General features: G+C 36.1%; 3 protein-coding genes and 1 pseudogene across 3 annotated transcripts; 2 read left to right on the top strand and 2 right to left on the bottom strand.

The window, feature by feature from the left end:
• Positions 1–19,168: 19,168 nt before the first annotated feature.
• Positions 19,169–20,134, top strand: LOC124234713 (olfactory receptor 9K2-like). Its single transcript, XM_046652095.1, has one exon. It carries the CDS (start codon positions 19,193–19,195, stop codon positions 20,132–20,134), a length of 942 nt encoding a protein of 313 aa, XP_046508051.1. The 5' UTR covers positions 19,169–19,192.
• A 10,053-nt stretch (positions 20,135–30,187) lies between these two features.
• On the top strand, positions 30,188–31,196 carry LOC124252436 (olfactory receptor 9K2-like). Its single transcript, XM_046685942.1, has one exon. It carries the CDS (start codon positions 30,234–30,236, stop codon positions 31,194–31,196), a length of 963 nt encoding a protein of 320 aa, XP_046541898.1. The 5' UTR covers positions 30,188–30,233.
• Positions 31,197–47,565: 16,369 nt separating this feature from the next.
• Positions 47,566–48,527, bottom strand: LOC124236401 (olfactory receptor 9K2-like; annotated as a pseudogene).
• A 22,589-nt stretch (positions 48,528–71,116) lies between these two features.
• On the bottom strand, positions 71,117–72,058 carry LOC124231681 (olfactory receptor 9K2-like). Its single transcript, XM_046648546.1, has one exon. It carries the CDS (start codon positions 72,056–72,058, stop codon positions 71,117–71,119), a length of 942 nt encoding a protein of 313 aa, XP_046504502.1.
• Between the last annotated feature and the right edge of the window lie 31 nt (positions 72,059–72,089).

A 72,089-nucleotide genomic window follows, 5' to 3' on the forward strand; every position in this document is an offset into this window, starting at 1 on the left:
ATAACTTGAGGCCCTCAGACATCTGGAATCCCCAGTAATCTACCAAAATAGCAGCAGCAGTTATTCACAGTGGCTTTGGTTTGGGCATAACAGTGTAGCTTTTTCAAATAACTGTAGCACTGAGGTCTCCCCCACCTTCTGGGAGATAGTCCTCCTGGGAAAGAAGGAAGCATGTCACTTATCAAGGTATCTAGGCTCCAAGGCCAAAGTCCTTGAAGGCCACAGAGACTCTAGATTAAAAAAGAAGAAAATAAATGAAAAAAGAGCCTAATAGGAGTCAAAATCCATATGAGAGTTTTTCTGTCCTTGCTCTGTGAATCCTTTGGGATGGACCAAAAGAATCTTTCAGTCTTGATTTCCTCACTGAAAAAGAAGCATTTCAATCTATCATGACAACAAAGTTTTTAGTAGGCAAATAGAAATAGTTATGAAAGGAAATATTATCCTTCAGAATACAAGTTACAAGGAAATTTTTGATCCTGGTCACAAAGGTCATTTCATTTTCACCCAATACTTTCCTTATTTATTCTTTAGCTATATTTTGTCAATAACAATGGATAAGAAGAGGTAGAATAGCACGACCATGATATTGGGCAAAACCCAACAAATGCCCTCTTATTCATTAAGTAAAGGTTAAATGATGACTGACTGAATCTGAAGTTAGGTTCACTTTGTAACTTTAATTGCTTTAAGGTTGTTTATCCAGGTGTCATGTATCAAGTTAGCAATTTTCAGCAGTTGCTGTATACTCTTCAAAAATGTTTTTAAAATGTTCTATATCAATCAAAAACTCCCAATTTGTATTTGATAAAAATTAAATCATTAAGCTGTCATAAATACATTTTATGCAACATAGTAAGGGAAGGAGAATGAGGAAAATGAAGAAAATAATGGTGTCTCATAACGTCCTCATGTATGCAACTGGTAAAAGGCAATAGTTGATGTTTTTCTTTCCATAATCCCCCTGTTCTCAACAATATCTCAAGTGTGCGGAAGTTGTTTACCTGATAGGTGATGCGAATCTTTCTTGATGAAGGATCTGAACCTTTGTGGACTGGCCCTGTTGACTTGCTGTAGTTATTGATTAATATTTACCATCAGACGTGGCAGTCTTAGGAGGGATGATGTAAAATTCCCTGGGTTACCACTATACTCCTCCTTGTCTCCTTTTATTAATATCTTTTGCTAATTAGTATCTGTTACTCAAAAGAATACAAAGCATTTTTTATCTGTTGGTTCAGCAAAATGCATGCCCAGGAGGCAGGAGCAATTGCTGTGTCTCCTAGTAAAATTATCCCTCTGTTGGGAAGTAACTACGCTAATTCAGCAAAGTCCACTGTCATAGAGGCAGCAAGGAAAAAATGTTGAGAGTGGGTTAGTAGGTTTTATAGTGGTTGCTCCCACTTTTATCCATTGTACTTGGGCCAATAGTCTGATTAGGAAAGAAATAGCTTCATGTTGGTTGCTAATGCAGAGCACAGACCATATCCTGGTGACAGTTACTCAACTTTGTAAAGTGCTGACAGCCAGTTGATCCAACAAGTGGGTCTTCAATAAGCGATCCCACCATTCCATAAGTTCATCTGATTCTGTTCCACTAGGTGCATGATAATTCTGTTGACTCCCATGGGTACAAGTGCATTGCCTCACTTCTCTTCCTGTAAAATGAGTGCCTTGCACCAAAACATTAGTGCAATATAGTATAATCATAAATAAGGCATTTGTTGAGTCCTGATAGGGTGGTATTAACGGAAGCAGTTTGAACATGAACGGCAAAATGATATCTAGAGCAGAGCCTGGACGCATAGCTAATTCTCCTTGATGGAAAAACTAATGAGTATGAAACATGATGACTGACTAGTAGACTCAGATTTTTATTCTTGATATACTTGCCAGAAACATGTATTTTTTTTTTTTGTAGTAACATTTAACTTGAGATCTACACTTTCAACAAATTTTTAGCTGTGCAATACAGTACTGTTAACTATAGGCACAATGTTGTGTGGTAGATCTCTAGAATTTGTCCATCTTGCATAACTTAAATAAGTTAAAACCCATTGAATAACAACTCCCCATTTTTCTCTCCCCATCAGCCAGTGGAAACCAACATTCTACTCTCTGCTTCTACGAGTTTGACAGTTTTACATACCGTATGTAACTGGAATCATGCAGTATTTGTCCTTCTGTGACGGGCTTTTTCAGTCAGCGTAATTTCTTCCAGTTTAGTGCATTTTGCCATATATGACAGAATTTCCTCCCTTTTTGAGGCTGAATAATATCATATGTATATACCACATTTTCTTTATCCATTTATCTGTCAATGGACCTTTAGGTTGTCTCTACATCTTTTTGATGACTGGCATTAGAAAATTGGGCACACGGCATTGGCAGTTTCTAGGTCAGCCTATCGTGAGCAGTCCATGTTGTTGAGTTCTCTCTCTTCTCCCACGGCTATATTATTGATAGAACCCACTGAGAGAGCAGTGAAGTAGACGGAAAAGAGCCTGGAAGATAGTGGGTCATTGCCTTCACCAGACTACTGAGAACATCCTCCACACCTGATGCAATGTACCGAGCACTTCTCTGGGAAATTAATATTCCCAACTCGCTTTATCATTCAGGGAGGTCCATCTGCAAACAGACCAGCTTGTCAATAATCCTTCAATCTTGTTACTTCCAAGTTCCTGGTTATCTAGCTAAACAACTAGCCCACCACACCTAATCAGTGTAAGTAAGTACCCCAGATCATATTCCACACAATAAAACAACAAGGTATGCCACTTGAAATTATATCCATTAAGAATATTTTCCTTACCAGTGCCCTTTGGGGAACAACCTTGACTTGGACGAGTATGCTTCAGTAGTCCATTTCCAACTGGTGCTCATATTAGATGCAGTACCATCTATAAACCTGTCTCAATTTATGTTTTCCTCACAAACTGAATAAAAATTGTCCCACATCATCATAAATGTAGGCTGAAATACAGGTGGTAATGCAGCATGAGCCACCTGTCCACTGGAAATATGAGCCACTTATCCATAAAATAACTTCTGACCTTAAGATACATTCAAGCCAGACATCATATATACAACTTTCACTTCATGACACAATACTTCACTGTAAACCCAACTGCATGGTTGATGGATTAGATACCACTATTCATGATATTAGTCATTTGATCTCCGTAATTAAGAGTAGAGTCTTTTTCAGGGCCCAGGATAAAAGCTGCTTCTCAAAAGGAGAACTTGCATAAAACTTGCTTTCCTTTAAATCCTCAGCAGCCAGCACTGTGATTTGTCAATCAGAATTGGCCAGTTTCCACAGAATATCTGATATTCCACAGGGACGCAGAGCATCACTGGGTATTGTTCATCAATTCGAAGTGACAATGCTCTTTATTCTGCATCCTGAACCAGCTGAAAACACTGATATTTTATAGACCCAGGCAAACCTGGGTGCGTCGTGGCTGCACACACACTAAACATTATATATTACCTCCGAAATTTGAAAAAATATTTAACTCTCCATAGTAAGGATATGAATGGTACAGCAAACTTTCTTTCACTTGGAAGATAATAAATAAACATGTCCCAGCTCACTGGATTCCAGAGTTGAACATTCTTAAATTTTCATATTGTAAATCTCCCATCCTCTATCACTTAAGTGACTTACAAAGGAATATGGAGTATCAACTATGGTACAACAAAGAAAAATTATAGCCAACATCAGTCATTAATATAGATACACGAAACCTAACAAAATATTAGCAAAAACATGAACCGTAATGTATAAAAGATTCAGGTCAAAGAGTACATTTCAGTCAGAAGATGAATAAATCTGGGAATATAATGAGGAGCATTGTGATTATAGTTGGTAATTCTGTGTAAATACTTGAAAATTGCTAAGACAGTATATCTTAAATGTTCTCACCACAAAAAAGAATTGAATATTATGTGATGTGATGGAGATGTTACCTAAATCTGTAGAGGTAATCATATTGTTACATATGTGTATCAAATCAACATGTACACCTTAAACTTGCACAAAGTTGTATGTCAATTATATCTCAATAAAAGTGGAAAAAAATAACATCTCTTCACCAAACTGCACTTCTCACAGAAATGTAGAAAATGTTCTAATAGAAGAATATTAGTAAATATCATGACTACATTAATGGATTAAAGAAGAAAAAAAATTCTCAATAGGCAAAGAAAGGTATTTGATTAAATTCAACACACATTACGTTATTTAAAAATCTTAAAGTAGACAAAAGAAAATTAAAGAAAGACTTCTATCAATATAGTTTTTAATGAGAAGCAATTGGAAACCTTCTATTTAAAACAAGGAATAAGACAAGGAAATCACTACCAATGCTTCTAGTCTTCATTTTACCCAAAGACTGTAGCCAATGAAATTTTTTTTTTTTTTGAGGAAGATTAGCCCTGAGCTAACATCTGCTGCCAAGCCTCCTCTTTTTGCTGAGGAAGACTGGCCCTGAGCTAACGTCCGTGCCCATCTTCCTCTACTTTATATGTGGGATACCCACCACAGCATGGCCTGACAAGTGGTGCCATGGCCACACCCAGGATCCGAACCCACGAACCCAGGGCCACTGAAGCAGAACGTGCGAACCCAACCACTGTGCCACCAGGCCGGCGCTGCCAATGAAATATTTTTAAAAATTAAAATTTAAAGGCAGAAAATGTATATTGTAAATTTAAAATCAAAATAAAAATGTAAAGGGAAAAAATGCTCATTATTTTAAAATATAACTATTTTCTCCATGGTAAATCTATAAACAAATTATCATGGTAAAATCTTCTTAAATTTGGTACCAATATGTGTAATACATGCTAAATTTTGGTTTAGATCTTCTGGTTTTCATGTGGTGAGTATTATCACCATGAGTTATCCCCTCCAACATGAAAGAATGTTACTGTCCTTTATACTTATGATTTCTGTACTTTTTATGTGTTATACTTTTATAAACATTAATAAAAATAAACATGGGATCAATCTTTGCATATGACCATATGTCTACTGATCATGAATAGTATACAACCAATGAAATATATTCATATTAATAACATTTTACCTGTATATAATTATTCTAGGAAGATTGTTCTTTTCTTTTGGATTTGACAATTAACCATAGTGTGGACTCGCAAAACAGGGCCACTTGTACAACTGTGTTAAGCTAACTAAACACAGGGAACACAACAATTATAACTCTTTAGATCATCATTTCTCACTCATTACTGCCACATCATCATGGATTACAAGACAAGGGAGCAGCCATATTAAAAACTCAAGAAATATTTGCAACAGAAAACATCCTTTTAAAGTTTGTTTTTCTTCTGAATTTGGGATCTTAACTGGGGTAAGCAATACCAAAACTATTATCAAAAGTGGCTGGTCATACATGAACATTTAGGTATAGGTCATTGATGTTTTGAGATAAGATTGCATTCAGCACTATTAATCATTAATCAGAGTGGTAACATTCAGAATAAGCATAGCTGTAAATAGTTATTAAATTTTAGCTTTATTAAAAGTAAGAACTTCTATTAAAAATCATTGGGGCATATGACAGAAATCACAAAGAAAGTAACAGGCTCTCAAGAAGCCATCTCTTGGTGAGAAAATAAGTTAAACTTATCAAGTCCAGGAAACAGAATTACTGTTTTGTTAAGAGAAAACTCTATTCAAAGAGTTTTTTGGGAAGTATTGTTTTATCCTTTTAAAAAAATGTATAAGTTTTCTTAAAACTGAATTTATACTTTCTTTTCTAATTTTTAAACTTATACAAATATAGATAAAAATCTTAAAGCCATTAACTATAGCTTTAACAAGTATAAACCATATTGTAAATAATGCAGTGTACATGCTACCAAGAATTTGCTATCTTTATTGAAGCTTTACAAAGAGCCAACATGTTCTGTATATTTAAGTGTGTAGAAGAGTGAAATTACGCTTAGTTCTGCTCTCTGTATTATTTGTCTTTATCAAATTAAATTTCTTCATAAGCTTCTCATGTGGCAATGGATTTCATATGACCAAAGATTATTCTTTTATTAATTTAATATTAGTCCTAGGTTTTGAAGTCAATAAGAGATCATGGAAATTATATCTAATTTGACAAACTTCAGAAGAACACAATCACTGTTGGTATTAAAAGTTTACAGAGAGATTTGTTATCCAGGGATTAGACATTGAACAATTAGATGATTTGTACAATTTCTTGGGGTTTACAAAGACCAACTCTAAAAACATGTATTATTATTATTCAATAAACTAAACATGTATATTAACAATTTGATAATCTTGGATTTTTGTAGAGAGAATGATAATTTATATGACTTATAAAACTAGCATAAGATATCCTGGAGCTTAAATTAATTAGATTTTTAATGAGACATTATCCCAAGGCTTACAATAAATCAAGTGTTTTGATTGTATTTTATTTTTCATTGTGTTAAGATCTAAGAGAAGATATATAACTTAATTATCAAACCATTTGTCCTTGGATTTCCCTCTGGCAATATAGGTTTTCCTTATTGATTTAAGAAGTAATAAAAATGTTTCAATATTTCTATTAGTACATGCTTGTGTCTATTTGTTTTTAATGGTTTTTAATTTGTTTTAATGGTTTGTTTTTAGTGGTACATATGGATGCGTCCATATGTACCACTCATCAAGCCATGCTGTGGCAGGCATCCCACATATAAAGTAGAGGAAGATGGGCATGGATGTTAGCTCAGGACCAGTCTTCCTCAGTAAAAAGAGGAAGATTGGCCAGACAAACAAAAGCTCTAGGAGCTCATCACCACTAAACCAGCCCCGCAAGAAATGTTAAAGAAATTTCTTTAAGGTGAAAAGAAAGGGCACTAATTAGAAACAAGAAACATATGAAAGTAAAAATCTACTAGTAAAGGTAAATATATAGTAAAGGTAGTGGATTATAAAGGTAGTATGAAGATAAAAAGACAAGTAGTAAAAAGATAACTATAACTATAATAATTAGTTAAAGGATACATAAAATACAAATATGTAAATGTGACTTCAAAAACATAAAACGTCAGGGGGAAGTAAAAATGTAGAGTTTTAGAATGTGTTCAAACTAAGTATCAACTTAAAATAGAGTGTTATATATATGTAGATTGTTATATGTGAGCCAGATGACAACTACAAAGCAAAAACCTACAGTAGATACACAAAAGATAATGAAAAATGAATCTAAGCATAACATTAAAGAAAATCATAAGGGAAGAGAGCAAGAGAAGAAGAAACAGAGAAGAACTATAAGACAGCCAGGAAACAAGTAACAAAAAGGCAATAAGTACATACCTATAATAACCACCTTAAACGTAAACAGACTAAATTCCCCAATCAAAAAAGGGTGGCTGGATGGATTACAAAAAAAAAACAATTACATCAATGGATAGACCATGAAGACAGAAAGTCAGCAAGTAAACATCAGCCTTAGAAGACATATTAGCCCATATAGACTTGATAGATATATACAGAACACTCCATCCAAAAGTGGCAGAATGCACACTCTTGTCAAGTGCACATAGAACATTCTCCAGGATAGATCATATACTTAGGGGATAAAATAAGTCTCAATAAATTTAAGAAGACTAAAATCATATCAAGCATCTTTTTTGACCACAGTGGTATAAAACTAGAAATGAATTACAAGAAGACGACTGGCATTCACAAATACATAGAAATTAAACAACATGCTCCTGAACAACCAATGGGTCTATGAAGAAATCAAAAGATATTTTGAGACAAAATAAAATGGAAACACACCATACCAAAATCTAAGGGATGAATCAAAAACAATTCTATGAGGGAAGTTCATAATGATAAATGCCTACCTCAAGAAACAAGAAAAGTCTCAAATAAACAAGCACCCCCATGTTGTTTGCAGCATTATTTACAATAGCCAACATATGGAAACAACCTAATTGGCCATCAATGGATGAATAGATAAAGAAAATGTGGTACTTATACACAATGTGTTGTATACAACAGAATACTACTCAGCCATAAAAATATGAAATCTTGCTATTAGCAACAAATCAATGGATCATGAAGGTATTATGCTAAGAGATATCAGACAGAGAAAGACAAATACCATATGATTTTACTTATATGTAGAATCTAAAAAACAAACAAAACAAAACTAATAGATCCAGAGAACTGATTGGTTGCCAGAAAGAAGAGGGTTAGGGGGTAGGCAAAATGTGTGAAATGGGTCAAGAGGTACAAACTTCCAGTTGTAAAATAAACAAGTCATGGAAACGTAATGAACAACATGGCAACTATAGTCAATAGTATTGTATTTCATATTTGAAAGTTGCTAAGAGAACAAATCTTAAAAATTCTCATAACAAGAAAAAAACATTTTGTAACTTTGTATGGTGACAGATGGCAACTAGACATTGTTCTGATCATTTCACAGTATGTACAAATATTGAATCACTATGTTGTACACCTGAAACTAATATAATGTTATATGTCAATTATACCTCAAGGGTAAAAAAAAAAGAAATATAAAGGTATATGAAGTCTGGAGTCTATTTTAATGGCAACTGACATAGTGATATTTCCCACCACCATGATCACATACATAAGCAAGAAGAGGAAGAATAAAAGAATTTGTGCTTCTGGAGACATCCTAAAGCCCAGCAGAATAAACTCAGTCATCTCTGAGTAATTCTTATGAGCTCACTCTTCCTAGCTGAGACCTGTATGAATAAATGAGTGGGTGATCATGAAGCCTGTGGAAAGCCTTGTCAACTTTTGGTTCCTGAAGTTCCCAGTGAAAGCAAAACTGCTAACAGAAAATGAGCTTTCCTTGGCAACACATCTGGCAGAACAGCTTTACATTTGTAAGTACCAGTACCAAATATATTATGTATATATTTTTTATAATATATTTAGTGTCACTATGATACAAGAAATGTGGATGGGCAAAGGATGCTTGGGATGATGATGTTATCAGTCATTTTATATTATTTGTTTAGGGCTTTGGAATCAGATATACTAAGTCTAAATTTTACCTCTTCCAATCTAAAAGAATCTAAGATAACTACCTACACTTTCAATGTCTTGAAGTCCTCTTCTGTCAAATGGAAGATACTAATACCTACTTTATACAATTTTAACGATAACATGAACTGAGTATGAAAAGCAATATTTACAGTTAATAGAACATCTTAAAAGCACAATAATATTTAGCCAAATTAAATAAGCAAGTAAGCATCTAAAAAATTATTTTTGCTTTAGGAACGGAAAATTGGGTGAAAATATACAATTCCTTTTCCTACCACAAGATGTAATTAATTTGGCTGTCTTAAAACATTCTGCTCTTTAAAAGACATTAGGAAGCAGGATTACTGTTTCATGAGGTAGAATGAAGCCTCGGTCTTAAAGTCTGAAATGATAAATCAAACTCTGAAATGATAAATCAAACTCTTACCTCTTACACTAACCATAACTGTTCAAACTCCGCCTCCTACTTCAAGATGGCAAATCTTGACTGCTAGTAGCTCTGCTCCCTTTTTGGCAGTCAAACTCCAGCAAGTCTTTTTCCTTTTACTATAAAGCATTAACGTTTTAGATACATGAATTATTCTGTTTATATAGAAGCATTGTGGTTGAAGTACAAGATTAACTTCCCCAATAAGAAGTGTTTTTTTCTTTGTATACATAAAATAACTGAAGACATTAATGCAAATAGAGTAAAAAGACTCTGTATCACATGTTTTGCTCTTAGCTATTTTTTAATAACTATCAAACTTAATATCAAACACTAAAGAGGCACATGGATAAAATATTAATAATTTTTAAGATATGTGAAAAACTACATCCAAGTGGAAAAAAAGAAATATTATAATTCTGTGGTTCCATTAGTATAATAAATTTATGGGCAAAAAGAATCCTCTTCAAGGAACTTATCATATTTGAAGTCACAATTTTGTTTAGAAGTTTTCATAAAATTAAAAGCACAATAAAGTCACAAGAGGTAAAACTGATTTAGCTTCTGTTACTCTTTTTTTGTGAAGTCAAATGACTTATTAGTTAAAAGAGTGGATTTTTAAAACACATAAATCAGAGTTTTAATCCACGTCTTGCCACTCACCGGCTAGGTAATCTTGGGCAAATTGTTCAAGTTCTATGAGTCTGAGTTTTCTCATTATCAAAATATGTCTTAAAACATCTACCAAACAGAATTGCTGTTGTAAGGATTAAATTAAGTGATGTGTTAAATTAAATGAAATATGTAGCACCTGGAAAATAGAAAGTACTCGATAAATAATGGATATATGAGAGATTGAACAGAAAAGAAAGAAAGTTTTTCGGTAAATTTAGAAAACTATCTTCAGGAAAAGGCATGATTTTTAAAAACCAGGTGCAGTAGTCCTCCTACGGGGGATATGTTACAAGACCCCCAGTGGATGCCTGAAACTGTGGAGAGTACCGAACCCTATATATACTAAGCCTTTTCCTATATGTACATATTTGAGGTGTGACATCAAATCTAGCACAAGTTTCTTTTTCCTTCTTCACAATTTCATGGATAGAAGATTCGTTCTTACCGTAGATCTTAGCAATCTCAACATATAATTTTTTATTTATTAAGTCAAGAGCGTTCACCTTTTCCGTTAAAGGAAGCAGTTTACGGCTTTTTTTTTTTTTTGGCATATATTTGGTATATATTTGATAGGCAATCAAAGATAGTGCTTTCTAAAAGATAGAAAAGAAACGTAGTAAGCCTAGTGATTGCCCCAGTTTGTTTCACCGAGAGCAATTCAAACGTTTGAAATTGTCGTTAAAAATTATCCCAGAAAAAGAAACTCTAGTTTGGTTCACTGGTGCGTTATACCAAACACTTAAGTAAAAACAATAACAATTCTACATAAACTTTTCCAAGGAATTTAAAACAAGAGAATACTTCCTAATTCATTTTAAGTAGCCAGTGTACAGTTGGTATTAAATCAGACAGAAGAAAACTACAGGCCAATATCTGTCATGAGCGTGGATACGGCATTTCTAAACAAAACTTTAGTAAATTCAATCCAACAAAGAATCAAAAGGATAATACACTATGACCAAGTAGAGGCTATCCCAGGAATGTGAGGTTGGTTTCCCACTCAAAAATAAATCAATGTCGGGGCTGCCCTGGGACGCAGTGGTTAAAGTTCCCTGCACTCCGCTTTGGCAGCCCGGGGTTCTCAGGTTCTGATCCCAGGTGCAGACCTACTCCACTCATCAACCATGCTGTGGAGGCATCCCACATACAAAATAGAGGAAGACTGGCACAGATTTTAGCTCAGGGCAAATCTTCCACACAAAATAAAATAAAATAAAATAAAATAAAGTCTAAAAAATCAGCATGATTTACTATTTTAACAAACTAAAGAGTATTTATATATATAATCTCAGTAGATGCAGAAAAAGCATTTGAGAATACCAATCATTTATTCCTGATGATACCTCTCAGTAATTTTCCTCAGCGTGATAAAAAAGCATCTAGGAAAAAGCTACAGGTGACATCATCCTTAATGATGAAAGACTGAAGATCAAGAACCAGACAAGAAGTTAAAAAATTTTAAATGGAATTGACATTAGTTTAGCAGAAGCTCAGAGAGAATTCAGCATTTGAACAACTTTGTTGAAGGGAAATGTACTTTTTCAAACACCACCTTATCTAATGACTTTCAATTTCACGGGACACTGCTTGGTCTAGTCTAATCCCCTGACGTCAAACTGTGGCTCAGACAGCATTTGGTGATAGCATGACAAACCAAAGATTTCCCCCAATAATTTGTAAAAAGCAAAAAATGATTTGGAAACCTTTAGAATGATTTCTGTTAATAACTTCGTCGCTAGGTAAGCAGTTTAGGAAGAAATAAAAGGGGCTGTTTTGTATTATCTGATTTGTTTATTAAAAATCAAACATTTGTATATAATGATCACCGAACAAGCTGTTAAATATTTTGATTATGACTCTTTTTGGTAACCACTAAAGCAATTGAATCAAAATTCAAAACTCTTCCCATAATAAAAATTCCTCATCCAGATGGCGTCTTCTGTCAGTTCTTGTAAACCTTCAAGCAGGGAATAATTTCAATGTTACACAATCTCCTCTTCAGAATAAAAACAAGGAGGAAAATTCTCTGTCTTTTAATGATAATAAAAGCTGGGGTCTAGGGGCTGGCCCCGTGGCCGAGTGGTTAAGTTCGCGCGCTCCGCTGCAGGCAGCCCAGTGTTTCGTTGGTTCGAATCCTGGGCGCGGACATGGCACTGCTCATCAGACCACGCTGAGGAAGCGTCCCACATGCCACAACTAGAAGAACCCACAACGAAGAATATACAACTATGTACCGGGGGGCTTTGGGGAGAAAAAGGAAATAATAAAATCTTTAAAAAAAAAAAAAAAAAGCTGAGGTCTAAAATGTGCCATGATTAGTATGAGGAAACCAAATAATGCTCCACCTCGATGATGAACATACACACAATTCTAAATAAAATTAAGTAAAAATCCGTGAAAATCTATCTCAAGATAAGACAAATTCAGATATGAAATAATGGGCAAATGTTTTCCATTTTTTGTTCATCCTTTTTCTGAAACAGGGGATGAGATCTTACAGGACTTGTTTTTGGTGAGGGGAGAGAACAAAAATGCCAGACACCTTCATCTCGGGAGACAGGCAGATGCAAGGTGGATTTGCACGTTTCTAGTGATTTCCAACCCATCTTCCCTGTTCAGGACAATATGATGCAGAAGGAAACCACGTAACTAGGAAATACTTTGAACTCTTAGCCAATGTTCTGGAAATTCCATTCTATCACAGTACCCAGAATCTTTACCCTCCATGTAACTAGAGTGAACTACAGCCACCAGATGACAGCAAACCAGCTGTGTCCAGTGTTTGCTTCTGGAACCAGAACTTTCCAGGAATCCTGAGCAGCTGTGTACATCTTTGCCTGGATCATACTATCCTATTTACTTTTGAAATCTATTTGCTCATACTTTATAAATTTCTTTTCTTACTAACTTCAGTGTGTTTAAAGGAAAGGAAATTTTTGAAATGAGCCAAAAAGAGACTCTAAGGCCTTGGAAAGATGCAGTGAAGAATAAGGTATAGTGTCTGCTAAGGAGACATTCACTTGCTATTTCAGTAAGCAAAAAATAAATAAACATGACACATTTAAAATGCAATATAAAAGATGAGAGAGCACAGAGAAATATATGATCCTCGTAATGCGGCTTGACTTTTAATAATTAAACTTTTCCTACATATGGGTATATAGGGTAACACTTAAATATCTATGAATTTATAGTGACCTTGTATTTCTCATCTGTTACATAATACAATAACATTTTATGGAAAAATTCTATTGCATTCCAGATCATTTGTTTATAGTATAAGACTAACTGAAAGATATATATAATTTTACAAGGCTCAAAAAACAATACTATTTATAAAAGATGAGTTATAATAATCTATTGAATCTTAAAGTTAAAAGGTAAAAATGTGACACATTTGCTAAACATAGAAACAAGTGATGTAATGTAGGCTTATACTTCTCAAAGATAAAATTAGCAGAAATGTTACTTTCCAAAAAAACATACAAAAGAGAAACAAACATCGAACAACAAAATATTACAAAAGACAAAAGTACAGAAAAATAGATTATAACAATGAGTGTGAATGACATATACTACCCTCATATGAAGAGAATTACATTTCTGTTGGAACAAGGGAATCTTGATTTATAAAAAGTCACAGCTACAAGAGATTACGTAGAAAAATTAAAAATCAAAGTATAATATATATTACGGATGATATACTACATTATGGGTAACTACAATAAACTTTCCTTCCCCCGAGTTTTCTAAATTATGGTTGATAGTTGAGCAAAGATTATAATACTGTCTTCTGTGGTTCTGCATATATGTTCATGAAATATTTAAGAAAATTATATTATAAATGGGAATGGTAAACAGACATAATAAGAGAGTAAATTCGTACACTTAAACACAAGTGATGGAATGTAATTTAGGCTTATATTTCTTAAAGTTGAAAGCAGCAGGATAATTATTTACTTAACAGTAAAATACCCAAAATATGGAAGATAGAAAAAATAAAGATATTAAAAATGGAAAAAGTGAAAAATAACAGATTGTTACAATTAACGTAAATGAGATAGATCTCTTCCATTTAAAAATAAGGTGTCTGTTGTGTGTATGTGGGAGTGGAGGGAGGAATTTGTTTTAGAGAGTCACAGCTACAAAATGCTATATAAAAAAGTTAAAAATCAAAGTTTTAATAAGATATGCCAAATAAAACTTTTAAAATAAGCCAAGTGCAATACTGATATTAAAGTAGAAGTCAGAAAAACACACAATATTTGTACATACTGTGAAATGATCAGAACAATAAGTCTAGTTGCCATCTGTCGCCACACAAAGTTACAAATTTTTTTTCTTGTTATGAGAATTTTTAAGATTTATTCTCTTAGCAGCTTTCAAATACGAAATACAATACTTTTGACTACAGTTGCCATGTTGTTCATTACATTTCCATGTCTTATTTCTTTTATAACTAGAAGTTTGTACCTCTTGACCCATTTCACACATTTTGCCCACCCCCTAACCCTCTTCTTTCTGGCAACCAATCAGTTCTCTGTATCTATTAGTTTTGTTTTGTTTGTTTTTTAGATTCTACATATAAGTAAAATCATATGGTATTTGTCTTTCTCTGTCTGATTTATATCTCTTAGCATAATACCTTCATGACCCATTGATTTGTTGCTAATAGCAAGATTTCATATTTTTATGGCTGAGTAGTATTCTGTTGTATACACCACATTGTGTATAAGTACCACATTTTCTTTATCTATTCATCCACTGATGGCCAATTAGGTTGTTTCCATATCGTGGCTATTGTTATAGAAGGCAAATCTTGTAGTAGCTATTCTTTCATGAGAAGATGTGAAAACATCTTAAATTCATTAATTTTTAAATATGAAATGACATTTATATTTGTAGTAAAACACACATTTCAGTGAGATTTTATTATTCTTTATATATTGAAGTATTTTATTTGTTAATATTCTGCTTAGATCTTTTGAAGTTAAATTTATGAAATTTGTCTATAATTTTTTAATTTAATGTCTATTTGAGACTTATGATAGACTCATAAATATAGTCAGAAAGTATTTCCTTTATGACTATTCCTGAAAGAGTTTATGCAGGAACAGTCTTATTTCTTTCTCAAACATTTGTAAGTAAACACTGGTGAAGACATTTAGGCAATGACCATTCTTCATGGGAAGATTACTCATAAAAATGAAATGTCTTTAATAGATACTTTAAAATTTATGTTTCTATTTATACTTCATTTTGTTCTACTTTAAATAATTTTATTTTTAAAATCATTGATAATTTGTAAAAATATTGTTTACTAGATTCTTTTATTAGTATCAGGAGGATCGATAGTGATGTACCATTTTTCATAACTGTTGCTTTTGATTTAATGTTCCTGGTTACCTTTGTTAAGTTGCTAGGGTTTTACTAATCTTTCTTACTAGAGTCTTGCTAATCTTTCAAAGAATCAGTGTTAAGCCATGTAAATATTCTATATTATTCACTTTTTCTATTTAACCAATTTTTATTTACAGTTTACATTCTTTCATTTTTTGTTTTACTTGCTGTTTTCTATTTCACATTATTAAGATACATTAAGCTACTCATGTTCCTGCTTTTCTCCTTTATAATATTTCCTATATGGCTTTGCATATCTGTCTAAATACTTCTTTTTCCGTATCCCAGAAGTTTAGATATATCATAATTTATTATAATTTAGTTTGATTTCTCTTTTAACCATGGATTTTTAGGAAGTGTTTCTTTTTAATGTCCATACCCATAGAGTTTTCTAGTTGTCTAATTGTTATTGATTTCCATATTAAGTTGAGTGATCAAAGAACATTCCCTGAATGATTTCAGTCTTTGAATTTGTGGAGAGTTTCTTTATGCCCCGTATATTGGAAATGTCAGTAAGCATTTCTTATGTATTTATAAGCAGTAACATGTTATTGCTAATACTTTTATGGGAAGTTTAAAGATGAGAAGAAAAGATACTGGATTCTGGTACATTTTATAGATGAGACGTTGAAGCCCCACTCTATGTGCATTTTAGTTGGAGATGTTGGAAAGTTAAAATGTCTCCTCCTACTAGAGTTCTTGACACTAGTTTTGTTCTACCAATTAAATCCATACAAACACAGAATTTGGAAGGGGAGCAACTTTATGTCCCTTTTGACTTTTCTCCCACTTAGGAAGGCTGTGGAAACAGGTGGGCTTTCTTCTGCAGCAGCACTGAGCCTCCAAATTCCTAGAGAAGCTATTTTGATGGATGAGGAAGTAGTGACATCTTTTTGCGTCTATATATCTGATCGCTGGATGAGATTAGGGTGCTGTGTTTTAAAATCATACCTCCGGTGGTAGCTCTCTTTAGGAGTTAATCCTATATTGCTCTAAGGTTCGTTACAAGAATGTCACCCAGAACTTCTTCAGCCTTTACAAATTTGATAGATCTCAGTTCACATTAATGAATCATTTCCTGTTTTAAATACCTATACTGCTTTCTCTTCCTACACTGACCAAACTTTTACTGATACTGTACTATAATAAGGAGAAGCTCTGGCCCCATATCATTTTGCTATCTATACAGCAAAAAAAATCCAGAGAAATTCTAGAAATAATTTTGAATTGAAAGAGGAATTTTCTAAAAATAGGATTATAATTCACTTATGAAAATATTGAGGAAGAATGACATCCTTATAATATTAGGCTCACTAAATAGAGTATTATATCTCTGGTTTAAATATAGTCATTCACACAGTGGGAGTTTTTTTGTTGTTGTCATTGTCGTTGGTTTTTTGTGAGGAAGACTGGACCTGAGCTAACATCTTGCCAATCCTCCTCTTTTTGCTTAAGGAAGATGGTCCCTGAGCTAACATCCATGCCAATATTCCTCTACTTTGTAGATAGGATGCCGCCAGAACTTGGGTTGATGATCAGTGTGTAGGTCCGCGCCTGGGATCTGAACCTGCAAACCCCAGGCCACCGAAGTAGAGTGCACGACTTAACCACTACACCAGCGGGCCAGCCCCCACACAGTGGTTTTTAAGGAATTTTTAAATATAGGTCTTGATCTCTTAGAAATATGTTTACTAAGGGGGCGTGTCTGTGTGTGTGTGTGTGAGGAAGACTGGCCTGGAGCTAATATCTGTTGCAAATCTTCCTCTTTTTGCTTGAGAAAGATTATCGCCAAGCTAACATCCATGCCAGTCTTCCTCTGTTTTGCATGGGATGCCGCCACAGCCTGGCTTGAGGAGCAGTGTGTAGGTCTGCCCAGGATCCAAACTCACGAACCCGGGACCACCAAGGCGGAGCACACAACCCAAACACTACACCACCAGGCCACCCCACTAAGGATTTTTTTTTTAATTTTACTGAATGTATTGAATTTTATCATTTCTTCCATTATATTTTCTAACTGTTTAGTATGTAAATATAGGAAAGCGTAGAATTACAAAAACATTATCTGACTTGGTGATTTAGAGGGCATCGGTCATATCATGAAATATGTCTGCATCAAGAAATACAGATAAATCATAATTTGGAGAGACTTTTTGTCTTTTTTTAAAATCATAGCAAATGCAATTTACTACATAACTTAAAATATTCATTTATCTAAAAATTCTTTCATAGTATGCAAACCTTTTAATCTGTTTCTCTATGCTGATCAATATGTATGCTATGATAATTATCAGAAAGTTTTTCTTTGTCAGTGTAGAAAATAAAGTCCAGAGAAACTTCCCCAAGGATACACACAAACAGAAAACAGTTTCCTTGTATTTGGACGACTATTTGACTATTTGTCTGTATCTGAAGTTGCTACAGTCCTCACAGACGACCAGCCCTGGAGCATGCACTTATGTCTCCATAATTGAATTTTGATTATTCCTCTCCCAGTGGAATCCATCACAGAGGATCAGCAAAACCTCAATGCTGAAATATGCTGAAAAAAGATTTCATGGGAATAAAAATAAATAAGGCCATCACAACCACCGTTGATACTGTCCCAGATGACCATGGACTCTGGATGACGCAAGGTTACTATGCTCCTTAAACATCCATGGTTATCCCATTATCCTTATCTTAAGATGTGTAAAGTATACAAGAATTCAGGAAAAGAACTTACGAGAATTCAGGAAAGGAACTTTCCTTCATATGTTGACCTTGCCCTGACTGAAGAGTGAGATCCCTTGAATTGATGCGCTCTGGTAAAAAGTTGTTTATTACAACGTAGGCATTGGAACGTTCACCAACTTCTCTCTCTGCTTCAAAAATAATGGTTAAGGGTTATGGCATTTTTTAATTAAGCAACAAATGATAGATGTGAAATATTTGTAATGAGGCAATAAAGATGCATTTATTTGGGAGAATGGTCTTGATCTAACAATTTGAACACGTACGTGGAAACAGCTTTAGAGATTTCTATTTTATCTAGCCTTAGCGATTTTTGATATTATTAATTTTGACAAACCAATAACTTATCTATTTTTATTCTATTTTTAAAGATGGCTGCAGTAATAATGGAAACTAAATAGACTCAGGTAAAGTAAGGTAAAAATGTTTCCAAACACAGTCATCATTGTCATGTAATGATTCAAATACTGATTAGGCTATCATAATGATTACAAATAGTATCACAGAGATTATATGTAATACTTCTATTTTAAATCATATATAATACTTATTTTGGATGAAGATAATTCTTTAACTATAAATATATTGAGAATACAAATTCATAACATGGGTAAAATTAGACAATAAAATGTGTTACATTCTAGCTGAACTCCCTGCAAAAGTACAATTTAAAAAACTAAATAACTTCTTTTACTACTTAATAAAATAAGTCTCAGAAGCCTAGTGTTATCTAATCAAATTTCTGATTCTTCATTACCTTAAAATTCTTTTATATGCAATATTTAATTTAAACAGCAAATAATTTATTTCTACATGTAAAAGAGTATTTATGTCACTAGAACCAAAGGCAAGACTTTATTTATTTGCCATGTGCCTCTCAGCAGGTTTCTGCCATGGGTGACAGGAGAACAAGCAATCACTCAGAACTGACTGACTTCATTCTCGTAGGCTTCAGGGTCCACCCAGAGCTCTACATTCTCCTCTTCCTGCTATTTCTGCTTGTATATGCCATGGTCCTTCTAGGAAATGTTGGGATGATGGCCATTATCATGACTGATCCCCGCCTGAACACACCAATGTATTTCTTCCTAGGCAACCTCTCCTTCGTTGATCTCTTCTATTCCTCTGTTATTGCACCCAAGGCTATGATCAACTTCTGGTCTGAGAGCAAGTCCATCTCCTTTGCAGGCTGTGTGACCCAGCTCTTCCTCTTTGCTCTCTTCATTGTAACTGAGGGATTTCTCCTGGCAGCCATGGCTTATGACCGCTTCATTGCCATCTGCAACCCTCTCCTCTACTCTGTTCAGATGTCAACACATCTCTGTATGCAATTGGTGGCTGGTTCCTATTTCTGTGGCTGCATCAGCTCAGTTCTTCTTACCAGCGTGACATTTACTTTATCTTTTTGTGCTTCTCGGGCCATTGATCACTTTTACTGTGATTACCGTCCACTTCAGAGGATTTCTTGTTCTGATCTCTACATTCATAAGACAGTTTCTTTTTTCCTATGCAGCATTATCATTTTGCCTACCATAATTGTCATTATTGTGTCTTATATGTATATTGTGTCCACAGTGCTAAAGATACGCTCCACTGAGGGACGTAAGAAAGCCTTCTCCACTTGCAGTTCTCACCTAGGAGTCGTGAGTGTACTGTATGGTGCCGTCATTTTTATGTATTTCATCCCTGACAGATTTCCTGAGCTCAGTAAGGTGGCCTCCTTATGTTACACCTTAGTCACTCCCATGTTGAATCCTTTGATTTACTCTCTGAGAAACAAAGATGTCAAAGAAGCTCTGAGAAAGATCTTAGGGAAAAGAAATATTTTTATTTAATTCTATTTTAACATTGATGTAACTGAAAGATCTGGACATTAAGACAATTTGGGGAAGCATTGACAAAAGAATCCACCATTGATCTTAGAAATATTTCATCTTAGCGAGTTTATCTATTTAAATTCCACGCACTTAACAGCTGAAGAGTATATTTGGATTATATTTTGCCTGGCTGTTGATTTTGAAGTAGAGTTGACTTTCTCCATATCATCTTCATTTCAGGTAAAGGTGATGATTGCCACGTCATTTGTTTTTAAAGAAAATGTATTCTATATTTGCTGCTGGTTCTCTTACAATGTCGTTTGGGATGTATTTTTTACCTTGAATCAATAACATGTGTTGAATCAATACATATATAATTGGTAGAGGTAACAAAATCTGATATAATAAGCAGAGATAACAAAATATCAGATTTACTGAAGAAATTTTTTTGCGTGCTTAGTGAGAGAATCAGATACTCTGAAGTGCACAGAGTCCTCAGGATGACATGTGAGTCACTCTTAATTGTCCAGAGGCTGAATGAGTGACACACTTTTTTCATGGTTTCTTTAGATTGGATAAATTATTCCTGACAATTATCCTTTTTCACAAGGAAACTGTAACAAAAATAAACCAAATGCAAAGATAGTTAATTTTTTCTTACATATTCCTTTGTGAGAATTAGTTCATCAAATTGATATTTATTGAATTTTTGTATACTCTCTGCCCTATGAAAATCCCTAGGAATCAATAAGTTCTCTACTTAACCTCACAATCATATGAGGGCAAAATTGTTGAAGAGAGAAATACACTGCCCCACGGTAAACCCAGTGAAGAGACATTGATAGAAAATACAAAGGGAGTGGAGCCTCTAGAGGCGAGTGGTCTTAATGGTCAGGGAAAACTTCCTAAGCACATTTTTAAAAATAAATAAAATTGAGCAAGATGAAATAAGTTTCTGTGCAAAAGGAAATAAATAACTATATAGTGAACTGCGTGAGGGTTAATAAGTGATTTTTAATGCACAAGACAGGGATTGAGAGGTGAGACTTCAAAGGAAATTCAGGGAAATCATGCAGATCCATATGACAAGTCAAAATAGATGACATTTATTCTGAAGATGGGGTAAGCATTGGGGATTTTTAAGAAAGAAACTATTGTATTCAAATTGGCATTTTACAAAAATCACACGGGTAGCTTTTTGTAAGATAAATATTCATAGGAAGAAGATGGGAGTCACACAAAGTGTGTGGTCGTCCAAGTAAGAGCTTATGGTGCCTTTAACAAGAGCAATCTTATTAGAGATAGTGAGGACAGGGGCTATCTTTAAAATGGCGGGTAAACTAAGCTGAATATTGATTGATGGTTGATAAAATGAGAATGAGGTAGAAGTGGATCATGACTTCTAACATTTGAGCATCAATAACTGGGGAAATGCTACCTCATAAAATGAGGAAGAAAACATAAGTAATAAAGCTATGATTAATTGGAGTTAAGAAAATAGGTTCAAGGGTCAGACTGAGCTTTAAAATTCTGTTTTTGCCTCTATAGTTTTAGGCAAGTTACATAATATCTTTGCACTTTCATTTCCTCATGTAAAATTGGGTGCATAATAATATCTACATCTTAGAGTTAGTTGGATTAAATCATATAAATTTCATATAAATTGGTTAAATCTGTATATTTAATGGCTGCCAGATTTGTTCTTTCCTCATGCCCTCAATATTATGTCCTGTTAAGTCCAAGAGAGAAAGACAATAATTTTCTCTGCCCTTTTCCCTGACTCTGTACCACAGAGCATCCCCAATTCTCCACGCTGACCTATATTTTAATTTCCATAGACAGATCTTGTGAGACTACTTAGTTATCTCAGTCTTTACCTTTCTTTCTGCTGAAAATAGAAAAGATTGAAAAAATGACCAAAAAGAAACAGAGCACCAAATTAGACACAAAATTGTATTTTATCATCAAATACCATATTTATCTCTCCAGCCACGCCTTTCTTTAGTAATTCTCTCTTATACTTTAACAAATGTCTACTCTTTAACCTGGATTTTTTTTAAATCAGATTACTGGGAAAAATAGGGGACTCGCTAGGTAGAAAAACTTTATGAAGACTTTCAGGTAAGCAGTCACCGTGCTAAGGTGGAGTCTTGCCTCTCTCATGACATGAAGCAGAAAGATGTTTAGGTTGAAAGAGGCACATTTTGCTAACCCTCCTCTGGGAGTACAATGCAGAATCCTTCAGGCCGCACTCTGAGTCCTATAATGGAACAAGCCTGCAATGAAAGAGGCTCCTGATTCTTTATAATTCCAGCCCACATAAGTCCCAGGCACAGGATCTTTGTCCATTGGTATTAGCAATCTTATATTAAACTGAGAAAGAAATCCTAATAGAGTTGACTGTCAAGGAAGATGAATGTTCCTCAATATTTTTTGCTCCTGTGTTGGGCGCATATATATTAATAAATATTATGTCTTCTTAAAGGATTGTACACTTTGTCATTATATAATCTCTATGTTTGTCTCTTGTTACCTTTTTTGCCTTGAAGTTTATTTTTTCTGCTGTAAGTACAGCTGCACCTGCTTTCTTTTTGGCTGTTGTTTGTTTGGAGTATCACCTTCCACACCTTCACTTTGAGCCTATGTTTGCCTTTAGAGCTGAGATGAGTCTCCCGATGCCAGTATGCAGTTGGGTCTCGTTTTTTAACCCATCCAGTCACTCTGTGCCTTTTGATTTGTGAATTCAATCCATTTACATTTAGGGTGATTATTGATATCTATATGAGGACTTACTACTGCCACTTTATCATTTCTTTTCTGGTTGCTCTATATTTCCATTGCTTCTTTTCCCTGGTGTTTCTGTTTACCATTTTAGTTTGATGCTTTTCTGTGATGTTTTTCTCAGTTTCCTCTTTTTTATGTTTCATATCTCTGCTCTAGATTTTTGTTTTGTGGTTACCATGAAGTTTGTATACAATGTCTCCTAGATAAAATAGTCTTTTTTCTGCTGATAGTGTCTTATCTTCATTTGCCCACACAGGTTCCATCCTTTTCCTTCTCCCTTTTTATGTGTTTCTTGACATAAATTACCCCTTTTTATGTTGTGGCTTCATTATCACATTGAAGTAGCTTTAGTTATTTTTTCTGCTTTTTTTTCCCCTTTGACTTTAATGCTGTAATTAAGTATTTAACATCCTATTCGGTAACAGCTTTGCAATTTCCTGGTTCTGTCTATTTATCACCTCACTAAAGGTTTTGCATACTTTTGCATTTTTGTTTTTGGTAAAAGAGGTCCTTTCGACATTTCTTGTAAGGTAGGTCTGGTGATGGTGAACTCCCTCAGCTTATGTTTGTCTGGGAAAGCCTTTATTTCTCCTTCATTTCTGAATGATAGATTTTCTCAGAAGAGTATTCTTGGCCGGCAGTTTTTAATCTTTCAATGTTCTGTACATCCAGTTCCTTCTCTATATTTGAGAAATTCTCCACTATTATTCCTTTAAATAAGCCCTCTGCTCCCTTCTCCCACTCTTTTCCTTCTGGGATACCCGTTATGCTTATGTTGTTTTTTCTAATGTAGTCAGATATTTCTCATAGAATTTCTTCTTTTTTTAATCTTAGTTCTCTCTCCTCTTCCACCTGAATCATTTCTAGATTTCTATCTTCAAGCTTGCTAATTCTCTCTTCCGTATAGTCAGCTCTATTTCCAATGCTTTCTATTTCTCATTTATTGAGTTCTTCAGCTCCAGGATATCCGTTTTGTTCTTTTTAGAGTTTCAATCTCTTTGGTAAGTTACTCCTTCTGTTAATTAATTTTATTCCTGAGCTCATTGAGCTTCTTGCAGCTCACTGAGTTTCTTAATGACAACTATTGTGAATTCTCTGTGAGTTAGATTGCAACCTTCATGACTTCAAGTTTGGTTTCTGGAGAATCGTCATTTACTTTTTGTTAGATCATGTTAACTGTAATTTTTCATGGTGTTTGATGAGCTATTCCTCTGCCAGCATTTACTGGAGTGAACATCTTTCTTATTTAGGTAAGGCTTTGTTTACTTTGATTCTGCGCTGCTTCTGGTTATTTGAGAGCCAGCACTTTCCACCCTCTACTGCCTCTGCAAGAGTTGTTATCAGTGCTCTTATTGTGCTGCTTGTGACTTCAAAGTTGCTGGTACCTTGTTGCTGTGGGTATACCTGCAGTTGTGCCTGTTGCCACCAGGGCAACCAGGCTGGTCAGTGCCCCTGCTGCTTCTGGGGTCAACTTAGTCACAAGAACTGCCACCATGGTGGAATAAGAAAGAGGGTGAGGCATGAGCCACAGTCACGGGCACATTTGCTATATCTGGGGTTATCAGGCTCACAGAAGGTACCACCCCAGGTGGTGGGGGACCAGGGTTGTGGGCACGCCACTGTGGCTGAAGGGAGTTAGGGTTGCAGGCTCTGCCACCACTGCTGTCTGACTCCTCAGGTGCTGCAGTGACCAGGGGGCTGAAGTCACATGCACTTCCTCTGCTGCTGCTCCTGGGTTTTCTAGGGGTGCTGGCACTGCCACTGTAGGGATCATCAGGTTCATGAGTATTTTCACCACAGTCGGTGAGGCCAAGGTCACAGACACTGCTGCCACTGCCACAGGGGGTACCTCAGTAATGGACACTGCCTCGGTTTCTGGAGACTCCAGTCACAGACACCACCATGGTTCCTGGAGCCTCAGGTCATGGGCAGTGCTGCTGCAGCTGAAGAAGGGAAAGGGGTTAAGTCAGGAGTACCACTGCATGACTGGAACCTCAGGTCATGGGCACTGCCACCACTGCCAAAGGCACCGGGATCTTGGATGCAGCCCCCACTGCCAAGATGGCTGGGGTTGCAAGTGCCACCAGTGCTACCAGTGGAGGGGAGGACTGGATCATGGGTGTCATTGTGATTCTTGGAGCCTCTGGTGTCTAGAACCACTGCCACAGCTTCCCTGGTTCAGCCACCTCAACAAAGTCCTCCTCCTACCTTCAGATGTACAGATGTATGGATCTCTCAAGCATTCCAGTGCGCTGTGCAGAGGATCCTTTGTTGGTCTATGGATGTCCTACTGATTATAACTTAGAGGGGAGAGACAAAGGAAATAACTCACACCCCCATGATACTGACTACCATCTGTATATCATCTTTGATAAGGTGTCTGTAGATATTTTTGGTCCATTTTTGCATCAGGTTTTTTGCTTCTTATAATAAAATATTCAGACTTCCTCACATGTTTGGGTACATTTTATCAGATACATCTTTCGCAAATATTTTCCGCCAGCCTGTGTCTTTTTCAGAACTAACCTTAGACAAAATAATAAAAAGGCATATTAGGATGAGAAGAACTTGAGTCTTCTTTATTTTCATGATTTATACAAAGAGACACTCACAATTTTTCCTTTGAATGGATTACGACTTTTATTTTAGAAATTTATATATTATGTCTACTATAAATACATCAAGCTTGTATTAGAAGAAAATTAATACAGGGAATAATCTAAATAGTCAATGGAAGAGTTGGGAAAGGGGGGATTTTGAAGTAACATAGAGATTAGCAAGACCAGGCAGTCTCCACATATAATTTCAAGACACAAGAAGAGCTAGTGTTAAAAGATCCCAGATGCCTGGGAATTTCTTCAAGAGAGAGAACCACAATGGGGTTTGCCCACTAGGTGCTAGAAACAAATAGAGAAACACCACAGGAAGCATATTGAAAGACAAGGAAATTCCATCTCTTCATACATCCTCAGTTCTGCCATTGTCATGTGAAAGCACCATATATAATAGGTCAGTGAGTGAGGGCAACTGGATTTGGCCCACAGGCTATTTAGTTGGATGACCACTACTCTAGAATGGACAAAGATTCCTCAACTAACATTTTGAGAAAGAAAGAATCTTACATGAAATTTTTCAAGACTTTCCACAATCATATTCCATGCATTTCAAAATGTTCCTGGAGATCCTAGTTTATTCTAACAATATTTCTCTTTAGCTAGAAAAGTGTCTGCGGCATTTCCAAGTGCAAATTTGGCGTAGTGCATTATTTTAGCTCTCCTTTATCTGAAAAGTTCCTTATTTTGCCTTCAGTTCTGAAGTATATTTTCCTGGATATGACATTTTGGTTTGTTCTCCCCTCTTACCTTTAAGTACTTTAAAGATGTTGTGCCATTGTTTTCTAATTTAAATTGTGTCTGACAATAAGTCTATGTTCTAACTTATATTTGCTTACATGTAATGTCTCTTTTTCCCTTTTGCTAAGTCACCAACATTCTCTTTTTCACTCATTTTGAGAAATTTTATTCTGCTGTGCCTTCATTTGGTTTTCTTTGTGTTTACCCTGCTTGGGTTTTGTGAATTTTCTTGCATCTCTGTGTTTATACTTGTCATCAACTTTGAAAAATTTTTGCCTATTATCGTTTCTAATGTTTTTCTGGCCCCTCTTCTTCCAATTACATTTGTAATATTTTCTCAGTTCTCTCTGAATGCACATTTTTTTCCTTTTTAACTCTATGCTTACGTTTGATATGTTTCCTTTTTCTCACGAATTACAACCATTCACTGCTTATTGTACAATATCTGAAAATAGTTGGTTCATATATTTTGTCCATAGTTTAGTTTTTTGTTATGGAAAGCAAATCCTGTAGTAGTTATTCTTTCATGAGGAGATGTGGAAACACCTTAAATTCATTATTTTTGAAATATTAAATGACCATTACATTTCTAGTATAAACATACACTTCAGTGAGATTTTATTATTCTTTGTATATTGAAGTATTTTATTTGTTAATATTCTGCTTAGAACTTTTGAAGTTAAATTTATGAGGTTTATATATAATTTTTCATTTTATAATCTATATGAGATGTACAAGAGTCTCATAAATACAGTCAGAAAGTATTTCCTTTATGACTATTCCTGAAAGAGTTTATGTAAGAATGGTCTTATTCCTTTCTTAAACATTTGGAAGTAAACTTGGTGTAGCTACTTTTTTTAATATCAGGAGGCTGTATAGTGATATTCCAATTTTCATTCCTGTTGCTTTTGATTTATTCTTTCTGGTTTACATTTGTTAAGTAGCCTAGGGTTTTATTAATCTTTCTTACTACAATCTTAGTAATCTTTCAAACAATCAATGTTAAGCCATGTGAATAGTCTATATTACTCACATTTTTTCTATTTAACTGATTTTATTATATTATTTATCTTCTATTTTTTGTTTTACTTGCTGTTTTCTATTTCACATTACTAAGATACATTAATCTATGTATGTTCCTGCTTTCCTCCTTTATACTATTTGCCTATAAGGCTTTGTAAATCCCTCTAAGCACTTCTTTTTCTCCATCCCAGAAGTTTAGATATATCAGAATTTAGTTTGATTTTCCTTTTTACCCATTGATTTTTAGGAGGTGTTTATTTTTAATGTCCATGTCCATAGAGTTTTTTAGTTGTCTAATTGTTATTGATTTCCATATTAAGTTGGCATGATCAAAGAACACACACTGAATGATTTTGATCTTTGAATTTGTTGGGGGTTTCTTTGTGTCTCATCTAACACGAGTATCAGTAAGTGTTTCTTACGTATTTATAAGCAGTAGCATGCTGTTAGTGCTAACGCTATTGTGGGAAGTTGAGAAAAAATATATTGGATTCTGGTATATTTTATAGATATCAAAGCTCCACCTCATGTGCTTTCCAGTTGGAAACGTTGGAAAGATAAAATATCTCCTGCTACTAGAGTTCTTGACACAGATTTTGTTGAATTAGATGCATACAAATTCAGAATTTGGAGGAGGATCAACTTTTTGTTCCTTTTGAGTTTTTCTACCAGTCAGGAAGGCTGTGGAAACCAGTGGGCTTTCTCTGCAGCAGCACTGAGTCCCCACTTCCTAGAGAAGCTATTTTGATGGATGAGGAAGTAGTGACATCTTTTTCCATCTACGTATCTGATTCTTGGATCAGATTGTGGTGCCATGTTTTTAAAATATACCTCTGATGGTAGCCCTCTTTAGGAATTAATCCTATATTGCTCTAAGGGTCATTACAAGAGTGTCATCCAGAAGTTCCTCAGGCCTTTCCAAATTTGATAGTCCTCAATTCACATTAATGAACAATTTCCAGTTTAAAATATCTAGACTGTTTTCTCTTCCTACACTAACCAAACTTTTACTAATACTGTATTTTAATAAGGAGAAGCTCTGCCTCCATATCATCTTGCTATCTTTACATCAAAGAAAATCCAGAGAAATTCTAGAAATAATGTTTAATTAAAAGAGGAATTTTATGAAAATATAATTACAATTAGTTTATGGAAATATTAAGGAAAAATGACATCAGTGTAACATTAGGCTCATTAAATACAGCATTATGTCTCTGGTTTAAATATGATATTTTATTCACATAGTAGTTTTTAAGGAATATTTAAATATAGGTCTTGATCTCTTATAAATATTTTTACTAAAGATTTTTTTTTTAATTTTATTGACTGTTATTAGTTCTTCCATCACATTTTCTTAGTTAGTACTTAAATATACGAAAGCGTGCAATTAGCAAAACATAATCTGACCTTGAGGTTGCCATTTAGAGGGCATTTGTCACATCATAAAATATGCCCACATCAAGAAATACAGGTAAATCATAATTTGCAGTGAAATTTTGTCTTTTTTTTAAATCATCACAAAGGTAATTTGTTACAGAATTTAAAATATTTGTTTATCTGAAATGTCTCTCATAGTGTACAAACTTTTCAAACTGTTTCTCTATGCCTATCAATGTGTACGCTATGATAATTATCAGAAAGTTTCTCTTTGTGAATAAAGAAAACGAAGTTCAGAGAAGCTCCCCAAAAGATACACATAAGCAGAGAAGAAAAAGATCCTTCTATTTGGACTATTATCAGACTATTTGTTTTTATCTGAGGTTTCTGCAGTCCTCGTGGACAACAGCCCTGGAGCCTGCACTTAGGTGTCCATAATTGACTTTTGTTTACCCTCTCCCAGTGGACTTCATCACAGAGGATGAGCAAAACCTCAATGCTGAAATATCATGAAAAAGATTTCACAGGAATAAAAATAAATAAGGCCATCACAAACAAGCACTGTTGATGCTGTCCCAGATGATCACGGACTCTGGTTGACACAAGGTCACTATGCTGCTTAAATATCCATGGTTATCCCACTATCCCTATTTTAAGAAATATAAAGTATACGAGAATTCAGGAGAGGAACTTTCCTTTACATACTGTCCTTGCCCTGACTGAAGAGTGAGGTCCCTTGAATTGATGCACTTTGGTAGAGTCGTTTATTGCAGTGTAAGGATAGGAATGTTCACCAGCCTCTCTCTCTGATTCAAAAAATAATGGCTAAATGCTTATGACATTTTTTAATTAAGTAACAACTGACGGAAATGAAATATTTTTAATGGGACAATAAAAATGCATCTACTTGGGAGAATGGTCTTGATCTGAGAAAATGAACATATATTTGGAAACAACTTTAAAGATTTCTATTTTATTTGGCTTTAGTGATTTCTGATGTTATTAGCTTTAACAAACCAATGATTTATCTATTTTTATTTTATTTTTAAAGATGGCTACAGTAATAAGGGAAACAAAATAATAGATTGAGGTAAAAGAAGATAAAAGTATTTTCAAATACGTTCATTATTGTCATGTAATGATTCAAACACTGACTTGGCTAACATAATTGCTACAAACACTATCACAGAGATTATGTGTAATCCTTTATCTTAGATTATATGTAATACTTCTTTTAGATGGGGATAATTCTTTAACTATAAATATATTGAGAATACAAATTCATAATATGAGTAAATTGAGACATCAAAATATGATGCATTCTTGCTGAACTCCCTGCAAATGTATGATTTAAATAACCAAATAATTTCTGTTTCTACTACTTAACAGAATAATAGTCTCAGTAGTCTAGTGTTATCTAATCCAAATACTTGATTCTTCATGACACTAAAATTTTTTTATGTGGAGTAGTTAATTAAACTTTAAATAATTTATTTCTACATGTAAGACAGTATTCATGTCACTAGAATCAAAGGCAAGACTTCATTTATTTGCTTTGTGCCTCCCAGCAGGTTTCTAACATGGGTGACAGAGAAACAAGCAATCACTCAGAAGTGACTGACTTCATTCTCGTGGGCTTCAGGGTCCGCCTAGAGCTCCACATCCTCCTCTTCCTGCTATTTCTGCTCGTCTATGCCATGATCCTTCTAGGGAATGTTGGGATGATGGCCATTATCATGACTGATCCCCACCTGAACACACCAATGTATTTCTTCCTAGGCAACCTCTCCTTCATTGATCTCTTCTACTCATCTGTTATTGCACCCAAGGCTATGATCAACTTCTGGTCTAAGAGCAAGTCCATCTCCTTTGCAGGCTGTGTGACCCAGCTCTTCCTCTTTGCTCTCTTCATTGTAACTGAAGCATTTCTTCTGGCAGCCATGGCTTATGACCGCTTCATCGCCATCTGCAACCCACTCCTTTACTCTGTTCAGATGTCAACACGTCTCTGCTCTCAGTTGGTGGCTGGTTCCTATTTCTGTGGCTGCATCAGCTCAGTTCTTCTTACCAGCGTGACATTTACTTTATCTTTTTGTGCTTCTCGGGCCATTGATCACTTTTACTGTGATTACCGTCCACTTCAGAGGATTTCTTGTTCTGATCTCTACATTCTTAAGATAGTTTCTTTTTTCTTATGCAGTATTATTATTTTGCCTACCATAATTGTCATTATTGTGTCTTATATGTATATTGTGTCCACAGTGCTAAAGATACGCTCCACTGAGGGACGTAAGAAAGCCTTCTCCACTTGCAGCTCTCACCTAGGAGTTGTGAGTGTGCTGTATGGAGCCGTCATTTTTATGTATGTCATCCCTGACAGATTTCCTGAGCTCAGTAAGGTGGCCTCCTTATGTTACACCTTAGTCACTCCCATGTTGAATCCTTTGATTTACTCTCTGAGAAACAAAGATGTCAAAGAAGCTCTGAGAAAGATCCTAGAGAAAAAAATATTTTTATTCAATTCTATTTTAACATTGATATAACTGAAAGAGCTGGACGTTATGACAATTTGGGAAAGCATTGAGGTGAAGAATGTACCCACTGATCTTAGAAATATTTAATCTTAGCGAGTTTATCTATTTGAATTCCATGTATTTAACTGCTGAAGAATACGTTTGGATTATTTTTTGCCTGGCTGTTGATTTTGGTGTGGAATGACTTTCTCCATACTTCATCTTCATTTTGGGTAAAGATAATGATTGCCAGGTCATTTGTTTTTAAAGAAAAATGTATACCACATTTGCTGCTGGCTTTCATGATGTTGTTCAGAAGGTATTGTTTATCTTGAGTCAGTAACATATGTTATGTGGATATGTATGTAATTGGTGGAGGTAACAAAACCTAGTTGATGTAATAAGCAGATAGAACAAAATATCAGATTTACTGAAGAAACCTTTTTGAGCGCTCAGTGAGAGAATCAGATGCTCTACAGTGCACAGAGTGCTGAGGATGACATGTGAATCACTCTTTGTTGTCCAGAGGCTGAATGAGTGAAACACTTATTTCATGGTTTCTCTGGATTGGAGAAATTATTCTTGAAAATTCTACCTTTTCCCAAGGAAACTGTAATGAAAATAAACCAAAAGTAAAGATAATTCCTTTTTTTCAATATGCCTTTGTGGGAATTAATTCATCAAATGATATTTATTGAATTTTGATGTACTCTTTGCCCTATGAAAACCTCTAGGAATGAATAATTTCTGTACTTACCTCATAATCAAATGAGGAGCAAAGAACTGAATACGGAACTAAACTGCCAGTTGGTAAACCCAGTGAAAAGACATTGATAGAAAATACAAAGAGAGTGGAGCCTCTAGAGGTGAGTAGTCTTAATGGTCAGGGAAAACTTCCTAAGCACATTTTTAAAAATAAATAGAATTGAGCAAGATGAAGTAGGTTTCTGTGCAAAGGGAAAAAAATAACTATATAGTGAACTGCATGAAGGTTAATGAGTGATTTTTAATGCACAAGGCAAGGAGTCAGAGATGAGACTTCAAAGAAAATTAATGGAAATCATGCAGATTTAAATGACAAGTCAAGGAAGATGACCTTTATTCTGTAGACAAGGGTAAGCATTGAGGATTGTCAAGAAAGGTGGCACTGTGTTCAAGTTGGCATTTTACAAAAATCACACTGGTAACTTTGTGGAAAATACATACTCAATGAGAGGATGGTAGTCACAGAAAGTGTGTGGTCAACCAAGTAAGAGTGTATGGTGAATTTAAGCAAGTCAGTCTTATTAGAGATAGTGAAGAGAGGGACTCTTTAAAATGGCAGGGAAAGTAAGCTGAAATTGATTGATGGTTGATAAAATGAGAAGGAGGCAGAAGTGAATAATAACTTCTGATGTTTGAGCATCTGTGACTTGGGAAATGCTACCTCATAAAATGAGGAGGAAAATATGAGTATTAAGAGTTAATCGTTAACTTAGGAGTTAAGAAAACAAGCTCAGGAGTAAGACTGAGCTTTAAAATTCTGTTTTTGCCTCTGTAGCTTTGGGCAAGTTCATAATATCTCTGTATTTTAATTTCCTCATGTAAAATGGGATACATAATAGTATCTACATCTTAGAGTTATTTCAAGTATTAAACCATATAAATTTCATATAAATTGATTAAGCCCATATATTTAACACCTGCCAGATTTGTTCTTTCTTCATGCCCTCAATAGCATGTCACGTTAAGTCTGAGAGAGGAAAACAACAATTTTCTCTTTCCCTCTCATTCTCTATCATGGAGCATCCTCAATTCTCAAATCTGACCTGTTTGACTTTCCATAGACAGATCTTGAGAAACTGCTAACTTTCTTATTTCAGTCTTTATCTTTCTTTCTGCTGAGAATAGAGAAGATGGAAAAATGACAAAAAAAAAAATGAACAGAGCCCTAATTAGATGCAAAATTAGATTCTTTAGAATTAGATTCTTTAAGAATCTTCTCTTGTACTTTAACAAATGTCTCCCCTTTCACCCACATTTTTTAAAATACAGATTACTGGGGAAAACAGGAGTCTCACTGGGTAGAAAACCTTCATGAAGATTTTCAGGCAAGTGGTCACTGTGCTAAGATATAGTCTTGTCTCTCTCCTTAGATGAAGCAGAAAGATGTTTAGGTTGAAAGGGGCACATTTCACTAACCCTTCTCTGAGAGTACATTGCAGAATCCTTCGGGCAGCACTCTGAGTCCTATAATAGAACAAGCCTGAAATGAAAGAGGCCACTGATTCTCCATTATTCCAGCCAGAAACAGAGTCTTTGTTCATTGGCTATTAGTAATCTTATATTACTGAGAAAGAAATCCTAACAACCACCATCAGACTCCACATATAGACATAAATATAAACATAATCATAGTCTCTCTCTCTTGCTATCACACTATCACAAACACACACACCAGGATATCTTTGAGAAGAATACCAAGAATGGTGACTGACTAAATCACCTCCTAGAGCAATATATCTCCAATGTCATCCAGCTGACTCTGAAAAGAATCTTCTGGCTGAGGTAGAAGCTAACAGACTCAAGAAAGATGGATGTGCTGTACAAAGTTAAGTTCTAAAAGCAGGAATGAGATTGAAAAATAATAATAAACACAACCATGTTAATATAAGTTTATCAAAATATAGACATAAATGTATGCATTCATACATATGTATATATGGTTCTCTAAATATGATATATGCATTATAAGACTGCTTATGAAATAATCAAAATTGTAGTACAAGTCAAGTACAAAAACATTTTAATAATATCTAGCTAACTTTTTGACTTGGGAATTACTGGGGGGTTTTTTAAAAAACACCCCTATCTAAAATGTTATACACATACGGAACTTCTTCAAACTCATCTAGTGATTACCCATTAAATTTACAATTATAGCTGATGGTGGTGTCAAAGTCTTATAAACTTTTCTTAATATGAATGATAGTGTTTAGCTCCAGTTCCAGAAAAGTTGAAGTGGGTTTTACCTAGCCTGAAGCCAGGCCATAATAACAGAAGGCTCCCAAGTCAGCTGACTTTATTTGGAACAAGTGTAGGAAAGTTCAAGCATAGGTGAACTCTTAAACATAACAAATATTTGGTGATAAGCAATTAAGAGGAGGTTGGTAACTCCATGACAGCAAAAAGCTAACTGTCAATCAACTGAAAAATTACCAACAGGAACTAAGGAAGGAGACAGCTAACAAGGGCCCTCCTGGAGCTGGAACAAACCTCAAAGCCCGGCCTTAAAGACTATCCTTACAAAGGAGACCGAATTTAATTGGATCAGGCTATAGAGAAACAGATGTCCCAGATGTTTTCAAAACCACAGAACAAGAACTAATGGAGGCTATCTGCTGGGTGGGAAACATACAGAGGCACAACACTCCACAAAATGATCAGAGAAGACACAGCCAAAGGCAGCCCTGATTAAACCCCTGCCATCCAAGAGTAACTGGGCACAAGCCTAAGGCTGTGCCTCTGAGAAGTGACACCAGAGGCTGCTCAGAGCAAGCAGAATGCAATAAAATAGTCCAGGAAAGTCACTAAAAAATGAACAAGCAAACAACTAAAATACAGAAATTTTATTTTAGATTATTCTATTGTTTAAAGGTACAGGGGCTGGCCCTGTTGTCTAGTCGTTAAGTTCACGTGCTCTGCTGCGGTGGCCCAGGGTTTCACAGATTCGGATCCTGGGCAAGGACATGGCACCACTCGTCAGGCCACACTGAGGCGGCGTCCCATGTGCCACAACTAGAAGAACCCACAACTAAAATATGCAACCATGTACTGGGGGGATTTGGGGAGAAAAAGCAGAAAAAAACAAAGATTGGGAACAGTTGTTAGCTCAGGTGCCAATCTTTAAAAAAGAAGGTACATTAACTGAAAGAATGTCATATAATTGGAATCAAACTATGTTTGATTGCATACAGTCCTTTAGATTGGATTCTTTCACTTAATAATATGCTTTTACAGCTTCTCCATGCCCTTTCACAGCTGGATAGCTCATTTATTTTAGTCCTGAATAATATTCCATCGTCTGGATGTAGCATGGTTGACTTATCCATTCACCTAATAAAGGACATCTGGGTTACTTCTAAGTTTTCGCAGTTATGAACAAAGCTGCTATAAATATCCATGTGCAGGTTTTTGTGTGGACATAAGTTTTCATCTTCTTTGGATAAATACCAAGGAGCACAATTGCTGGATCCTATAGTAAGAGTATCTTTAATTTTGTTGGAAACCAGCAAACTATCTTTCAAAGTGGCTGTACCATTTTGCATTCACACTAGTAATGAATGAGGACTCTCGTTGCTCCACATTCTTGCCAGCATTTGCTGTGGTCAGTGTTTTAGATTTTGGTCATTCTAACAGGTGTGTAGTAGTATCTCATTTATTCTTTTTGGTTTTTTAATTAAGAATTTAATTTTTTAGGAAAATTTAAGGTTCACAGCAAAATTGAGAGGAAGGTACAAAGATTTCCCGAATATCTTCTGCCCCACACATGCATAGCTTCCCCCATGATCAACATCTCCTACAAGATTGGTATACTTGTTACAGTTGATGAGCCTACATTGACATATCATTATCATCTAAAATCCATAGTTTACATTAAGATTCACTCTTGGTATTACATATTCTGTGAGTTTGGACAAATATATAATGACATTTATCCACAATTACAGTATCAGATAGATACAGATAGACACTGTCCTAAAAATCTGTGCTCTGCCTCTTCATCCCTTCTTCCACCCTATGGCCCCTGGCAACCACTGATCTTTTTCCTGTCTCTATAGTTTTACCTTTTCCAGAATGTCATAAAGTTGGAATCATACAATAGGTAGGCTTTTCAGATTGGCTTCTTTCACTCAGTAACATGCATTTACGGTTCCTTCATGTCTTGTCACAGGTTGATAGCTAATTTCTTTTTAGTGTTGAAAATATTCCATTGTCTGGATGTACCATGGTTTATTTATCCAGTCACTCATTGAAGGAAATCTTAGTTGCTTCCAAATTTTAGCAATTATGATTAAAGATGCTATAAACATCTGTGTGCTGGTTTTTGTGTGGACATAAGTTTTCAGTTCCTTTGAGTAAATACCAAGCAGCATAATTGCTAGATCGTATAGTAAGAATGTTTAGTTTTGTAAGAAACTGCCAATTGTCTTCCAAAGTGACTATTTTGCAATTCCCGCCCACAATGTGTAAGAGTTCCTGTTTCTCCACATGCTCACCAATATTTGATGTTGTCAGTGTTCTGGATTTTGGCCATTCTGCTAGGTCTGTAGTGGTAGCTCGTTGTTTTAATTTGCATTTACTGATGGCAGATGATGTGGAACATCTTTGAATTTGTTTATGTGTCACATGTATAATCTCTTTGGTAAGGTGTCTGTTAAGGTCTTTGGTCCATTTTTCAATCAGCTTGTTTTTTTTCTTGTAGTTGAGTATTCAGAGTTCTTTGCATATTTTGGATAGTTTATCAGATCTGATATCAGATATCAGATATTGTTTATCAGAGGTTTGCAAATGTCAAACATTTTTCCCCAGCTTGTGTCTTTTCTTATTCTTTGACAATGTCTTTCACAGAGCAGAAGTTTTTAATTTTAGTGAAGTCCAACTTATCAATTATGTCTTTTATGGATCGTGCCTTTGGTGTTTTACCTAAAAAGGCATTGCCATATGCATGGTCATCTTGATTTCTTCTATGATATCTTCTAGGAGTTTCAAACTCTTGTGTTTTACACTCAAGGCTATGATCCATTTGAATTAATTTTTGTGAATAGTGTACAGTTTATCTCTAGGTTCACATTTTTGCATGTGGATGTCCAGTTGTTCCAATGCCATTTGTTGAAAAGGTTGTCTTTTCTCCATTGTATTACCTTTACTCTTTGTCAAACATAAGTTGACTAAATTTATGTGGCTCTATTTCTAGTCTCTCCATTCTATTCCATTAATCTGTTGAATTCCTTCACCAATATCACACATCTTGAAGACTGTAGCTATAGTCAGTCTTGAATTTGTGTAGTGTCAGTGCTCTGATTCTGTTCTTCTCCTTAAATAACATGTTGGCTATTCTGGGTCTCTTGTCTCTATCAATAAAGTTTAGATTCAATATCCAAAGTTTGGCGATATCTACCTAATAACTTACATGGGGGATTTTGTCTAGGATTGCATTGGATGTATAGATCAAGTTGGGAAGAACTGACATCTTGATAATATTGAGTCTTCCTCTCGATGAATATGGAATATCTCTCCATTTATTTAGGTTCTTTGACTTCTTCCACTAGAGTTTTATAGTTCTCCTCCCATAGATCTTGTACGTATTTTGAAAGATTTATTCATAAGCATTTCATTTGGGGGAGATGCTAATATAAATGGCATTTTGTTTTTAACCTTAAAGTCCACTTGTTCATTGCTAGTATGGGAAACAGTTGACTCTTGTATATTAACCTGGTGTGGAAAATAATTGACTCTGGTCAAGGTTGCACAAGTGTGATGTCTGCCCCACGGCAGACTGGAGAAAAAATTCATATTGAAACTTTTACCACAAACTTGGAAATGCCAGAAAACCAAAGGAAAGGCCACTATATCTTATATATTAACCAAGTGTCCTGCAATCTTCCTATAATCTCTTATTAGTTTCAGGAGATTTTTTGTAAATTCTTGCTGACTTTCTACATAGGCAATCATGTCATCTGTGACCAAAGAGAGTTTTTTCTTCCTTCCCTTTCTTGTTACCTTTTTGCATTAGTTTTCTAGAGCCACCATAACAAAATATCACAGACTGGGTGGCTTTAACAACAAATCTAGAACAACACAGTTCTAGAGTCTAGAAGTCTAACAATCAAGGTGTCAGCAACTTGGTTTCCCCTGAGGCCTCTTTCCTTGTCTTACAGATGGCCACCCTCTTGCTCCTTCTTCACATGGTCGTCTTTCAGTGTACATGCACCCCTGGTGTCTCTCTGTGTGTCATAATCTCCTCTCCTCATAAACACACCAGTCAGATTGTATTAGAGCCCACCCTAACAGCCTTATTTAATTACTTCTTTGAAGGTTCTCTCTCCAAATATAGCCACAAACTGAAATACTATGACTTCAACATATGAGTTTTGGAAGAAATAACTCCAAAAAGCCCATAACACTTTTATTTCCTTGTCTTGTCTATTGCATTAGATAAGACTTGAAATAGGATGTTGAAAAGGTGTAGTGAGGGGGAGACACACTTGTCTTGCTCCTGATCTTAGTAAGAAAGCTTCTAGTTTCTCAGAACTAAATATGATCTTAGCTGTAAGTTTTTGGGTTTTTTCTTTCCTGTAAAGAAAAAGAAAGTCTTTATTGATAAATAGGTTACAATGAAATAAACAGAGTGACAGCTTTTTAGGGAATAAAAACTCAAGCAGAATCTCAGTCTCTTTCCACCCAGCCTCTAGCTCCCAGCTTCTGTCCTCTTACTGGCCACTTTGGAAGATGAGGCCTTGGTGGGCATGCAAGGCATTCTCAGGTCCTTGGGGGCCTCTCCCTTTTTGGCCAGTGTGCAGGCATATCTTGACCCCACTGCCCATAGGAGGAGCAGTAGCCCTAGCTTTTGGCCCATCCGTGCCCCCCTGGGAAGTTCTCCTTAGGGGCCTTGTTCTCTACCTTCTTTTTGGCTAGGGGAACAGCATCATTCTCGCCCTTGGTGGCGCTGAGAAATGAACTCTGACTCTCAGCTTTTGTTTTCCTGTGGGCCTCGGCATCTGCTTGGGTGCTCTTTCTGCTTTTGACCTTTGACCTCCTGCCTAGCCGCTGGCATTGAGAGGGGCTGTGTCTGGCTGTCTGAGGCCCTTCCTGGCCTTGCACAGTCTTGCGTCTTGGTCCTTGGTCTGGCAGCCATTGTTAGAGGCCTTCTCTTCAGCTGCACTTGGTTTAGAGGGAGTTGTCCTCACCTCTCTTAGCCTCCTGGGTCCCTTTTACACCTTGCTTGCATTGGGAGTGTCCTTCTTTGCCTTGCTTGGTTTCTTGGGGCTCTCCTCATTGGCCTCACTGGATCTCCTGGGGCCGTCATAGTGGATGTCTTCCTGGGTTGGATTTTCCTTTTGTTTTCCTTTTGCTTTGGAACTAATTTGAAGCTTCTGGTGGCCCCCTTGGCCTTGGAGTTAATGTACCTGAAAAGGAGGCTGCGATGCATGTCTGTGGCCAGAGCCTGCTTCAGCAAGTACTTGAGCTGGAGGCCGCCCACCGTCGGGTAGTTCTACAGGATGTAAATATTGATGGCCACCACCAAGGTGCCCTAGAGCTGCTCTCCAGCCTCCAGCACCTCCAGAACCATGCTCAGCAAGGAAGGGTGGCGGCGCAGCACTGGGATGCCGCTACAGCTTGTACCTGGCTTTTCAGACCCAGACGACCTGGACAATGCACTGTAGAGGTTGTGGAGGTTGAGGAGGTCAAAGTGTAGCTGGAGATAACACTCCCAGGAGCTATCCCATAGGCAGATGCGGCCACAGATGCAAGTGGGGTGCCCCCTCCTCCAGGCATCAGCTGTAAGATTTTTGTAGATGTTCTTTTTAAAGTTGAGGAAATTCCTTTCTATTCCTAGTTTGTTGGGAGCTCCTTTACTGTTAATCTCTGTGTACCATCACCGTGCACATCATTCAATTCCAAAAATGGTGAGACACACCTCCTTTGGTATATTCTCCTCATACTAATCAGTTAATATGGTTTGTGTATTTTCCCTGTAATTTTTGAAATCAGCATTTTTTCATTTACATTGGCATACTTCAAGCCCATATTAGTAAGATGAAGTGATACAGCAGTTTTTCTGACTCCAGTCTTATCCCCTTTAAATATATATTTCACATAGCCCTGAAGATTTCCCCTGATTACTAGCCACCTGCTCTCGGGCACCCACCTTGCCATCTCTGTGTTTGTCTTTGGCAGATGCATCTTTAGATTTAATTATCTGTCCAAAAAGGTGACTCTCTCACCAAATTGTAAGCTCCATAAAGAATGAGGTCATTTATACATGAGCCTACATGAGCCTACACTTATACATGATCACAACATATTGCACCAGCAGTCAATAAACTTAAATAAATAAACATTCAGAGGAATAGCTGAATAAATTTGGGATCACACTCTATTTTGATGACTGCCTTGCTTCTATACCTTTATTAAATATTCCTCAGAATAATTAACACAGGAAAAATACATGAAGATACAAATTGAGGGAATTTCTCAAAAATGTTTGCAATGGTTCTTTTAGTGCCTCTGATTTTTCCACAATGCCTGACACACCCAATATACAATTTTCCAAGCAAATATATATAATGAAGACTTCTTGTTTGTTTCTTCTCACTATTTCTTCTTCTCCATATAATATGTATAAAATACTTGATTCAAAGTGAAAATTCAGTAACCTTTTAACATGCTACAGAAACTGTAAAATTGGGAAATATTTTATTTAAAAAAATAAGCTGGGAGAGCTGTGTCAAGATGGTGGCCTAGGCAGACTCTGAACTCACCTCTTACCATGGAAACAACCAATTTACAACTATTCTTGGAGCAATTACCCCCTGAGAGACAACTGAAAACTGGATAAAAAGAAACCCCACAACAAGGGACAGTCCTGACTGAGGTAGAAGAGACAGAAATTCCTTACTGCAGAGGGAAAAAAGCCACCTTGGTGAGCTGCAGACCTTCACAGCCAGCCAGGAGTAATCCTAAAGTGCATGCAGCCCTCCCTGGAAGAGCGAGGGATCTGATGGGGGTGCATTACCACCGTAAGCATCCTTCGAACTCAGCACCGGTGAGGGAGGTGTCATAATATCTGTCATAATATCTGGAATACCCCTAGAAAAGCTATCAGACATAAGTGGGGAAAGGCCAGCTCTTAAAGGACCCATGTGCAAATTCACCCGTTTTGGAAAACAACCTGAAATCACCATAAAGAAAGATGCACGGTCCTTTCTAGAAAAGAGACTCACCTGATAGGCTCTGGGCACATCTCAGTGAGAGGGGAGACCTCTCCATGGACTGAGACATTGACAACAACCATTATTGTGACCTCATACAGGTGTGCTGACACAGACGCTGGTAGATGCCATTGGAGTCCTTCCCCTGGCATGTTAGCCCAGGATCTGCCCCGCCCACGACAGTGCTGATTAAAACCAGCTCAGCCAGGGTGGGCAGCCCACCCTAGGGACTGGCTCCACCAACTGAAGGCCTCAGTCAACTTGTGTGCCTGCATGGACAGAATGCCAGGATCCTCTGCAGGCAGGCAAGTGGGTCTGCTTCTGTGGGGTAGGGCATTCATGAGGAGCAGGTGGAGTGTGTGAGGTGTTGGTGGAGTTGGGGAGACCTCTGGATGGGGCAAAGGAATGTGTTCCAAGCAACAGAATAGGAAAAAAATTTCAGAAAACAACCTAAGTTAAACAGAAATAAACAATCTACCTGACAAAGAGTTCAAACAAAAAGTTATAAGGATGCTCACTGATCTTGGGAGAAGAATGGATGAATTCAGTGAGAACATCAACAAAGAATTGGAAAATGTAAAATAGAACCAATCAGAAATGAAGAATGCAACATTGGAAATGAAAAATTCACTAGAGGCACTCAATAGCAAAGTAGATGATACAAAACAACAGATCAGAGAGCTGGACGAAAGACTAGAGGAAATTACCCAACTTAACAGATAAAAGAAATAAGAATTTAGAAGAAAGAGAAAAATGTAAGGGAACTCTGGGACAACATCCACTGCACTGGCATTCATATGACAGGTGTCCCAGAGGGAGAAGAGAGATACAAAGGGGCAGAGAACCTATTTGAAGAAATAATAGATGAAAACCTTCCTAACCTAAGGAAGGAAACAGACATCCAAGTACAGGAAGCACAGAGAGCACCAAACAAGATAAACCCAAAGAGGCCCACACCAAGACACATTATAATTAAAATGTCCAAAATTAAGGATAAAGAGAGAATGACATACAAAGGAAACCCCATAAGGCTATCAGCTGACTTCTCAGCAGAAACCTTACAGGCAAGAAGTGAGTGGCATGATATTTCAAAGTGCTTAACGGAAAAAGTCTACAACAAAGAATACTCTACATGGCAAGGTTATCATTCAGAACGGAAGGAGAGAGAAAGCGTTTCCCAGACAAGCAAAAATTAAAGAAGTGTATCACCAAGAAGCCAATTTCACAAGAAATGCTAAGGGAATTTATTTAAATAAGAAAGAAAAGACCACAAATAAGAATACAAAAATTATCCAAAGGAAAGGCAATGAAATCATTGGTAAAGGCAAAAATAAAGTAAAGGTAGCAAATCAACCACTTATGAAGATAATATGAAGGTCAAAAGACAAAAGCACCAAAATTATTTATTTCAATGATAACAGGGCAATGTATACACACACACATAAAAAGAATTAGATATGATATAAAAACATAAAATGTGGGAAGAGGGAAGTAAAAGAGTAGAGCTTTTGGAAAGAGGTCAAACTATAGAGACTTCAACTTAACATAGATTGCTATATATGTAGGTTATTATAAAAAACCTCATAGTAGTCACAAACCAGAAACCTACAATAAATACACAAATAATTAAGAGAAAGGAATCCAAACATAAAACAAAAGAAAGCCATTAAACCACAAGGGAAGAGAGCAAGAGAAGAAGAAAGGAACAGAGAAGAACTACTAAAACACACAGAAAGAAGCAACATAATGGCAATAAGTATATATTTACCAACAGCTAATTTAAATGTTAAGGGATTAAATAGTTCAGTCAAAAGGCATAGAGTGGCTGATTGGATCAAAAAACAAGACCCATATATATACTGCATGTAAGAGACACACTTCAGACCTAAAGACACTCACAAACGGAAAGTGAAGGGATGGAAAAAGATATTGCATGTAATTGGCAAAGAAAAGAAAGCTGAGGTAGCAATATTTATATCAGACAAGATAGACTTTAAAACAAAACTGTAACAAGAGACAAAGAAGGGCACTACATAATGATGAAGGAAACAATCCAATAAGAGGACATAACACTTATAAATGTACCCAACATGGAAGCACCTAAATATATAAAGCAATTATTAACAGACATAAAAAGAGAAATAGACTGTAACACAACAATAGTAGGGGACTTCAACACTCCACTTCCACCAATGAATAGGTCATCTAAACAGAAGATCAATAAAGAAACATTGGCCTTGGAAGACACATTAGACCAGATGGACTTAGTAGATATACACAGAACATTCCATCAAAACCACAGAGTACACGTTATTTTCAAATGCACATGAAACATTGTGCAGCATTGATCACATATTAGGCCTCAAAACAAACCTCAATAAATTTAAGAAGATTGAAATAATGTTAACCAACTTTTCTGACCACAAAGGTATGAAACTAGAAATCAACTACAGGAAGAAAATCAGAAAAGACACAAATATGTGGAGATTAAACAAAATGCTACTGAAAAATGATTGGGTCAATGAAGAAATCAAAGAGGACATCAAAAAATATGTGGAGACAAATGAAAATGAAAATACAACATTCCAAAATCTATGGGATACAGCAAAAGTGGTTCTAAGAGGGAAGTTTGTAGCAATACAGGTCTACCTCAACAAACAAGAAAAGTCTCACAAAGACAGCCTGACACTGCACCCTAAAGGAACTGAAAAAAGAACAAACAAAGCCCAAAATCAGTAGAAGAAAGGAAATAATAAAAATCAGAGCAGAAATAAGTGAAACAGAGGCTTAAGAAAAATATGAAAAATCAATGAAACCAAGAGCTAGTTCTTTGAAAAGATAAACAAATTTCGCAAACGTTTAGCTAGACTCACCAAGAAAAAAAGAGAGATGACTCAGATAAATAAAATCAGAAATGAAAGAGGAGAAATTACAACAGACACCTCAGAAATGCAAACGATAATAAGAGAATACTACAAAAAGCTATACGCCAACAAATTGGATAATCCAGAGGAAATGGATAAATTCTTAGAATCATTCAACCTTCTAAAACTGAATCTAGAAGAAATAGACAATTTGAGTAGATCAAACACCAGTAAGGAGATTGAAAAAGTAATCAAAAACCTCTCGAAAAAATTAAAGTTCAGGATCAGACAGCTTCCCTGGTGAACTCTACCAAACATTCAAACACTTAATACCTATCCTTCTCAAACTCTTCCAAAAAATTGAAGGGGCTGGCCCTGTGGCCGAGTGGTTAAGTTCGAGTGCTCTGCTGCAGGCAGCCCAGTGTTTCATTGGTTCAAATCGTGGGCGCGGATATGGCACTGTTCATCAAACCACGCTGAGGCAGCGTACCACATGCCACAACTGGAAGGACACACAATGAAGAATACACAACTATATACCTTGTAACTGGGGGGCTTTGGGGAGAAAAAGGGAAAAAGTAAAATCTTTAAAAAAAAATTGAAGAGGAGGGGAAACTTCCTAACTCCTTCTATGAAGCCAACATTACCCTGATGCCAAAACCAGACAAGAACAATACAAAAAAAGAAAATTGCAGGCCAATATCACTGATGAACATCAATTCAAAAATCATCAACAAGATACTGGCAAATCAAATACAACAATACCTTAAAAAGATCATACACTATGATCAAGTAGGATTTATTCCAGGGATGCAGAGATGGTTCAACATCTGCAAATCAATCCATATGATACATCACATTAAAATGAAGAATAAAAATCACATGATCATCTCAATAGATGCAGAGTGAGCATGTGACAAGATACAGCATCCATTTAAGATAAATACTCTGAATAAAATGAGTATAGAAGGAAAGTACCTCAATATAAGAAAGACCATATGTGACAAACCCACAGCTGATATCACTCTCAATGGAGAAAAATTGAAAGCTATCCCTCTAAGAACAGGAATCAGACAAGGATGCCCACTTTCACCTCTCTTATTTAACATAGTATAGAAAGTCTTAGTAAGAGCAATCAGGCAAGAAAATGAAATAAAATGGATTGAAATAAGAAGGGAAGAAGTGAAATTCTCACAATTTGCAGATGACATAGTTTTATACATAGAAAAGCCTAAAGAATCCACTAAAAAACTTTCAGAAATAATAAATAAATATAGTCAAGTTGCAGGATACAAAATCAATACACAAAAATCTGTTGCATTTTTATACACTAACAACAAAGTAGTAGAAAGAGAAATTAAGAATACAATCCCATTTACAATTGGACGAAAAAGAACAAAATATCTAGGAAAAACTTAACCAAAGGGGTGAAACATCTGTACGTGGAAAACTATAAAACATTATTGAAAGAAATTGAAGAACACAGAAAGAAATGGAAAAATACTCTACGCTTTTCGGATTGGAAGGATTAACATAGTTAAAATGTCCATGCTTCCTAAAGCAATCTACAGGTACAATGCAATCCCTGTCAAAGTTCCACCAACATTTTTCACAGAAATAGAGCAAAGAATCCCAAAATTTATATGGAACAACAAAGGATTCTGAATAGCCAAAGGAATCCTGAGAAAAAAGAACAAAGCTGGAGGTATCACACTCCCTGATTTCAAAATAGACTACAAAGGCATAGTAATCAAAATAACATGGTACTGGCACAACAACAGACACACAGATCAATGGAAAAGAATTGAGAGCCCAGGTATAAACCCACATATCTACGGACAGTTGTTTAGGACAAAGGAACCAAGAACATATAATGGAGAAAGGAAAGTCTCTTCAATAAGTGGTGTTGGGAAAACTGGACACCCACATCCAAAAGAATGAAAGTAGACTGTTGTCTGACACCAGACACAAAAATTAACTCAAAATGTATTAAAGACTTGAAGGTAAGACCTGAAACCATGAAACTTCCAGATAAAAACATAGGAATTATGCTCTTCAACATCAGTCTTAGCAGTATATTTTCAAGTACCATGTCTGACCCAGCAAGGGAAACAATAGAAAAAAATGAACAAATGGGACTACAACAAACTAAAAAGCTCCTACACTGCACAGGAAACCACCAACAAAATGAAAAGACAACCCAACAAGTGGAAGAATATATTTGCAAACCTTACATCTGATAAGGAGTTAATATCCAAAATATACAAAGAATTCACACATCTCAACAAAAAAAAAGCTAACAACCCAATTAAAAAGTGGGCCAAAGATCTGAACAGACATTTCTCCAAAGAAGTTATACAGATGGCTAACAGACACATGGAAAGACACAACTATCAGGGAAATGCAAATCAAAACTACAATGAGATATCACCTCACTCCGGTCAGAATGGCTATAATTAACAAGAAAGGAAACAACAAGTGTTGGAGAGGATGTGGAGAGAAGGGAACCCTCGTACACTGCTGGTGCAGCCACTATAGAAGACAGTATGGAGATTCCTCAAAAATTTAAGAACAGAACTACCATAAAATCCAGCTATTCCACTGCTGGATATTTATCCAAAGAACATGAAAACACAAGTGCATAAAGATACACACACCCCTATGTTCACCGCAGCATTAATCACAATAGGCGAGACTTGGAAGCAACCTGTGTGTCCATCAAGGGATGAATGGATAAAGAAGATGTGGTCTATATACATGATGGAATACTACTCAGCCATAAGAAATGATGAAATCTGTCCATTTGAGACAACATGGATGGAACTTGAGAGTATTACGCTAAGTGAAATCAGTCAGAGGGAGAAAGTCAAATACTGCATGATCTCACTCATAAGCAGAAGATAAAAACAATGACAAACAAACACATAGAAACAGATATTGGATTGGTGGTTACCAGAGGACGGGGGGAGGAAAGAGGGCGAAAGGGATGACTAGGCACATGTGTGTGGGGACGGATTGTAATTAGTCTCTGGGTGGTGAGCATGTTGTAATCTACATAGAAATTGAAATATAATGATGTACACCTGAAATTTATATAATGTTATACACCAATGTTACTGCAATAAAAAATATGAAAATAAATAAATAAGTTGGGCATTATTGTAATTTATCAGTGATTACACATAAGGGGAAGAGCAATTCAAAAGACAAAAACCAGACAAAGCATTGTTTGGAAACAATAATAAAATACAAAAATAATGTTCAGCAGTATACTTTGAGAATAAATAGAAATAAATTCTGAGAAACAAAATGTTATTTGAGATCAAAGGGAGAGTTCATCTTGAAAAATATGTCTCTAATGTCCAGGATGTATGCAATATCCAGGATGTTCAGGATTAACAATGTGTCAGAAGGAAAAAAAGTAATGTATGGGAAGAATACATCACCTTGAAAAAGCTTCTGATAATGTTTTTATGAGGCCCAGGAGAATAATTTTCATTAATGGCCTCAAGGAGTATGAAATAAACAGCCAGAACTCCTTAGCTGGAAGAGAAATAATAATCAAAGAATACTATTTTTCTTATCCAGAAGGGTTTTTTAGAGCTTCTTTGACATCTTTGTTTCTCAGAGAGTAAATCAAAGGATTCAACATGGGAGTGACTAAGGTGTAACATAAGGAGGCCACCTTACTGAGCTCAGGAAATCTGTCAGGAGTGAGATACGTAAAAAAGACAGCTCCATACAGCACACGCAGACTCCGCGGTGAGAGCTGCAAGTGGAGAATGCCTTCTTACATCCCTCAGTGAAGCACATCTTTGGAACTGTGAACACAATACACGAGTAAGAAACAATAATAACTATGATGGTAGGCAAGATAATGGTGCTGGATAAGGAAAAAAATGCCCATTTTATAGATAAAGAGGTCAGAGAAAGATAGTCTCTAAAGTGGGTGAGTATCACAGTGAAAGGGGTCTACAGCCCGAGAAGCACAAAAACGTAAAGTAAATGTCATGCTGGTCTGAAGAACTGAGCTGATGCAGCCACAGAAATAAGAAACAGCCCCCAACTGAGTGCAGAGATGTGTTGACATCTGTACAGAGTAGAGGAGTGGGTTGCAGAAGGCAATGAAGCGGTCAGAAGCCATGGCTGCCAGGAAAATGCCTCAGTCACAATGAAGAGGACAAAGAGGAAGAGCTGGGTTGCACAGCCTGTGAAGGAGATGGACTTGCTCTCAGACCAGAGGTTGACCACAACCTTGGGTGCAACAACAGACGAGTAGAAGAGATCAATAAAGGGGAGTTTGCCTAGGAAGAAATACACTGGTGTGTTCAGCCAGGGATCAGTCATTGTAAGGGCCATTATCCCAACATTCCCTAGAAGGATCATGGCATATATAAGCAGAAAGAGGAGAATGTAAAGCTTGGAGTGGACCCCAAAGCCAGAAGAATGAAGTCAGTCACTTCTGAGTGATTGCTTGTTCCCCTGTCACCCATGGCAGAAACCTGCTGAGAGGCACAAGGCAAATAAATGAACTCTTAGCTTCGATCCTACCTACAAATAATCTCTTAGAATATTAGGATTTAGAAAGCTATTCTGTAATCATTATTTACTTTAAACTCATAAATTATTGTGACTTATTAAGCCAACTCCAACTGATGGTGAATCAACAGGTCGTTTTATGCCCTAATTCATACAAGCGTTGGAATTAGATCTTTTTCCTCTGAGTATAATGCAATGCCTTTCCACCCAAATGCCTGTCACATTTGCAAGTATCGCTTCTGTACACATTTCCAACTGATGATTTGTGCACTAAATTCAATGTCATGAAGCAGTGATTGGAAGAAAGCACAAATAACTTAAACAATATTTGGGGAGCAATTTTGATGTTGGGGTTTGGACATAAGGGAGGCTTTCGTAGTCTAATTTGGGAAAACTTTGAGCACTTAATTTAGCATTCTAGCAGATATAAAGAAAATGACTAAATTTAAAAACTACTTAAGAAGTGAAATTACTTTTTGTGGGTGATGGAAACTTCAGATTCTGATACAAGTTATGCACTCACGAAGAGAAAAGTTTTGCACTACCAAACATAAAAGTCATTAGCACTCACATGCTAGGATTTCTGTCCCAGATGGGCCTCCAAAGTCCTTTCATAAAGATAATTTCCCTCATTTTCTCAGCCCACACAGCTCAGAGTTTTTTAAGAAGAGGCCTACAGGTAGTCTAGACAAAATGACTTTAGAAATGGATGCTGAACACAAGATAAATATGGAGGAATTGTTGATTGCATTCTTATTTACCATGGAGATAACCTTCAGAGTCATCATTAATTCATTTACTAGACAGCTCAGCTAGGGTATTGAACTCCTTGTATTAACAATATGGTCACTCTTTCTCTCCCCTCAGGGCTTTACATGCACTATTTGGCCTGGAAAATAATTAATAATAATAGCAAACATTTATGTGGCACTTTTTATATGCGAGACACTTTTCTCAGTGCTTTCACAGTAGCTCATTTAATCCATATAACAATAATATGAGGGAAGTTTTATAATATTCCCCAGTTTACAGATAAGGAAACAGGTACAGACAAATGAAGTTTGTTGAAAGCCACCTATGAGGGTCAGAATCAGAATTTGAAGCCAGGAAATGTGGCTCCAGAATCCATGCACCTGATCACTGCCTGATACCACCTTGGATAAGGAGCCCTTCCTGTTACTTTACCTGACTTACTTCTACTCACACTTCAGAGTTCAGTTGTGTCTTATCTTCAATAACTGAAGCTAAGGTAAGTATCTTATCTTCAACATAAATTCCCCAGTTCTTCAACCTGGGTCAAAACATCTCTCTGCATACATCATGCTCCCAAGGATAGTAGCTATTATCACCAAATTTTAATATTCATATTAAATATTAATAATTCCTCACTTGACAATAACTTCCTGAAGATCAAAACTTCAACTCGTCCTCTATATATTTTCAGCATAATTTTCTGTCTGGCATATGACAATTATTCAATATATATTTATTATATAGATAAAATTTGAGGGGCCAGCCCAGTGGCTCAGTGGTTGGGTTCACACATTCTGCTTCAGCGGCCCGGGGTTCCCTGGTTCAGATCTCAGGTGTGGACTTGCATACCACTTGGCAAGCCATGCTGTGGCAGGTGTCCCACATGTAATGTAGAGGAAGATGGGTATGGGATGTTAGCTCAGGGCCAGTCTTCCTCAGCAAAAAGAGGAGGATTGGCGGCAGATGTTAGCTCAGGGCTAATCTTTCTCAAAAAAAAAAAAAGTTGAATGATAATTGAGCATGCATAGTCAGAGAAAACTTGAAGACTGTAACACTGCAGTGGTTAGCATGGGTTTAGGTTTCAATAGACAAGTTCCAGTGCTGCTTCTCTCATTTTCTAACTGGGACCTTGGACAAGATACCTCTGTAATTTACTTATATCATTTGTATCTCTTACTTATGCTACTTAAGTTACTGACATAACTTTTGCCAAGTTACTAAACCACTGCTTCCCCATGTAAAGGAAGGATAACAGTAAGGTAACCCTCAAAGTTTTCTTGGAGGTAGACAATGAGATAATGCATGCAAATCACTTAGCATCATTTGTGACAAAGTAAGCACTCAATAAATATTAGCAGCATTATTTTTATTATATCTTTCTGTGCTCAATCCCACAATGCACACCAAAATAATCAGTGCTAATTAGATAAAATTTAATAATATATATAGGGCTTTTTGATAAACCATTCTAAGTTGAGAGAACGAATCAGAGAAACTGTAAAAGTTCATAAAGAATAAAGAAATCTAAGATAATGTAATATTTTGCCTGAGAAAAAGATGACTATTAGGAAAATGGCATGGTGTGTTATTTTTATATTTTTGTTAGTCTCCAGCTCTATCATAGATTAAATATGCAAATAATTGTATTGTAAAGGAGGAAGATTTCAAATAGATTATTCTTGGAGTCTGGGTGGATGTAAGATATTTAAGCAGTGAAAAGAGAGCCTGAAATAGCCTGCAATATTTTTTGAAAAATAGTATATTTTATTTAAATTCCTTTAATCCCACCTAGGAGCCAAGGCACAGGTTGTTTTAATTTGTGAGATTTATTCCTCTCAAAATCATTCTAATGATAATGTTTATGACTGAAGACATTTATACTTGGAAAAGAGATTTTTTTTCTCAGAGAACTCAAGAAACAAGCAGTCAGTTTGTGACTTAGTCAAAAACTCATGTGCTTAAAATTTACTGTTACCTTGTATTGTTTGGGAATTTGTCAGATTCTGTTAAAAAATGAAGCAGGAGAATTCAATGTTTTCCTTTTGCTATTGTTTTAATTCTAGAAAGAGTAAACATAAAGGTAATTAAAGGCTATGTTACAAGTACTGAAGAATCATTATGTCAAGACAAAATTGACCCTTCTCCCCTCAAAATTTCTAAATGCACGTTCACTATCCCAGTTTTAGACTCTTCTCATAGAGAAATATGACTTATTTTCTTTATTGTTCTAGTTAAACAACTGTCCTTTCCTTTAGTAGCTGATTACTTAAAACATGCTATGGTCCTTTGTAGAAAAGAGACAAGGTGAATTTTCTAAATGATGCTCTACTAAAACCTAAATAATCGCAGAAATCATATTCTAAGGTTATGCCAAGTGAACCTAAGGAATCAGTCTGCAGGAGAGTCTCTTTCCTGCACTCTTGGATGCTTGAATAATTTTAAGGAGAGAAAGTAGATTGTCTTGGATATGTGAGCAGAGGTCATGAGCCATATGAAATCCCTGATAACTTGCCAAAATATCAGCAGCAGTTATCCATAATGGTTTTGGTTTTGGCATAACAGTAAATTTTTCAAATAATTGCAGCATTGAGGTTTCCCTCATCTTCTGGGAGACAGTCCTCCTGGGAGAGAAGGAAGAATGTCACGTATTAAGAGATCTAGGATCCAGAGCCAAAGTCCGTGAAGGCCCACAGAGGCTCCACATAAAAAAGAGAAAATAAAGGGGAAAAAAGGGAAAAAAGTGCCTAATAAGAGTCAAAATACGTATAAGAGTTTTTTCTTTCCCTGCTGTGTGAATCCTTTTGGAGTGACCAAAAGGATGTTTCAATCTTGATTTCTCCAGTGAAAAAGAAGCATTTCAATTTCCATGACAACGAAGTTTTTGATAGGCAAATAGAAACAGTTATGTAAATAAATATCCTTCATAATATAAGTTATTAGGAAATTTTTGTTCCTGGTCATACAGTTCATTTCATTTTCACCCAAAACTGTCCATATTTATTCTTTGGCTATATTTTGTCAATAATAATCGATAAGAATGAGTAGAACAGCATGACCACAATATGGGGCAAAACCCAGCAAGTACCCTCTAGTTCATTAAGTAAAAGTAAATAATGATTGACTGGATCTGAAGTTAGGTTCACTTTGTAACTTTAATTGTTTGAAAGTTGTTTATCCAAGTGTCATGTATTAAGTTAATAATTCTTCACCAGTCACTGTATGCACCAAAATTAAATCTTGAAACTGTTATTTATCAGTCAAAAACACCTCAATTTGTATTTGATAAAAATTACATCATTAAACTAACTGCCATAAGTGGATTTTATGTAATATAGTAAGAAAAAGGAAAGGGGGAAAAAGAAGAAAATAATGGTGGCTCATAAAGTCCTCAAGTATACAGCTGGTCAAAGGCAATATTTGATATTCACTCCACATTCCCTTTGGTCTCAAAAATAAGCTCAATGTTTGGAAGTTGTTCACCTGGTAGGGTAACACAAACTTTCACTGATGAAGGATCTGAGCCCTTCTGGTCTGGCCACGTTGAATTGCTGTGGTTAGTTGTTCGTTAATATTTATCATCAGACATGGCAGTCGTAGGGGGCATGCTGTAAAATTCCCTGGGTTACCACTAGACTCCTCCTTGTCTCCTTTCTATTAATATCTTTTGCTAATCAGTATCAGTTACCCAAAAGAATACAAAGCATTCTGTTTACCTGCTGGTTAAGTAAAATCAATGTCCAGAAGGTAGTCTCAAAACTTAGAGCTCATTTTAGCAATTGTTGTGTCCCCTAGTACAATTATCCCTCTGTTGGGTAGTAAGTAAACTAATTCAGCAAAGTCCAATGTCATAGGAGCAGCAAGAAAAAAAGTTTAGAGTGGGTTAAATGGGTTAGTAGGTTTTATAGTGCTGGTTGACATTCCCTCTTTGACCCCTTGTATTTGGACGTATAGTCTAATTATGAAAGAAATAGCCTTATTTCATGTATATTTCATATAATAAAACCAATATATTGCTTGCTAATGCAGAGCACAGAACGTATCCTGGATTACAGTAACTCAACTTTGTAAAGTGCTGACAGCCAGTTGGTCCAATAACTGAGTCTTTAGTAAGTGTTTCCAACATTCCATAAATTCAACTAATTCTGTTTGACCAGGTGCATGATGATTCCATTGACTCCCATGGGTATGAGCGCATCACCTTACTTCTCTTCTTGTAAAATGAGTGCCTTGAAGCCAAAGCACTAGTGCAATACAGGATAATAATGAATAAGGAATTTGTTGAGTCTTGATAGGTTGGTATTAACAGAAGCAATTTGAGCAGGAAGTCCAAAACGATATCTAGAGGAGTGCCAAATTGCTACTCCTCCTTGATAGAAAAACACCGATGTAGTTAGCCTGGAACATGATGATTGGCTGGTAGCCCCAGGTTATTATATAATTATAAGGGACATTTTTTAATTGTAGTAATAATATTTAACATGAGATCTACCCTTTTAACATATTTTAAGTGTGCAGTACAGTATTCTTAGCTATAGGCAAAATGTTATACAGCAGATCTCTAGAGCTTGTTCATCTTGCATAACTTAAATAAGTTGAAACATGTTGAACAGCAACTCTCCATTTCTCTCTCCCAGAGTGCTTGGCAACCACCATTCTACTCTCTGCTTCTATGAGTTTCGCTATATTAGATATCTTACATAAATGAAATCTTACAGTATTTGTCCTTCCAAGGCTGGCTTTGTCCTTCCACGACTGGCTTTGATTCATCTATGTTGTCATATATCAGAATTTCCTTCCTTTTTAAGGATGAATAATATTCCATGGTATGTATATACCACATTTTATTTATTCATCCATCTGTGAATGGACATTTAGGTTGTTTCTACATCTTTTTGATGACTATCGTCAGAAAATTGGACATGTAGGATTGGCAGTTTCCAGGTCAGCTTATCTTGAGCAATCCACTGTGTTGAGTTCTCTCTCTTCTACTATAGCTATATTATTGATGAGAACTCATTGAATGAGCAATGAAGTGGATGGAAAAGAGGCTGGAAAATAGTGGATCATTGTCTTCACCAGGTTACTGAGAACCTCCTCCACATCTGATGTAATTTACTGAGAATTTATGTGGGAAATTAATATTCTCAATACATTTTCACATTCAGGGAGGTCCATCTAAAAACAGACCACCATGTCAATAATCCTTCAGTCTTGTTGCTTTCAAGTTCCTGGTTATCCAGCTAAACCATTAGGCCACCACCCCTAAGTCAGTGTAACTGTACCAGACCAGATTCCAGGAAATAAAACAACAAGGTATGCAGCTTGAAATTATGTCCTTTAAGAATATTTTCCTTACCAGTGCCCTTTAGAGAACAACATTGAGTTGGACTAGTATGCTGCAGTAGTCCATTTCCAGCTCACCCTCTTTTATATGCAGCACCATCTATAAACCTGGCTTAATTTATATTTTCCCCACAAATTCTGAATACAAAATGTCCCACATGATCATGAATGTAGGCTGAAAGAAAGGTGGCAATGCAGCAGGAGCAGGTACACTGGGAATATGAGCCACTTGCCTGAAAAATAACTTTTGACCTTAAAATACATTCAAGTCAGACATCATATATACAAATTTCACTTCATGACACTTCTCTGTAAACCCAACTGCAATGGTTGATGGGTTATATACTACTATTCAGGGTATTTGTCACTTCTTCTCCATAATAAAGAGTAGAGTCTCCTTCAGGGCCCAAGATAAAAGCTGTTTCTCAAAAGGAGAACTTGCATAAAACTTGCTTTTCTCTAAATCCTTAGCAGCCAGCACTGTGATTTTCCAATCAGAATTGGCCAGTTTCCACAGAATATCTGATTTCCACAAGGATTCAGAGAGCCACTGGGTATTCTTTATTTTTTTTATTTTTTTTATTTTTTCTTAAAGATTGGCACCTGGACTAACAACTATTGCCAATCTTTTTTTTTTTTTCTGCTTTATCTCCCCAAACCCCCCTGTACACAGTTGCATATCCTAGTAGCATGTCCTCCTAGTTGTGGGATGTGGGACGCCGCCTCAACGTGGCCTGACAAGCGGTGCCATGTCCGCACCAGGATCCGAACCCTGGGCCACCGCAGCAGAGCACGGAAACTTAACCACCCGGCCACGGAGCCAGCCCCGCCACTGGGTATTCTTGTTTATGAGTTTCAAGGGGCAATGGTCCTTATTCTCAAACTTGAACCAGATGAAGAACACCAACACTTTATGGAACCAGGTAAACCTGAGTGCATCATGGCCACACACACACTAAGAAGCATTATAGATTGCCTCAACAATTGAAAAATTGTAGCCAATATCAGTCACTAATATAGATACAAAGAAACCTAGTAAAGTAATAGCCAAAAAAAAATGAACAGTAGTATATAAAAAATGTTGGTCAAAGAGTACAAACTCCTGGTTAGAAGATGATTAAGTCTGGGGATCTAATGAACAGCACTGTGATTACAGTTCATAATACTGTATTAAATACTTGAAAGTTGCTAAGAGAGTAAAACTGGAATGTTCTCAAGGCAAAAAAGAATTCAGAGCCAGTCCTCATGGCCTAGCAGTGAAAGTTCGACATGTTCTGCTTAGTGGGCCCAGGTTTGGTTCCCGAGCACAAAACCACACCACCATCTGTCAGTAGCCATGCTGTGGTGGTGGCTCACATAGAAGAACTATGAAGGATTTAAAACTAGACTGAACAACTCTATACTGGGGTTTTGGGGAGAAAAAAAAAGGAAGATTGGCAACATATTAGCTCAGAGAAAACCTTTCACAGCAAAGAAAAAAAGGAATTGAAAATTTGAAAATTATATGATAGATGGAGGTGCTAGCTAATGCTATAGTGGTAATCATATGGTAATATATGTGTATTAAATCAACATGAACACTCTAAGATGACACAATGTTATATGTCAACTATATCTAAACAAATCTGAAAGAAATAATACCTCATTACCAAATTGCACTTATCACAAGAATGCAAAAAATCTTCTACTAGTAGAATATTAGTAAATGGCATCATTACATTAATACATTAAAGAAAAAAACATATTCTCAATAGGCAAGGGAAAACATTTGATTAAATTCAACACTCATTTATGTTATTGAACAGTTAAACTGGGGGCCAACCAGTGGCACAAAGGCATAATGACATTATGCAGCCTCGTTCTGCAACCCAGTGTTAGCAGGTTCAGGTCCCAGGCACAGACATACACACTGCCCATCAAGTCATGCTGTGGCAGCATCCCACATACAGAATAGATGAAGACTGACACAGACATCAGCTCAGTGACAACCTCCATCAAGCAAAAAGAGGAAGATTGGTGACAAATGTTAGCTCAGGGCCAATTGTTCCTCACGAAAAAAAAGAAAAAGTTAAACTAAAGTAGACAGAAAAAAGAATTAAAGAAAAAATTCTATAAATATATTTTTAATGAGAACCCATTGGAAGACTTCTATCTAAAATAAGGAATAAGACAAGGATACCCACTACTAATGCTTCTAGTCTTCATTTTATCAGAGGATTATAGCCAATGAAATAAAAAAATTAATTAAAAACTAAATGAAGAAAATATACATTGTAAATATAAAATGAAAATAAAAATGTAGAGTGACATCAGGAACATGGTGGAGTGACCAGTTTTCTTTGTCTCTCCTCCCTCAAGCTACAACTAATTGGACATTCAACAGTCAAAAAAGGATATCCACTTAGCACCTCAGGACACCTGAATGACCTGTGCTGCTATACATCGGAAGGTGGACAGACTTCCCCCCAGGAGGAGGTAGAGATAGGTGAAAAGTCTCTGACCCCCAGACAGCCTAGTACCTGCAAGTGACTCTCTACTGGCTGACTCGCTCATAGCATCACCACAGCACTGAAGGCAGGTGTGTGCATGCATTGGTGGCGTGACTGTGGAAACAGCTGATGGGAGACCCCACAGGGCCACTGCAATCATGAGGAGGGGCCCAGGCTCGGTCAGGAAGAGCTGACAGCAATCCCGATCAGTGCAGATTACACATCTGCTGCCCCCTCCCCCACCAGTAAAAGCAAGTGGAAGTAGTAACCAAACTCTGTCTCTATGCGGAAGTACAAATCCATGCCACATAGTAGTATGAAAAAATATATTAAACCTCCAGAACAGAAGGAAAATGACAAGTACCCAAAAACAATCCAGAAGACACTGAAATCTATAAACTAAATAGCAATGAATTCAAAATAGCCATCATTTAAAAACTCAATGAGTTAAAAGACAATACAGATAAGACAACTCAAGAAGTTCAGGAGCTATGTCACAAAAGAGCTTGATACTATAGAGAAGAACCAATCAGAAATGTTGGAGATGAAGAACACAATGGAGGAGATTATGAAAAATCTGGACTCTGAATAGTAGGGTCAATAATACAGAAGACGGAATTAGCAATTTGGAGGATAGGAATATAGAAATGCTTCAGATAGAGGAAGAGAGAGAACTAAGACTAAAAAGAAATGAAGAAACTCTCCAAGAAATATCCGACTCAATTAGGAAATGCAACATAACGATTATAGGTATCCAAGAGGCAGAAGAGAAGGAGAAGGCAGAAAACCTGTTCAAAGAAATCTTGGCTGAGAACTTCCCAAACCAGGGTAAGAGATGGAACTCCATGTGACAGAAGCTAATAGATCTCCAAACTTTATCAATGTAAAAAGACCAACCCCAAGGCATATAGTAGTGAAACTTGCAAAAGTTAATGACAAAGAGAAAATATTAAGGCCAGTAAGGCAGAAGAAAATAACCTACAAAGGAACCCCCATCAGGCTGTCAGCAGATTTCTCAGCATCTACCTTACAGGCTAGAAGAGAGTGGAATGATATATTCAAAACTCTGAAGGAAAAAAACTCGCAACCAAGAATACTTTATCCAGTGAAAACATCCTTCAAGTATGATGAGAAATAAAAATTTTCCCAGATAAACAAAAGTTAAGGGAGATCATCACCACAAGACCCCAACCCCCACAAGAAATGCTCAGGAAGACGCTCATACCTGAAAACAAAAAAAGGAAAGGGGTTACAAAACCCAGAGCAAAGGAGATAAGTAGAAAGACAAAATCAGAAAGTTGCAGCTCTCCATCATAACAGGTTAGCAAATGCTAAGGATAACAATAAAGATAAAAGGAAGGGAAACACCAAGAATAAATATAATCTTGTCATTTTAACCACAAACTCACAACACAAGAAGGAAGGGGGAAAAAGGATCTGACAATAACAACCTAGAAGGGGAAGAGGAAAGGGACGGAATCTAAGGAAATAAGAGGCTATCAGAAAATGGAGTATCTCATCTATGAGGTATTTTATACAAACCACATGGTAATCACTAAACAAATAACAAGAATAAAGACACAAATTACAAATGAGAAGAAAGCCAATATAGAAAACTACCTACCTGAATTGGTAGTCCAAAAATCATGGGACGAGAAACAAAGGAAGTGCAGGAGAACCAGAAAACAAGCAATAAAATGGCAGCTTTAGGCCCCCACATTTCAATAATCACTCTAAATGTAAATGGATTGAACTCCCCATCAAAAGACACAGAGTGGCAGGATGGATTAAAGAATAAGACCCAACAATATGCTGCCTCCAGGAAATACACCTCAGCCCAAAAGACAAACACAGACTCAGAGTAAACGGATGGAAGACGATACTCCAAGCTAATAATGAACATAAGAAAGCAGGTGTCACCATACTTATATCAGACAAAGTAGACTTCAAAGCAAAACAGATAAAGAGAGACAAAGAGGGGCAGTTTATAATGATAAAAGGGAAACTCCACCAACAAGACATAACACTTATAAATACATACGCACCCAACAGAGGAGCACCAAAGTACATAAAGCAACTATTAAGAAAACTAAAAGGAGATATCAACAACAATACAATAATAGTAGGGGACCTCAACACCGACTAACATCAATGGATAGATCATCCAAAGAGAAAGTAAACAAGGAAATTGTAGAATTAAATGAAAAACTAGACCAGATGGACTTAATAGATATGTATAGAGCACTCCATCTAAAAACAGCAGGTTGCACATTCTTCTCAAGAGTGCTTGGAACATTCTCAAGGATAGACCATATCTTGGGAAACAAAGCAAGCCTCAACAAATTCAAGAGGGTTGAAATTATATCAAGCATCTTTTCTGAACATAATGCTATGAAACTAGAAATAAACTACAAGAATAAAGTTGGGAAAGGGGCAAAGATGTGGAGATCAAACAACATGCTACTGAACAACCAACAGACCATTGAAGAAATTAAAGGAAAAATCAAATATTATCTGGAGACAAATGAAAATGAAAAGACACCATACCAATCATTTGGGATGCAGCAAAAGGGGTCCTAAGAGGGAAATTCGTTGCAATACAGGTTCACCTCAATAAACAAGAAAAATCTCAGATAAGCAATCTCAAATGACACCTAACAGAATTAGAAAAAGAAGAACAAACAAACCGAAAGTTAGTAGAAGGAGGGAAATAAAAAAATTAGAGCAGAAATAAATGAAAGGGAAACAAAAAAGACAGTAGAAAGGATCAATGAAACAAAGAGTTGGTTCTTTGATAAAATAAACAAAATTGACAAACCCATAGCCAGGCTCACTAAGAAAAAAAGAGAGAAGACTCAAATGAATAAAATTATAAATGAAAGAGGAGAAATCAAAATGGATACCACAGAAATACAAAAGATTATAAGAGAATACTATGAAAAACTATATGCTTACAAATTGGACAACTTAGAAGAAATGGATAAATTCTTAGACTCTTACAACTTCCCAAAACTGAATCAGGGAGAAATAGAGAATCTGAATAGACCAATCACAAGTAAAGAAATTGAAACAGTAATCAAAAACCTCCCCAAAAATAAAAGTCCAGGACCAGAGGGCTTCTCTGGAGAATTCTACCAAACATTCAAAGAAGATTTAATACCTATCCTTCTCAAACTATTCCAGAAAATTGAGGAAGATGGAGAACTCCCTAACACATTCTATGAAGCCAACCTCACTCTGATCCCAAAGCCATACAAGGACAACACAAAGAAGGAAAACTACAGGCCAATATCACTGATGAACATAGATGCCAAAATCCTCAACAAAATTCTGGCAAACCCAATACAGCAATACATTAAAAAGATCATACACCATGATCAAGTGAGATTTATACCAGGGACACGGGGATGGTTCAACATCCACAAGTCAAGCAATGTGATATACCACATCAACAATCGAAGAATAAAAACCACATGATCATCTCAATAGATGCAGAGAAAGCATTTGACAAGATCCAACAGCCACTTATGATAAAATCTCTTAACAAAATGGGGATAGAAGGAAATTACCTCAACATAATAAAGGCCATATATGACAAACCCACAGCCACCATCATGCTCAATGGGCAAAAACTGAGCGCCATCCTCCTGAGAACAGGAACGAGACAAGGATGGCCTCTATCACCACTCTTATTCAACATAGTACTGGAGGTTTTGGCCAGAGCAATTAGGCAAGAGAAAAGAATAAAAGGAATCCAAATAGGGAGGGAAGAAGTGAAACTCTTGCTGTTTGCAGACGACATGATCTTATATATAGAAAATCCCAAACAGTCCATTGGAAAACCATTAGAAATAATCAACAACTACAGCAAAGTTGCCAGGTATAAAATCAACTTATATAAATTAGTAGCATTTCTATACTCTAACAACGAACTAACAGAAAAAGAACTCAAGAACACAATACCATTCATAATCGCAACAAAAAGAATAAAATACCTTGGGGTGAATTTAACTAAGGAAGTGAAAGACCTATACAATGAAAACTACAACACTTTCCTGAAAGAAATTGATGATGACATAAAGAGATGGAAAGACATTCCATGCACATGGACTGGAAGAATAAACATAGTTAAAATGTCCACACTACCTAAAGCAATCTACAGATTCAATGCCATCCCAATCAGAATCCCAATGACATTCTTTACAGAAATAGAACAAAGAATCCTAAAATTCATATGGGGCAACAAAAGATCGCGAATTGCTAAAGCAAGCCTGAGAAAAAAGAACAAGCCTGGAGGCATCACAATCCCTGACTTCAAAACATACTACAAAGCTACAGTAATCAAAACAGCATGGTACTGGTACAAAAACAGGTGCATAGATCAATGGAACAGAATTGAAAGCCCAGAAATAAAACCATACAGCTATGGACAGCCAATCTTCAACAAAGGAGCTGAGGGCCTACAATGGAGAAAAGAAAGTCTCTTCAACAAATGGTGCTGGGAAAACTGGACAGCCACATGTAAAAGGATAAAAATTGACCATTCTTTTTCACCATTCACAAAAATAAACTCAAAATGAATTAAAGACCTAAAGGTAAGACCTGAAACCATAAAGCTTCTAGAAGAAAATATAGGCATTACACTCTTTGACATCAGTATCAAAAGGAGCTTTTCGGACACCATGTCTTCTCAGACAAGGGAAACAATAGAAAGAATAAATAAATAGGACTTCATCAGACTCAAGAACTTCTTCAAGGCAAGGGAAAACAGGATTGAAACAAACAACCCACCAATTGGGAAAAAATATTTGCAAGTCACATATCTGACAAAGGGTTAATCTCCATACTATATAAAGAACTAACACAACTCAACAACAAAAAAGTCAAACAACCCAATCAAAAAATGGGCAGGGGACATGAACAGACATTTCTCCAAAGAAGGTATACAATGGCCAATAAGCACATGAAATGATGCTCATCATCACTGATCATCAGGGAAATGCAAATCAAAACTACACTAAGATATCACCTTACATCCGTTAGAATGGCAAAAATAACCAAAACAAAATGTAATAAATGTTGGAGAGGTTGTGGAGAAAAAAGAACCCTCATACACTGCTGGTGGGAATGCAAACTGGTGCAGCCATTATGGAAAGCAGTATGGAGATTTCTCAAAAAATTAAAAATAGAAATACCATATGACCCAGCCATCCCACTACTGGGTATCTATCCAAAGAAATTGAAATCAGCAATCCCAAAAGTCCCATGCACCCCTATGTTCACTGCAGCATTATTCACAATAGCCAAGACGTAGAAGCAACCTAAGTGCCCATCAATTGATTGGATAAAGAAGATGTAGTATATTTATACAATGGAATACTACTCAGCCATAAAAATGGATAAAATCGTCCCATTCACAACAACATGGATTGACCTTGAGGGAATTATGTTAAGTGAAATAAGCCAGATAGAGAAAGACAATCTCTGTATGACTCCAATCTCTGTATGACAAAGAGAACAGATTAGTGGCTACCAGGGGAAAGGAGGGGTGAGGGGTGGGCACAAAGTGTGAAGTGGTGCACCTACAACATGACACCATGACTGGCAAACAACAATGTGCAACTGAAATTTCACAAGGTTGTAAACTATCATAATCTTAATAAAAAGTAAAAAAAAACCGTAAAGGCAGAAAAACACATATTTTAAGGTATAGCTGCTTCCTCTTTAGGAACTCTACGTACAAGTTATCAGGGTGGAATCTTCTTAGATTTATTACCAATATTTGAAATAGATGGTGAACCTTGGTTTAGGTCTTCTAGTTTTCGTGTGGTGAATATTATTACCATGACTTATCCCCTCTGGCATAAGAATGTTATTGTGCTATATATTTGTGATTTGTGTACATTATGTATGTAATAATTTTATAAAAATTAATAAAAACAAATATTGCATCAGTCTTTGTACATGACTATGTATCTACTGAGTATAAGTATTATATAATCAATAAAACATATTTATATTAATCACTCTTTACCTGTATATAATTATTCTAGGAAGATTGAACTTTTAATTGATTTGACAATTAACCATATTGTGGATTTGCAACACAAGGCCACACGTATAACTGTGTTAAGCTAATTAAACACAGAGAACACAACAATTGTAACTAATTATTTATATCATCACTTGTCACTCATTACTGCCATGTCATCATGGATTACAAGACAAGGGAATAGCCATCTTAAAAACTCAAGAAATATTTAGAATAGAAAACCCCCTTTTAAAGTTTGTTTTTCTTTTGAATTTGGGATCTTAATCTCGGGAAAGCAACACCAAAAATATTGTCCAACATGGCCGGTCATTACACGAACATTTTAGCATAGGTCATAGATATTTCGAGATAAGATTGCACTCAACATTATTAATCAGAGTACAGCATTCAAAATAAACATAGCTGCAAATAATTATTAAATTTTAGGTTTATTGAAAGTAAGAACTATTAAGAATGATTAGAGCATATGACAGAAATCACAAGGAAAGTGACAGACTCTCAAGAGGCCATCTCTTGCTGAGAAAAGAAGTTAAACTTATCAAGTCCAGGAAACAGAACTTTTCATTTTACTAAGAGAAAAATCTATACTGAAAGACTTATTTTTGGAGTTGCTATCCTTTTTAAAAATTGTGTAAGCTTTCTTAAAACTGAATTTATACTTTCTTTTCTAATTTTTTAAACACATACAAATATAGATGTATAACTATGGCTTTAAAAATTATAAACCTTATTGTACATAAGACAGAATACATGCCACAAAGAATTTCCTTTCTTTATTGAAGCTTTACAAAGAGCTAACTTTTTTTTATGTAAAGGTATATAGAAGAGTAAAACTATGCTTAGTGCTGCTCTGTGTTTGTATTTTTTTCTTCATCAAATTAAATTTCTTCATAAGCTGCTCATGTGGCAAAAGATTACATAAGACCAAAGATTATCCATTTATTAATTTAATATTAGTCCTAGCTTTTAAGGCCAATAAAAGATTGTGGTAATTATATCTAATTTGACAAACCACAGAGCAACACAATCAGTTGGTATTAAAATTTTATCAGAGAGATTTATTATTCAGAGATTATACATGGAACGATCATATCCAGATGATTTGTAAAAATGTATAGCTTTTTACATGTCAATCATACTTCAATACAGTTGTTAAAAAAATACATATCATGAGCAAAAATCAAAAGATATCCTGGATTCCTACCCAGGGTTGGGTTCTCTTCACAAATCTTCAGATCTTCAGTAAGAAAAATTCATTTGAAAGAAAGGATTTTGTTTTGGTACAATCTTGACTCATGTAACACACCAGAGGTATTATATATTAAATTTTCTGAGCAGAAATTTTAATGTGGGTAAAGATGTTCCAAACTAGTTCCAAGAAAGTTTTTTTGTTTGTTTAATAGAACCCAATTAACTTTTACTTCCAATTTAATCACAAAATTATTTGAATGATATCAGGTAGGTCATAAAATTTACAGAAAGGTAGAAAATCTGATTCAGAAAATGAATAGGAGTTAAGTTAAGTCTAGACATCCAGACTCACAACCAAAAATGCTGCCACCATTGCTGCTCAGTATTGGAAATCATGGTCATGTCACCATCATCAATATTTCAGAAAATGAAATGCCCCCACAAGCAACAGTGCCAAGATTGTCATTCATTAGATTCCATCATTGCTACCATCAGTGTTCATTTTAAACTGTTATGGTTTCTTATCACCAATCTCTCAAGATTCAATGTCCCAAACAAGAGCATGAGATTGACTCTTGGTCATATATCCATGTCCTAGCTTCCAGGAAGAGAGAGAGAAGCATCTCGATCTTCAGATTTGTGTAAGAAGTAGTGTGAGTATGGTTCCCACCAACAATTGTACACTGCCAGATTTCCCAAGTAGAGGAGGATGTTTAGATGCTGAGCAGCCAAACAATAATAAATTTTGATTACAAGATTGTTCTTATCTAAGCATCACCCAGATAAATTGTCTCCTAAGCACTGACAAGTTAAAAGCCTTAGATCTTTTTTTCATGAAATGTTGCCTTGAGAAATTTAAAGTGCAAATAAAAACTGCATAGTGGCTATGTATTGCTGTTTTGCTCTCTGGTTTCTATTTCCCCTTCCTTAATAACACCTGACTTATTTTTAAGGCATTAACCATTTCCAATTCGACACAGTCTGCTTGATTCAATTTAGGAGTCCTCTCTTCCCTTGGCAAATTGATGGGCCCATAACAAGGGAAAGTCAATAGAATGCTTCCGCACTGCAATTTGAAGTTTTAGCAGAGTGACTCAGAGAACGATAATACTTGAAGTTCATGTTTCCAACCTGTGATATTCTTTTCAGATGTGTCCCTGCTATACCTTTCCTCTGTGTCCTACTCTTTGTTCTCTGCAGTATCTTTGGTCTTACCCTATTTTAAATCTGATTCTTCTGCCTCCATATCAATTCTGTGTGTTACCAAATACCCTTACCCTTCTAATAAGTAACTTCTTGCCTAGGTTGCTTAACTCAGTTTCTATTACTTGCACCCAAAAAAACCTTAACCAAATATCCAAAATTGGCACCAGGGAGTGCATGGATGTAACTGCTTCAGGGAAACCTTAGGGTTTGGGAATTGTTTACCTAGCCAAAAGTATGATATAAGAAAAGCAACCCCATTGTATATTGGGGTTAGAACCTAGGTGTTCACATAATTTGTGACAAAACTGCTAATTAACTTATCACACTCTTAAATGGAATCATATGCCCACTGACAGCAAGAACCTGATGGACCATACCATCACCATCATGAGATGTAATTATGGCATGATTAATTCAAAGACTGCAACATTGTATGAGTACTTCTGATAACTTAAAGCAAAAATTCAGCTCAGATTCTTAAGATCTCACCTCTAGATAGGGAATTTCTGTCACCATAACAAGATAATCTCATATTTCACAGCTGCAGAGATCAAACAGCAGAAAACTAAACCTGAGTGTGAATTTTTGGTTTGCTGAATACAAAATACGTTGACTTATTCCTCCAATGTCTCTCATACAATTAGGCTGAGGATTCCTGGGTGTGAAGATTACCTTAAACATTTCAAATATCCTGACATTTTTGGAACTCTACCCCAACCACCTTTGCATAAGGAAGCAAACCCCCATGACAGAACTATTCCCTTCCTGCCTTCAGATGCTGCTCCTTCTTTACCTGAGGCAGTTTCCTTGAGAGAGGAAGCTGTAATTCCCCCTACATCCCACTCTTCATTTCCATGACCTCAGTTATTAGAATCAGGACCCAAAATGCTGAGAAAGGAATACTGCTCCAATGCAGATGCAGAATTTGTGGAAGATTAACTTAAAATTTTGAGTATTTTTGGATACATATTGGCAAACTGCAAAGTACTTTGGTGTGAGGGAATTTTGAGAGCTCTTTAACTTGAGGGGGGATGGAAACATTGGGCAGAATTTTTACATGCCAGAAATTTGACAATTAGTATGCTAGTTCATGTAAATAAGTAGAAGTCTAATAGTTTGCAGGGTTGATAAATGTAAGCCATTAACTAATACTGGATCTCTCAAAAGGAGCTTGAGACACTAGAAACACTTTGGGAAAACTCTAGAAGAAGAAATTCAATATCTTTAGGAGAACAGTAGCGCTGAGGAGGATTAACCATAGATGTTCTGGTCTCATATACCCTGGTTAGGTGCCCCTGAGATGTCAGAAAATCTTCCCTTCACCAGTGACAACAGGGAACAACCAGCAACTTTCAAAGCAGCTGTGATACTTCTTTTTAAGGATGTTGGTGGGAGACGTTAAAGTTATAATGGCCTTCCATTTTTATATCATTGGGAATAGTGTGGGAAAGTTCAAATTGTGGCACCTGACAGAAAGCCAAGGAAGATTTGGTTAACATGATGGTAGCGGCTCTGGCTTAGTAGTCAAAAAGGATGGATGTAGCATAGCAGTCTCCACCTACGGTTGGTTAATCATGAGGTGTCTAGGAATAAAATAAGTAGGCACTCTTCTGAGAGAAAGAGAGAGAGAGAAACAGAGATTGACATTAAATCTGGTCAACAGAGAGCTGACTTGAGCCACATGATTCAGACTGTGCTCATTTCCCAATTCTTAGACATAAGTTGATTCACACACAGAGTCACTGTAATGAAGAGAAGGCTGGATACTCCTGACTAAGATGTGAATTGAAATCCTTCCAACAAACCTTTCAATATTTCAGTGACTAATCTTTAGATGACCAAACACTGAAGAAAAGTATATACCCACAGATTTTGTGGACTTTTAAAGATATTTACATCCTGTCTTGGGACTATCCAACAAAGGAACAAAGAGCTTAAAATTTCTTGATGTAAATATTTCCAACAGTGTGGCATTTGACAACTTTCAATCTTATTTGGAGGTTCTTAGTCTGTTTTCCACTTTCTAACTCCTTGGAATGCTGACTAGGAACTTAACTCTCTCCAGCCTTACCATTGTGTATGTGCAGCCAGAGCAAAGTAAAATTTATATGTTTAATTATTTATCTTTTGCTTAAGTCATCCAAAGTTAATTTATTTAGGTTGCCACAAAATAAACCCAACTACAAGACATTCAGTTGAGGAAACTGATGCCAATCACTACAGTGCCAAACAATGTGAATAAAAAGGTGATTTTAAAATGTTTGATAAAGAAAGAAAAAACTATTTCAAAAATCTAGAAGCCATACTCCATAAAAGTGAGAAATATGAAAATCAATCTTTGGTTAAAGTTTTTGGTTTTTTTATACAAAGTTAGAATAATTAAGTGCCTTTGAAATGGATTCCTCTTCCATATTGTTTTCAGTCCCAGGATACCTAGCCTTTCTCTTATCCCATCTCTTCCCTCTCCTTCCTCTCCCTCTCCAGTCCCTAATTGTAACAATCTTTGTCCTCACCGAGATCACTAGGACAACAGCTTACGTACACTCAGAATATTTATTGATTTTATGACCTGTACTGGTATCCTGGAATTGGGCAGAGTAGCATCCCATGTTCAACTCACAAGAGTAAGAATAACATGGTCCAACATCAAGTCAAAATTACAACATTACAACATTTTTACAATATCTAATGAGTTTAGCTACTCAAATCACCATAACAATTTAAATCTCACAATAAGGAACTGAAACTATTCTAAAAAAAGACAAGTATAACAAGCTCTGGGTGCTTGTCCACAGATGCTTAGTTTAGTAATTTTAACGTATTAGTGAAGTTTCTAATGAATGCTTAATTATCATTTGCAACTATCTGAGTCAGAGAATCTTAGCACTCTGGCAATGCAAAATAGTATTATAAACATCCTCACCAAAGTTCTACATCAATACACTAAACATTAGGTAAACATTTACAATACATAAAATTTAAAGACAAGGGCCGGCCCAGTGGCACAGTGGTTAAGTTCACACGTTCCGCTTCTCGGTGGCCCGGGTTCTCTGGTTCGGATCCCAGGTGCAGACACGGCACCGCTTGACACGCCATGCTGTGGTAGGCGTCCCAGTATAAAGTAGAGGAAGATAGGCAGGGATGTTAGCTCAGGGTCAGGCTTCCTCGGCAAAAAGAGGAGGACTGGCAGTAGTTAGCTCAGGGCTAATCTTCCTCAAAAAAAAAAAAATTTTAAAGACAAAATGCAGTACATGGTGTTACAGGACAATCACTATATGTGCATGTCCAAAAATCTATAACCAGGGAAGACAAAACAATGCAGTACAAGTAAGTTAAGAGAGTTCGAGGTGTTTAGTGCAATCTTCAGCCTCTCAAGATCATGTCACTATTAAAAGATTTCTCCAAGAGGATTTTTGTGTACAGTATTAAAGCCCCTTCAAAATAGCAACTTATGATGAATATGATTCAGAATATCTTCAAACTCTCTTGGATATGGCAATGTTTCATAAACAATCCATGCATCATTGAAAAAGAATACACTTTGTCAATGAAAGCTAAAAGAATGTTGCTAAGACATTGGGTTATTCTGACATAATCTTGATGGCACAAGTAACAATAAAAATATAAATCAGGCACTACTTTTCATAGAAGCCCTGTGAACCCAGAAAAAAATTTACGGCAATTAAAAGAAGATAAGATAGAGCTTAATTTAACACCTTTGAAAGCATTCTGCCTTGGTTTTTAACTTTCCTGGATTCCTTTCAACATTTGGAGTGATTTAAGCAATGCCGCTTGTGAGGTTATACCCTGGAATACTGTTTTGTCTACAAACAGGAAATATAATCTGCCAGACTAAAAACTAAAGCAAATGAATCTAGGCTGTATTGTTATTCAATATTTTATTGCCTTTTCCCAACAGTCCTTAATAACCCACAGTTGTTAGATATATCAAAGAGTGACATTATAAGGTTAATGGGCGTGCAAAGCAAATAAGTAAAATCTAAACCTAAAAAGTTTATTATCCACACTTATAATAATCAATGCCAAAGATCACTTTCCCGAGCTGATTTGGATTCCTATTTCACTCTCAAACATTATTTGTCTGAATATCAAGAAAAATGGTAGATTCACAGGTTTAGGGATAAGGGGATAGATACAAGCTTGATTTATTAAGCCACTTAGCTTCTCTCTTTATCTCTCAAATAAGAATAATTATTTCACAAATCTCTTACCCTAATAAACATTAACCCACAAAGGTGCATACCATTGTGCATTCTTCAAGGGAGGTTTTACTTTCTAAACAAAAATAGAAAAAAAGAAGACCTAATCAGAGATCTGTATTTTAGATTTTCACAGTGCCAAGTATATGGATAAACGTGGTAATTGTTTTTTATTTCTTAGGTTTAGTTTTTGTGTAAGGTTTAATATTGTCTAGACTTAGGTATTGTAGTTGTTGAGCTGAAGTATTACTTACTATCAATTGTAAAAACAGTAATTCTGACATGACTGTCTCTGGAACTTGGCCTCCCTTGATACCTGTCAAATCTGTGGAATGTTGCCTTAACCACCGTTCCCCTCTCAACTGATGTCTGATATTTAGGACTAATCACATTTTTAAATTACTTCGTATCCAAATTAATCCAAACACACTCATAGGTAGACAGACAGACAGACAACCACATACGTGCATGCACACAAACATGGACATTTACATATAATCCTACAATCCATAGAGGTTACTGTAAGGCCTTGTGATATTTTTAACTGAGATTTTCAAGCTGACTTCATTTCAATATAATGCTTTCACTAATTGCATGTTCACCCCAATGATTTGTATTATCCAAAAGATAGAGGATGTGAACTCTAAAACATCATAAATATCATAAGATGTTCTCATCGTATGAGAGCAAAGCAGGGGTGACCATGCCATTCAAAGAAAACCAAACAAAAAGTCATAATTAAACCAAATCAATGCAATTTTCCCATGTTTCTTCTTCTTTGGCCCCTTTAATTCAACAAAGATCACTGGTTATTTTACCTTTCCATCTATTCCTAATCATATTTGCATGCTCTCCCATCTTTGGCATGACATCAGAAACAAAACACAACATTAGTATTTATACTGAGTGTCATTTGCCTATAAAACAGTTAGGTCACACAGTTTCCAAGTTAATCATTATACTAGGTATTTTCTGTCTCTGAATTTTACTTAGGCATACAGGGAAGAGAAACAATAAAATTCTATACTTCCCCATTTACATAACATACTACTACCTGGAGAGTGAGAAATATATAACTCTTTGTAGAAATGCAGCAAATTTTTCATGAGTGTCCAGAACCTTCAGATTTAACATTACCTTGAGGAAAAGTGAATAAGTTATTTGGAACATTCTTTATAGGATATTATTAACTCTGTGGAATAGAATAGCTAAGGTTTTTGATTTTTGTTTTTTTAGTAAACCTGAGTTTTCCATGCCTTAGTCTAGAAGATCAGGAAGACAAAATCAAGCAAGAAACAGTAAAACAAGTGGAAACAGATTTAGAGTAGAACTTTGTTCCTCCAAAGGACTTTTCTCATGGCATCTTTAACATCTTTATTTCTAAGAGAGTAGATTAAGGGGTTCAGCATAGGTGTGAACAAAATGTAACATACTGAAGCCACTTTACGAAGTTCAGGGTTGTTTGGCGGTGTCAGATAGACAAAGGAGACAGTCCCATAGAGCAAACTTACAACCCCTAGATGAGAGCTGCAAGTAGAGAAGGCTTTCTTCCTCCCTTCACTGGAGCGTATCTTTAAAACTGTGGACACAATATACATGTAAGATACGACAATAACAACTATTGTGGGCAAAATAATGAGGACAGCCAAACTAAGTGACACCATCTTATTGATAAAGATATTGGAACAGGAGATCTTCTCAATTGGGTTTGAATCACAGTAGAAGTGATCAATAACTCTGGAGGCACAGAAAGACATTGAGAATGTTGCACTGATTTGAAGGATGGAACTAACCCAGCCACAGAGATAGGAACCAGCCACCAACTGGATACAGAGGTTTCTTGACATACGGACAGTATAGAGGAGCGGGTTGCAGATGGCAATGAAGCGGTCATAGGCCATGGCTGCCAGGACAAAGGCCTCTGTGACCATGAAAAGTGCATAAAGAAACAGCTGAGCCACACAACCTGTAAAGGATATGGTCTTTTTCTGAGACAGGATGTTGACCATGGCTTTGGGTACAATAACAGTGGAGTAGGAGAGGTCAATGATGGAGAGATTGCCTAGGAAGAAATACATTGGTGTGTTCAGCCGGGGATCAGTCACAATGATGCCAATCATGCTAAAGTTCCCCAGAAGGACCATCCCATAAACAATCAGGAATAGTAGAAAGAGGAGACTGTGGAGCTCTGGATGGACCCTGATGCCTACAAGAATGAAGTCAGTCACTTCTGAGTGGTTGTCTCCTCCCTTGTCACCCATGGCAAATTTCTGCTTAAAGGTATAAGAAAAA

The sequence above is a fragment of the Equus quagga genome, chromosome 1, assembly GCF_021613505.1.
Source record: "Equus quagga isolate Etosha38 chromosome 1, UCLA_HA_Equagga_1.0, whole genome shotgun sequence".
Lineage (NCBI taxonomy): Eukaryota > Metazoa > Chordata > Mammalia > Perissodactyla > Equidae > Equus > Equus quagga.

Coding starts and splice junctions, on each gene's coding strand:
- LOC124234713 (XM_046652095.1), top strand. CDS start 19,193: ATGGGTGACAGGAGAACAAGCAATCACTCAGAACTGACTGACTTCATT.
- LOC124231681 (XM_046648546.1), bottom strand. CDS start 72,058: ATGGGTGACAAGGGAGGAGACAACCACTCAGAAGTGACTGACTTCATT.
- LOC124252436 (XM_046685942.1), top strand. CDS start 30,234: ATGGGTGACAGAGAAACAAGCAATCACTCAGAAGTGACTGACTTCATT.